General features: G+C 33.9%; 1 long non-coding RNA gene across 1 annotated transcript; it reads right to left on the minus strand.

Moving 5' to 3' along the window:
- Positions 1-26591: 26591 nt before the first annotated feature.
- LOC149795924 (uncharacterized) lies at positions 26592-54178 on the minus strand. The gene is made up of 7 exons (XR_016422450.1): positions 54054-54178; positions 53390-53501; positions 48841-49576; positions 42662-42769; positions 42269-42326; positions 32265-32599; positions 26592-28864 (listed from the first exon to the last, which is right to left on the minus strand). It is a non-coding gene; the product is annotated as an uncharacterized LOC149795924 (long non-coding RNA).
- Positions 54179-72089: the final 17911 nt, after the last annotated feature.

Raw genomic sequence — 72089 nt, forward strand, 5'->3', positions numbered from 1 at the left:
GGAAGGTTTATTTTGGCTGGAACGTCTGGTCTGTAGAACTTCCCTGCTGCTGTGTTTTTCAAGTAAGCAACACTGATATAAAAACTATTACATAATAATAGAATCAGGATGTAGGTCTATCTCCTCTATAACATATAATAATATATGTGCAGTAAATATCTCACAATGTCATTAATATGCTCAATAAACATCCCACTATGTCATTAATAAACTCAGTATACATCTCAATATGGCAATAATATACTCAGTAAACATCCCACCATTTCATTAATATACTCAGCAAAAATCCCACTATTTCATGGATGTACTCAGAAAATATACCACTGTCATTAATATACTCAGCAAACATCCCACAAAGTCATGAATATACTTGGTAAACATCTCACTATGTCATTATTATACTCAGCAAACATTTCACTATGTCATGAATATACTTAGCAAACATCCATTTTATCATGCAATGAATATACTCAGCAAACATCACACTATTTTATGAACATACTCAGCAATCGTCCCACCATGTCATTAATATACTCAGCAAATATCCCACTATGTTTCAAATATACCCAGTATACATCCATTTTATCATTTTTGTACTCAGTAATCATCCCACTATGTCACTAATATACTTAGCATACATCCCACTATGTATTTAATATACTCAGGAAACATCCCACTATGTCATTAATATACTCAGTAAACATCCCGCTATGTCTTTCATATACTTAGGAAACATCTCGCTATGTCATTGTTAATCTCAATGAACATCTCACTATGTCATTAATATACTCAGGAAACATACCACTTTGTCATTAATATACCCAATAAACATCCCACTGTGTATTTAATATACTCAGCAAACTTTCCACTATGCCAATGATATACTCAGGAAGCACCCCACTATGTCATTAATATACCAAGGAAACATCCCACTATGTATTAATAAACTCAATAAACAATAGACTATGTATATAATATACTTAGGAAACATCCTACTGTGTCATTAACATACTCAACAGATATCCCACAATGTCTTTAATATACTCCGGAAACATCCTATTATATCATCAATATACTCACTAAACATACCGCTATGTCATTCATATACGCAGCAAATATCCAACTATGTATTTAATATATTCCGAAAACATCCCATTATGTATATGCTATACTCAGTAAACATCCCACTGTGTCAATAATATACTCAGCAAACATTCCACTATGTATTTAATAAATAATAATAATAATAATGAGGACTTTGTATAGCTCCTTATCTTTAGAAGCTCTAAGCGCTTTACAACATTAGACAACATCTATACGATAAGAAACATAATAATATTATTACAAAAACAAACAACATGAAATTAGAAAGACATTAAAAAATAAAAAAACATGCTGAGAATATTTCAGGTAGGAAACATTATTAGGTCTTTAAGTTTGTTCTTGCAGTCGAAATAAGTGAGTTTTCAGAACCTTCTTGAATGTGATCACTGTGTCTTTGTGTCTAAGTTCAGTGGGCAATTCATTCCACATTGCTGGGCCCTGGTATGCAAAAGAACGCTGTCCGTATGACTTTGTTTTCATAGTGGGAATACTGAGTATACGATTGTCAGAAGAGGAGCGTAAGTATCTTGCTGGTGTGTACACATGGGTGAGGTCAGATAGGTAAGTTGGACTAGAGTCCGACTGTGAAATGTAGCACAGAGAACAAATTTTGTGTTTGATTCTGGATCAAATGGATAGCCAGTGTAGGGTACAGAGCTGCGGGGAGGTGTGCTCTGATCGTGGTACTCTAAGTACGATCCGAGCAGCTGTGTTTTGAACTTTTTGAAGTTTCTGGAGTAGACATTGAGATGAACCAGACAGAACTGAGTTACAATAGTCCAGTCTTGAAAGTACTAATGAACACACAAGTGTTTTACTTTCATCAACTGAAAGATATTTGCGAAATGAGCTGATGCGTCTCAGTTCAAGATATGCAGCCTTGCATATGTTCATGACATGTTGATGCAATATGAGAGTACTGTCCAGAGTAACACCTAGGTGTCAAGATTATCTCTAATGGTTTGTACTTTGTCACGGAAGAAATTTGCAAACATGTCGAGAAGGTCGACTGGAGAGAAGGTATTTGGAAGTGGTGTTGATTTGTTCCTTGACATTAGTTTGTTAGTAACCTCGAAGAGCTCTTTGCAGCTGGCACTTTCCATGATCTTAGTAGTGTAGTGGGCTGATTTCGCTGCATGAACTATGTTTGTGACATTCTTCTTAGCGACTTCATAGATTTGCTTATGAATTGTGAGTCTGATGGAAAGCTAGAGCCTCTCAGCTTTACGGCGGTCTATTTTAGCAGCGCGAAGCTGGTCCCTAACACTGCTATACCATGGAGAACACTTTTTAATTGATACCCTGCACTTGGTAGCTGGGGCATGTTTGTCAATTAATGAACGCAGACAGTTATTGAGCTGTTCTGCGGTAGGAGGTAAGCAAATTGTTAGGTTAGCTTGGATGTCGTGCGTTAGTTTGATTCTATTTATCATACGGAGGTTTCTCTTAGTTGCACATAAAGGTGGAGGGTTAGGGACTGATACGTCAAGATGGCATATAATGCAGAGGTGATCTGATGCAAGGTCATGGGATACCAGGGAGGACCGTAGAATGTTATCATCAGGTCTATGAAGAATCCAGTCTAAAATGTGGCCATGTGTATGGGTGGGTTGGTTAACTGGCTGTTTGAGATTGAAAACATTAATATAATCTATGAGTTTTGATGTTTTTGAGTTTCTCGGACAGTCAAAGTGAAAGTTGAAATCTCCAAGAATACTCAGGTTGCCACCTATCGAATTTCCATAGTCCAGGAGATTCGAAACTGTTCCAAAATGAGTCAGCCAGCTTGTTTGTTCTACTAAGAGGAGGGCGGTATAGGCAGAAAAAAAAAAATGTCTGACCTTTCCTCCAGTGTGAGTGTGGTTTGGACTCAGTAATATACTCAGCAAACATCCCACTATATCATTAATATAACAAATTTAAATTGTATTTCGGTGATATGATTAATTATAAAATAAGATTTTCGAGCTTGATTCAGGTCTTAGTGATGTATCTATTTCTGAAATAAGATTTTAATTTGTAGAAGTAATATCTTAGTCTCGTATAGTATTTAAAATTTTAGTTTAATATAGTATTTAAAATATTAGTCTAATAGAGTATTTAAAATTTTAGTCCAATGTAGAAGTTATAATTTTAGTCTAATAAATACTTTTTAATTTTACCTTATAGAGAAATTTTATTTTAATCATAAAAATTTTAATTTTGGTTTAATAGAAATTTAAAAATTTTGGTCTATGAAATATATAATTTTTAATTTAGTCTAATGTAGAATTTTTCAAAATTATTACAATATATAATTTTTAATTTAGTCTAATATAGAACTTTAATATTAGCCTAATAGAGAATTTATAATTTAGTCAAATATATAATTTTGAATTTTAGTCTAACAAAGATTTTCATGTTTTAGTTTACGATAGATAGATAAATAGATAAATAGATAGATAGACAGACAGACATACAGGCAGACAGACAGACAGACAGATAGATAGATAGATAGATAGATAGATAGATAGATAGATAGATAATTTATTATTTAGCCTGATATATCATTTTTAATTTAGGCTAATACAGAATTTGTAATTTCAGCCTAATATATGAATTTTATTTTAATCATATATCAAGTTGTAATTGTTGTCTAATACAGATTTTTAAATTTTAGTCTATTTAGTACACCGTATATGATTTTAAATTTAGTCTAATACAGAATTTGTTAAATTAGTCTAAAATGCAAGTTTCAGTTTTAGTCTAACATAAAATTTGTAATATTACTCGAAGATCCAATTTTCAACTTTGGTGTAATAAAGAATTTTTAATTTATTCTAATATGGAAGTTTTAATTTAGTTTACTAAAGCATTTTAGTTTTGGTCTAATATTGATTTTATTTTAGTCTAATAACACAGAATTTTTAATATTAGTTTAATATAGAATTTTTAGTTTAATCTAACAGAGAATGTTATCTTTTTAGTTTAATATAGAAGTTTTAATATTATATGAGTTTAATATTCATTGTAATTCAGACTGAGTCTAATAAAGAATTAAGTTAGTCCAATATTTAATTTTTTTAAATCAAATATAGAAGTTTCAATTTTATTCTAATATAGAATCTTTAATATTAGTCTAACATAATCTCAGTTATTTTATTTCATAATTTTAGCCTAATATAGAAATTTCAATGCGTCTACTAGATAAATATTTTTTGTCAAATATAGTATTTGTAACTTAAGTCTAATATAGATTTGTTTATTTAAGCTTACTATATAGAATTCTGAAAATAGTCTAATTTAGAATGTTTCCTTTATGAGTCTAACCTAGAGGTTCTAATTTTAGTCTTTCATAAAGTTTTCAAATTTATTCAGTTACAGAATTTTAAAATTTTAATCCAATATAGGATTTTTAACTTTAGTCTATTATAACATTTTTAAGTTCAGTCTGATATAACACTTTTAATTCAACCTAATACAGAATTTATATTTTATTCTAATATGGGATTTTTAAATTAGTCTAATATACAGTTTTCGTCTTCAATGATTTAAGATTATTTTATATATCTGAGTAAAATAGTGGATGTTTAAATTTAGAATAATATGGGGTTTTTAATTTTAGTTAAATATATAAATTTTAATTTAGTCTAATACAGCATTTTTAATTTAGCCTAATTCAGAATTTTTATTTTGTATGATTTATAATTCTTAAAATCACTTTTATGTGCATTTGTTTATTCTAATAACATGTATAAATTTAGTCTAATAAAGAATTTTTATTCTTGGTCTAATATAAAAAATTTAATTGTAGTCTAATATAGAATTTCTAGTGTAGTGTAATACAGATATTTTAATTTTAGTCTCATAGAATTTCTAGTGTATTGTAATATAGATATTTTAATTTTAGTCTCATAGAATTTCTAGTGTAGTGTAATATAGATATTTTAATTTTAGTCTCATAGAATTTCTAGTGTATTGTAATATAGATATTTTAATTTTAGTCTTATAGAATTTCTAGTGTAGTGTAACATAGATATTTTAATTTTAGTCTCATAGAATTTCTAGTGTAGTGTAATATAGATATTTTAATTTTAGTCTCATAGAATTTCTAGCGTAGTGTAATATAGATATTTTAATTTTAGTCTTATAGAATTTCTAGTGTAGTGTAACATAGATATTTTAATTTTAGTCTGATAGAATTTATAGTGTAGTGAATATAGATATTTTAATTTTAGTCTCAGAATTTCTAGTGTAGTGTAATATAGATATTTTAATTTTAGACTCATAGAATTTCTAGTGTAGTATAATGTAGATATTTTAATTTTAGACTCATAGAATTTCTAGTGTAGTATAATATAGATATTTTAATTTTAATCTCATAGAATTTCTAGTGTAGTGTAATACAGATATTTTAATTTTAGTCTCATAGAATTTCTAGTGTAGTGTAATATAGATATTTTAATTTCAGTCTCATAGAATTTCTAGTGCAGTGTAATATAGATATTTTAATTTTAGTCTCATACAATTTCTAATTCTATTGTAATATTGAGTTCCTAATATTGGTCTAAGAAAATGTTGAGTTTTAGTCCAATTTAGAGTCTGTAATTTTAGTCTTATATAACATTTTAAATTTTATTCTAACTTAGAATTTATTTTTTTAGTGAAACCTATGTTTTTTTGGTCTAATTTACAATTTCTAATTTAGTCGAACATAGAATTTGTAATTTTAGTTTATTTATATATTATTTAAATTTATGTATTATATAATCTAATATGGGATTTTTAGAATTAGTCTAATATACAGCTTTCGTTTTCAATGATTTAAGATTACTTTTTATGTCTGAGTAAAATATTGGATGTTTAAATTTAGAATAATATGAGGTTTTGAAATTTTAGTCCAATATATAAATTTTAATTTAGTCTAATACAGCATTTTTAATTTAGCCTAATTCAGAATTTTTATTTTGTATGATTTATAATTCTTAAAATTAGTTTAATGTACATTTGTTCATTCTAATAACGTCTATAAATTTAGTCTAATAAAGAATTTGTATTCTTGGTCTAATATAAAAATTTTAATAGTAGTCTAATATAGAATTTCTCGTGTAGTGTAATATAGATATTTTAATTTTAGTCTCATAGAATTTCTAGTGTAGTGTAATATAGATATTTTAATTTCAGCCTCATAGAATTTCTAGTGTAGTGTAACATAGATATTTTAATTTTAGTCTCATAGAATTTCTAGCGTAGTGTAATATAGATATTTTAATTTTAATCTCATAGAATTTCTAGTGTAGTGTAATATAGATATTTTAATTTTAGTCTCATAGAATTTCTAGTGCAGTGTAATATAGATATTTTAATTTTAGTCTCATAGAATTTCTAGCGTAGTGTAATATAGATATTTTAATTTTAGTCTCATAGAATTTCTAGTGTAGTGTAATATAGATATTTTAATTTCAGCCTCATAGAATTTCTAGTGTAGTGTAACATAGATATTTTAATTTTAGTCTCATAGAATTTCTAGTGTAGTGTAACATAGATATTTTAATTTTAGTCTCATAGAATTTCTAGCGTAGTGTAATATAGATATTTTAATTTTAATCTCATAGAATTTCTAGTGTAGTGTAATGTAGATATTTTAATTTTAGTCTCACAGAATTTCTAGTGTAGTGTAATATAGATATTTTAATAGTAGTCTAATATAGAATTTCTAGTGTAGTGTAATATAGATATTTTAATTTTAGTCTCATACAATTTCTAATTCTATTGTAATATTAAGTTCCTAATATTGGTCTAAGAAAATGTTGAGTTTTAGTCCAATTTAGAGTTTGTAATTTTAGTCTTATATAACATTTTAAATTTTATTCTAACTTAGAATTTATTTTTTTAGTGAAACCTATGTTTTTTGGTCTAATTTACAATTTCTAATTTAGTCGAACATAGAATTTGTAATTTTAGTTTATTTATATATTATTTAAATTTATATATTATATAATCTAATATGGGATTTTTAGAATTAGTCTAATATACAGCTTTCGTTTTCAATGATTTAAGATTACTTTTTATGTCTGAGTAAAATATTGGATGTTTAAATTTAGAATAATATGAGGTCTTGAAATTTTAGTCCAATATATAAATTTTAATTTAGTCTAATACAGCATTTTTAATTTAGCCTAATTCAGAATTTTTATTTTGTATGATTTATAATTCTTAAAGTTAGTTTAATGTACATTTGTTTATTCTAATAACGTCTATAAATTTAGTCTAATAAAGAATTTGTATTCTTGGTCTAATATAAAAATTTTAATAGTAGTCTAATATAGAATTTCTCGTGTAGTGTAATATAGATATTTTAATTTTAGTCTCATAGAATTTCTAGTGTAGTGTAACAGATATTTTAATTTCAGCCTCATAGAATTTCTAGTGTAGTCTAACATAGATATTTTAATTTTAGTCTCATAGAATTTCTAGCGTAGTGTAATATAGATATTTTAATTTTAGGGTCATATAATTTCTAGCGTAGTGTAATACGGATATTTTAATTTTAGGCTCATAGAATTTCTAGCGTAGTGTAATACAGATATTTTAATTTTAGTCTCATAGAATTTCTAGTGTAGTGTAATATAGATATTTTAATTTTAGGCTCATAGAATTTCTAGCGTAGTGTAATACAGATATTTTAATTTTAGTCTCATAGAATTTCTAGTGCAGTGTAATATAGATATTTTAATTTTAGTCTCATAGAATTTCTAGTGTAGTGTAATACAGATATTTTAATCTTAGTCTCATAGAATTTCTAGTGCAGTGTAATATAGATATTTTAATTTTAGTCTCATAGAATTTCTAGTGCAGTGTAATACAGATATTTTAATTTTAGTCTCATAGAATTTCTAGTGTAGTGTAATATAGATATTTTAATTTTAGGCTCATAGAATTTCTAGTGCAGTGTAATATAGATATTTTAGTTTTAGTCTAATAGAATTTCTAGTGTAGTGTAATATAGATATTTTAATTTTAGTCTAATAGAATTTCTAGTGTAGTGTAATACAGATATTTTAATTTTAGTCTCATAGAATTTCTAGTGCAGTGTAATATAGATATTTTAATTTTAGTCTCATAGAATTTCTAGTGCAGTGTAATACAGATATTTTAATTTTAGTCTCATAGAATTTCTAGTGTAGTGTAATATAGATATTTTAATTTTAGGCTCATAGAATTTCTAGTGCAGTGTAATATAGATATTTTAGTTTTAGTCTAATAGAATTTCTAGTGTAGTGTAATATAGATATTTTAATTTTAGTCTCATAAAATTTCTAGTGTAGTGTAACATAGATATTTTAATTTTAGTCTCATCGAATTTCTAGTGTAGTGTAATATAGATATTTTAATTTTAGTCTCATCGAATTTCTAGTGTAGTGTAATATAGATATTTTAATTTTAGGCTCATAGAATTTCTAGCGTAGTGTAATACAGATATTTTAATTTTAGGCTCATAGAATTTCTAGTGTAGTCTAACATAGATATTTTAATTTTAGTCTCATAGAATTTCTAGTGTAGTGTAATATAGATATTTTAATTTTAGTCTCATAGAATGTCTAGTGTAGTGTAATATAGATATTTTAATTTTAGTCTCATAGAATTTCTAGCGTAGTGTAATATAGATATTTTAATTTTAGTCTCATAGAATTTCTAGCGTAGTGTAATATAGATATTTTAATTTTAGTCTCATCGAATTTCTAGTGTAGTGTAATATAGATATTTTAATTTTAGGCTCATAGAATTTCTAGCGTAGTGTAATACAGATATTTTAATTTTAGGCTCATAGAATTTCTAGTGTAGTCTAACATAGATATTTTAATTTTAGTCTCATAGAATTTCTAGTGTAGTGTAATATAGATATTTTAATTTTAGTCTCATAGAATTTCTAGTGTAGTGTAATATAGATATTTTAATTTTAGTCTCATAGAATTTCTAGCGTAGTGTAATATAGATATTTTAATTTTAGTCTCATAGAATTTCTAGCGTAGTGTAATATAGATATTTTAATTTTAGTCTCATCGAATTTCTAGTGTAGTGTAATATAGATATTTTAATTTTAGGCTCATAGAATTTCTAGCGTAGTGTAATACAGATATTTTAATTTTAGGCTCATAGAATTTCTAGTGTAGTCTAACATAGATATTTTAATTTTAGTCTCATAGAATTTCTAGTGTAGTGTAATATAGATATTTTAATTTTAGTCTCATAGAATTTCTAGCGTAGTGTAATATAGATATTTTAATTTTAGTCTCATAGAATTTCTAGCGTAGTGTAATATAGATATTTTAATTTTAGTCTCATAGAATTTCTAGTGTAGTGTAATATAGATATTTTAATTTTAGTCTCATAGAATTTCTAGCGTAGTGTAATATAGATATTTTAATTTTAGTCTCATAGAATTTCTAGCGTAGTGTAATATAGATATTTTAATTTTAGTCTTATAGAATTTCTAGTGTAGTGTAACATAGATATTTTAATTTTAGTCTGATAGAATTTATAGTGTAGTGAATATAGATATTTTAATTTTAGTCTCAGAATTTCTAGTGTAGTGTAATATAGATATTTTAATTTTAGACTCATAGAATTTCTAGTGTAGTATAATGTAGATATTTTAATTTTAGACTCATAGAATTTCTAGTGTAGTATAATATAGATATTTTAATTTTAATCTCATAGAATTTCTAGTGTAGTGTAATACAGATATTTTAATTTTAGTCTCATAGAATTTCTAGTGTAGTGTAATATAGATATTTTAATTTCAGTCTCATAGAATTTCTAGTGCAGTGTAATATAGATATTTTAATTTTAGTCTCATACAATTTCTAATTCTATTGTAATATTGAGTTCCTAATATTGGTCTAAGAAAATGTTGAGTTTTAGTCCAATTTAGAGTCTGTAATTTTAGTCTTATATAACATTTTAAATTTTATTCTAACTTAGAATTTATTTTTTTAGTGAAACCTATGTTTTTTTGGTCTAATTTACAATTTCTAATTTAGTCGAACATAGAATTTGTAATTTTAGTTTATTTATATATTATTTAAATTTATGTATTATATAATCTAATATGGGATTTTTAGAATTAGTCTAATATACAGCTTTCGTTTTCAATGATTTAAGATTACTTTTTATGTCTGAGTAAAATATTGGATGTTTAAATTTAGAATAATATGAGGTTTTGAAATTTTAGTCCAATATATAAATTTTAATTTAGTCTAATACAGCATTTTTAATTTAGCCTAATTCAGAATTTTTATTTTGTATGATTTATAATTCTTAAAATTAGTTTAATGTACATTTGTTCATTCTAATAACGTCTATAAATTTAGTCTAATAAAGAATTTGTATTCTTGGTCTAATATAAAAATTTTAATAGTAGTCTAATATAGAATTTCTCGTGTAGTGTAATATAGATATTTTAATTTTAGTCTCATAGAATTTCTAGTGTAGTGTAATATAGATATTTTAATTTCAGCCTCATAGAATTTCTAGTGTAGTGTAACATAGATATTTTAATTTTAGTCTCATAGAATTTCTAGCGTAGTGTAATATAGATATTTTAATTTTAATCTCATAGAATTTCTAGTGTAGTGTAATATAGATATTTTAATTTTAGTCTCATAGAATTTCTAGTGCAGTGTAATATAGATATTTTAATTTTAGTCTCATAGAATTTCTAGCGTAGTGTAATATAGATATTTTAATTTTAGTCTCATAGAATTTCTAGTGTAGTGTAATATAGATATTTTAATTTCAGCCTCATAGAATTTCTAGTGTAGTGTAACATAGATATTTTAATTTTAGTCTCATAGAATTTCTAGTGTAGTGTAACATAGATATTTTAATTTTAGTCTCATAGAATTTCTAGCGTAGTGTAATATAGATATTTTAATTTTAATCTCATAGAATTTCTAGTGTAGTGTAATGTAGATATTTTAATTTTAGTCTCACAGAATTTCTAGTGTAGTGTAATATAGATATTTTAATAGTAGTCTAATATAGAATTTCTAGTGTAGTGTAATATAGATATTTTAATTTTAGTCTCATACAATTTCTAATTCTATTGTAATATTAAGTTCCTAATATTGGTCTAAGAAAATGTTGAGTTTTAGTCCAATTTAGAGTTTGTAATTTTAGTCTTATATAACATTTTAAATTTTATTCTAACTTAGAATTTATTTTTTTAGTGAAACCTATGTTTTTTGGTCTAATTTACAATTTCTAATTTAGTCGAACATAGAATTTGTAATTTTAGTTTATTTATATATTATTTAAATTTATATATTATATAATCTAATATGGGATTTTTAGAATTAGTCTAATATACAGCTTTCGTTTTCAATGATTTAAGATTACTTTTTATGTCTGAGTAAAATATTGGATGTTTAAATTTAGAATAATATGAGGTCTTGAAATTTTAGTCCAATATATAAATTTTAATTTAGTCTAATACAGCATTTTTAATTTAGCCTAATTCAGAATTTTTATTTTGTATGATTTATAATTCTTAAAGTTAGTTTAATGTACATTTGTTTATTCTAATAACGTCTATAAATTTAGTCTAATAAAGAATTTGTATTCTTGGTCTAATATAAAAATTTTAATAGTAGTCTAATATAGAATTTCTCGTGTAGTGTAATATAGATATTTTAATTTTAGTCTCATAGAATTTCTAGTGTAGTGTAACAGATATTTTAATTTCAGCCTCATAGAATTTCTAGTGTAGTCTAACATAGATATTTTAATTTTAGTCTCATAGAATTTCTAGCGTAGTGTAATATAGATATTTTAATTTTAGGGTCATATAATTTCTAGCGTAGTGTAATACGGATATTTTAATTTTAGGCTCATAGAATTTCTAGCGTAGTGTAATACAGATATTTTAATTTTAGTCTCATAGAATTTCTAGTGTAGTGTAATATAGATATTTTAATTTTAGGCTCATAGAATTTCTAGCGTAGTGTAATACAGATATTTTAATTTTAGTCTCATAGAATTTCTAGTGCAGTGTAATATAGATATTTTAATTTTAGTCTCATAGAATTTCTAGTGTAGTGTAATACAGATATTTTAATCTTAGTCTCATAGAATTTCTAGTGCAGTGTAATATAGATATTTTAATTTTAGTCTCATAGAATTTCTAGTGCAGTGTAATACAGATATTTTAATTTTAGTCTCATAGAATTTCTAGTGTAGTGTAATATAGATATTTTAATTTTAGGCTCATAGAATTTCTAGTGCAGTGTAATATAGATATTTTAGTTTTAGTCTAATAGAATTTCTAGTGTAGTGTAATATAGATATTTTAATTTTAGTCTAATAGAATTTCTAGTGTAGTGTAATACAGATATTTTAATTTTAGTCTCATAGAATTTCTAGTGCAGTGTAATATAGATATTTTAATTTTAGTCTCATAGAATTTCTAGTGCAGTGTAATACAGATATTTTAATTTTAGTCTCATAGAATTTCTAGTGTAGTGTAATATAGATATTTTAATTTTAGGCTCATAGAATTTCTAGTGCAGTGTAATATAGATATTTTAGTTTTAGTCTAATAGAATTTCTAGTGTAGTGTAATATAGATATTTTAATTTTAGTCTCATAAAATTTCTAGTGTAGTGTAACATAGATATTTTAATTTTAGTCTCATCGAATTTCTAGTGTAGTGTAATATAGATATTTTAATTTTAGTCTCATCGAATTTCTAGTGTAGTGTAATATAGATATTTTAATTTTAGGCTCATAGAATTTCTAGCGTAGTGTAATACAGATATTTTAATTTTAGGCTCATAGAATTTCTAGTGTAGTCTAACATAGATATTTTAATTTTAGTCTCATAGAATTTCTAGTGTAGTGTAATATAGATATTTTAATTTTAGTCTCATAGAATGTCTAGTGTAGTGTAATATAGATATTTTAATTTTAGTCTCATAGAATTTCTAGCGTAGTGTAATATAGATATTTTAATTTTAGTCTCATAGAATTTCTAGCGTAGTGTAATATAGATATTTTAATTTTAGTCTCATCGAATTTCTAGTGTAGTGTAATATAGATATTTTAATTTTAGGCTCATAGAATTTCTAGCGTAGTGTAATACAGATATTTTAATTTTAGGCTCATAGAATTTCTAGTGTAGTCTAACATAGATATTTTAATTTTAGTCTCATAGAATTTCTAGTGTAGTGTAATATAGATATTTTAATTTTAGTCTCATAGAATTTCTAGTGTAGTGTAATATAGATATTTTAATTTTAGTCTCATAGAATTTCTAGCGTAGTGTAATATAGATATTTTAATTTTAGTCTCATAGAATTTCTAGCGTAGTGTAATATAGATATTTTAATTTTAGTCTCATCGAATTTCTAGTGTAGTGTAATATAGATATTTTAATTTTAGGCTCATAGAATTTCTAGCGTAGTGTAATACAGATATTTTAATTTTAGGCTCATAGAATTTCTAGTGTAGTCTAACATAGATATTTTAATTTTAGTCTCATAGAATTTCTAGTGTAGTGTAATATAGATATTTTAATTTTAGTCTCATAGAATTTCTAGCGTAGTGTAATATAGATATTTTAATTTTAGTCTCATAGAATTTCTAGCGTAGTGTAATATAGATATTTTAATTTTAGTCTCATAGAATTTCTAGTGTAGTGTAATATAGATATTTTAATTTTAGTCTCATAGAATTTCTAGCGTAGTGTAATATAGATATTTTAATTTTAGTCTCATAGAATTTCTAGCGTAGTGTAATATAGATATTTTAATTTTAGTCTCATCGAATTTCTAGTGTAGTGTAATATAGATATTTTAATTTTAGGCTCATAGAATTTCTAGCGTAGTGTAATACAGATATTTTAATTTTAGGCTCATAGAATTTCTAGTGTAGTCTAACATAGATATTTTAATTTTAGTCTCACAGAATTTCTAGCGTAGTGTAATATAGATATTTTAATTTTAGGCTCATAGAATTTCTAGCGTAGTGTAATACAGATATTTTAATTTTAGTCTCATAGAATTTCTAGCGTAGTGTAATACAGATATTTTAATTTTAGTCTCATAGAATTTCTAATGTAGTGTAATACAGATATTTTAATTTCAGTCTCATAGAATTTCTAGTGTAGTGTAATATAGATATTTTAATTTCAGTCTCATAGAATTTCTAGTGTAGTGTAATATAGATATTTTAATTTTAGTCTCATACAATTTCTAATTCTATTGTAATATTAAGTTCCTAATATTGGTCTAAGAAAATGTTGAGTTTTAGTCCAATTTAGAGTCTGCAATTTTAGTCTTATATAACATTTTAAATTTTATTCTAACTTAGAATTTATTTTTTTAGTGAAACCTATGTTTTTTTGGTCTAGTTTACAATTTCTAATTTAGTCGAACGTAGAATTTGTAATTTTAGTTTATTTATATATTATTTAAATTTATGTATTATATAATCTAATATGGGATTTTTAGAATTAGTCTAATATACAGCTTTCGTTTTCAATGATTTAAGATTACTTTTTATGTCTGAGTAAAATATTGGATGTTTAAATTTAGAATAATATGAGGTTTTGAAATTTTAGTCCAATATATAAATTTTAATTTAGTCTAATACAGCATTTTTAATTTAGCCTAATTCAGAATTTTTATTTTGTATGATTTATAATTCTTAAAATTAGTTTAATGTACATTTGTTTATTCTAATAACGTCTATAAATTTAGTCTAATAAAGAATTTGTATTCTTGGTCTAATTATAAAAATTTTAATAGTAGTCTAATATAGAATTTCTCGTGTAGTGTAATATAGATATTTTAATTTTAGTCTCATAGAATTTCTAGTGTAGTGTAACAGATATTTTAATTTCAGCCTCATAGAATTTCTAGTGTAGTCTAACATAGATATTTTAATTTCAGTCTCATAGAATTTCTAGTGTAGTGTAATATAGATATTTTAATTTCAGTCTCATAGAATTTCTAGTGCAGTGTAATATAGATATTTTAATTTTAGTCTCATATAATTTCTAATTCTGTTGTAATATTAAGTTCTTAATATTGGTCTAAGAAAATGTTGAGTTTTAGTCCAATTTAGAGTCTGTAATTTTAGTTTTATATAGCATTTTAAATTTTATTCTAATTTAGAATTTATATTTTTAGTAAAACCTATGTTTTTTTGGTTTAATTTAAAATTTCTAATTTAGTCGAACATGGAATTTGTAATTTTAGTTTATTCATATATTATTTTTGAAATTTTAGTCTAATATAGACTTTTAATTTTAGTCTAATGCAGAGTGTTTAATTAGATAGAATCTTTGGAAGGAGATTTGAATTCAAAAGATTACCTGGGGTGATTTCTAAGATTTGAATTCAAAAGATTACCTGGGGGGATTTCTTAGATTTGAATTCAAAAGATTACCTGGGGTGATTTCTAAGATTTGAATTCAAAAGATTATCTGGGGGGATTTCTAAGATTTGAATTCTAAAGATTACCTGGGGGATTTCTAAGATTTGAATTCAAAAGATTTGAATTCAATAGAATACCTGGGGGATTTCTAAGATTTGAATTCAAAAGATTACCTGGGGATATTTCTAATATTTGAATTCAAAGGATTACCTGGGGGGATTTCTGAATAGTTTCCCCTGATGGACTTGGCTCAGTACCATTAACCTTTAAATAACTGAATTCACAATTGGGAAAAAAAATCATGTATGTAAGATATCTAGAAAACAAAAATTTGTATTTCAATTTTTTGGCATGTCTACGTTTGTTCTTTATCAGCTCTGCTGATCCTAGACTCCATTTAAAACTTTTCCTACATTTAAATCAGTCTTTCTAAGGCTAAATTCCCCCAAATGGCATGTAAGCATCATACAACAATTTGGAATAACCCCCATAACTGTGAAATATAACCATACTGGGTAATATTAACAGTCCCTTGAGATGTTTAATATCTTCCGAATATTCATTTTATGCATAACGTCCCTCCAGGACCTTTCCAACCTTTAAGTCAGTTTTTCTATGGCTAAATTAAGAATATGGCATGCAGCAACTTGGAATAATCTCCACAGAGAAATATTCTCTATAGGGTAAAATCAACAGCAGCTACAGACCTTTAATATCTTAAATATTTTTTTTTATATATGCGACAAGTACCTTGAAGAATTTCCCTAGCTTTAAAATACAATTTTAAATGATTAATTTTTTTTTAAAAGGTATGAATGCATCATACAACATCCACTGAAAAAAAAACATAAGTGTGAAATACAAGTCTATATGGCAATATCAAAATTCACTCTCGACATTTAATATATTTCTATTACTCATGTTATGCAACATCTCCCATCTAGGTCACTCCTACCTTGAAAATAGTCTTTTCAGGACTAAAGTTTTAAAAAGGTATGCAGGCATAATGCACCAACTTGGAATAAACCCCCCATAGGCTGTGAAATATAACCCTACCAGGCAACTGTAATAGTCCTTGGAGATTTTTAACAAGTTCCAAAAATTAATTTTGTGCTACATCTTCCCTCAATACATTTCTTACTTTAAATCAATCTTTCCAGGACTAAATTCCAAAACTCTTGCATGCAAGTATCATGCAACAACTTGGGTGTGTAAATAATGATCTGCAAAAAGAAATATGGAAGGATTTCGATTCTAATAATGAAAATAATTGCCATTAAAAGATGTGTGTAATCAGATCCTAAAATAAATTGCACCGTTTACTGAAATAGTCGACTTCACAACCTATACGAGTTTTTACAAACCGGATCAGGGTTAAAACGGACTGGTACCAAAAAGATCAACGACCAAAACGGACTAGTACTATACAGACCTGGCCAAAAAGGCCCATTTGTGATCTCAATTACCAATTACTAGTAGCATGTATACTAAAAGTACCTAGTACGTACATATCAAATAGTAGTTTTAAATAATGGGCAGTATAGAACCATTGTGCAGTATGTCACAATCGTACGTAATCATGAAATTAATTGCGACACTTAACTGCTTGTTGTTTACGCAAATTACTGAACGTGAGATAGTTAAATAAGGTAAATACTAGTTGTGAAAGAAAACATTCGAAGTAAAGCAAATCAATAATATCTTCTTGACATACTGAATACGAGTTTGTGTAACCCACGTGTGAAATGTGCATGCCAACCTTGTCATGGTATATGTGTGTGTGTGTGTGTGTGTGATTAGGATTTTTAACGTAGCTTGTAACAATTTATCAGTCATATCGTTACGATGTCTGCAGTGTGGCATATTATAGTGATGTCTAGCACTGGGGCATCATGCCGCCGACACGTAGAATAATGTTCCACCCAGTCACATTATCCTGACACCAGGCAAACCAGTCCTAACAATGACCTCTTAATGCTGAGCGCCAAGCGAGACAACTGTTAGTATCATTTTTGTAAGTCTTTTATATGACTCGGCCGGGGTTCGAACCCACGAACTCTCGCTTCCGAGACGGACGCTCTAACCACTAGGCCACCGGAGTGTTTATCATGGTGTTGCTTTAGTTAAGTAACGGCAATTCCATTCATGACAGATAAATATTTTAATTTGCGAAGACTATTAACTCTATCCCTGTTTCACGTAAGTTCAATATTGTTAATACATGTGCATGCGTAGTTTACTTTTATTTATGTAATTTGGGCTTTAAATAGACGTTTGCTATACTGGTGTCTTGTAGGCACCGTTATTGCTTTGTGGTTGCAATAAAGGTTAAGTCAACGTTAGAAAGATTAAGGGTGTTTTTTATTGTTATTGTGGAATAGACAGACAAGAGAAAAAGGTATAAAGTCTAACTAGCATTAGCAATGAAAGACAGAATAACTCTAACGCAATTTCAGATTTTTAAAACATTCTATTATCAAATTCTACACATATACCTTACACTACAACAATGGGCCCCGAGTGGCCGAGTAGTCTAAAGTGCTCACTGTTACGGATCACTGCCATCTCACCTCTCTCTGCGTGGGTTCGAGTCTAGGTCTCGGCCAGTGTGGGTAGGTGAGAAAGCTTGCCAGTTGCTTTTCGTGGGTCGGTAGTTCTTTCCTGGGTTTCCATGGCTCTTCCTCTACCATTTATATTGGCCGCCATGGATAGCCCATCTTGTGCTGAAAAATGGAGTTAAACCTAATAACAAACATAACACTACAACAATATTGCACATCATGGTTGTAAAATAAATGTAACAGTACATTATAGCATGCAATTAAGCACCGATTTATAAAAACATATATATACCTTACAACACGAACAAATTGTACGATAGTGCGATATAGGAGGCATTCCTAGAGTAACAGCATCAGGTAAACACCGAACTATCAACTGTAAGAACAAGCATACATAAATATTCACTTTTGAACAAGAAACATTACACAACAACAAAATTGCACACAATGGCTGTCAATGCACAGTTTAGGGTGCGTTCTTGGAATAAAAGCACACATGTATTCATAATCTCCATGCCTTAGTTTTCGTAGTGTAGATGTTGAATCACAGCGTTTCAACACGTGATTAAATATGTGGCTATCAAAAAGTCTCATAAGAACAGAGGATTTTATTGGACATTCGGGAAAAGAAAACAATCCCATACACAGTCGTAAATGCATACTTAAAGAAAAGTTCAATTATGTAACTGTACGTGTGATGCAAAGTTCAAACATTTTGATTTAATGCTACACATGGGGCCAAATTGAGTGATTTCAATTTACTGTAATATTGAATGCATACAGAAATGTGACACAATTGAAAATTTGTAAGAAAATTACATGAAAGCACTCCAGCCTCTTTCTCGCCCAAATTAAACAGTGATACATTTTTTTCCCTTAATTATATTTGTAAGATAAATAGCGTTTGTGGTCCTTTAAAAAGCCCATATCACTTTACTTCAAAATTTTAGCAATTATTCTTTAACTTTCACACACTAAAAATTGGTTGAGTGTAAAGGGATACAACAATAGCATTCCGATAAGTCGTTTCATTGATTAAAGCAATGGATGTTGAAAACATTTAAATCTGAGAAAATAAATGATTGGCTAATGTGTACGGTAAATAACACCATATAACAAATAAATGCATAAATAAAATGAATCTATAAAAGAGGAAATCATTCTTGGTGACAAATCCATATGTAGATGTAAAAGCTCAGGGCCGTGGACAATATTTGTGGGCTCAAAGAAAAATTATCCAGTTGGTCACAATGAATTACAAATTGTGAGGGCAGGTTGCACCCTGATCGTTGTGGGCCTCCGTAATTTTGTCCAGGTTGTCCTACCCTGTATGAGGCCCTGTAAAAACATTTTTAAAGATTTTAAAAACTATGTTTGCCCTGCCAGAGATCCTGTAAAGAGTGTATATAAGTTAGATAATTCTCTTTGCCCTACCCTATCTGAGGCCCTGTTTTAAGAGCATATATATATATATATATATATATATATATATATATATATATATATCTTACTCTGGTTGTCCTATCCTGCCCGAGGCCATGTAAAACATGACTATAGATTTCTCTGATTGTCCTACCCTGTCCGAGGCCCTGGACAGAGAATATATATATATATATATATATATATATATATAAAGAGAGAGAGATAGAGATTAGATAGATAGATAGATATCTGGTTTGCTTTTGTGGCTACATGCCAAAATAGTTTACGTCCTGGATGTTGACGTACATACAGCCAGTTTAATTAATATTGCTGACATTTTCAATAACACTGTGTTCTGTATTTGTTCACTGAATACTCATTGTCAAAATTGTATTTGTAAGCACCTAATATCAAAGGGTTTACATTCATAATTATATGTGAAGTATATATTTTATCACATAGTTGTTATACTTTACATACAGTGTTCACGGTTTATTATTTTTTATGTCAACATGTTAAATTTTCTTCGTCTGTGAATCTAATTGGTCTAAATAAGCACATCATATCATTTCGCCGAATCCTCCTTATCAATTGACTTATTGCCAGTTGTCAATCATTCTGCTCGATTGACCAATCAGCGAGCGCTATTATACACACCTCCAGGCACTCTTTACGTCCTCCATTTTCCTCCGACAAGCTGCTTCTGTCGATGTAGACTCGGTTATTGTATATATTTACAAATTTCGCAACGGTTCGGAGAAGTCGCCCCACTTCGCCTGGAGAAGTCGCCCCATGGATCCTGTATAGTAATTCTGAAATGTCGCCACATGGTTAAGGCTTTATTTATTGTTGTTTTTCTTCAACTTAATAACTTGATTAATTTATAAAATTTGCAATTTTTCAACTTTTCCATTTGATCAACTCCGCTTCTGTACTTAACGAAAAATGAAAGTTATCTGTCTCTTTTGCTCTGCTTTTCAAATCATTAGATGCATTTTAATAATATTTGTAGAGATAGTTGTATCAATATTTTTTATTACATTTACATCTAAAAATGAAACATGCGTACTAGATGCAGTATAAGTAAATTTAATTGTCGGGTGAAAATTATTTAGGCAATCAATAATTTTTTTCATTTCTGCAGTTGTGGTAATTTTCCATGCCCCGCATTCTGGAACTACTTGTTTTTACTATCAACAAATATGGTCGCTGCCTTTCTGATTGGTAGCTGAATGTACATTGGGAAAGGGTATAAAAATGCACAATAATCATTAAGCATGTCAGAAAATAATTCCATTTTCATTACACTGAATTATCTGAATTCCAAGGTAAACTTAGGTCAGTAAGAAACCCACCAAGCGTTCACCTTTAGTATATGTCAATGTGATCATTCACTCATTAAATATGAATTGTTGTTCTTAAAATTAATACTAAAATAGTTTAAGCAAAGTCGATTAAATTCCGATTGTTGATGCTCTGTACCTCAAATGTCCTCAAGAAGCTTCAGACGAAAATTATTGATTGGTCAATAAATGAGGATGTCGGGCCTGTCTTAACAAACAACAGGGTAGGACAAATTTTGTTGACAACATTTGCTGCTTTTGTGACATCATAGCGTGCATTCAATCCAATTTGTACTAATAAAAACCATTGTTTTGACCTTGCTCAAAAATGTAATGTACATTGATTTTCTGATATGTACTTCTCGGGTGTGTAACTAATGATCTTCAAAAGGAATATGGAAGGATTTCGATTCCGGTAATGTGAATAATTGCCTTTTAAAGATGTGTGAAATCCGATTCCAAAAATTTGCAGCGATTACTGAAATAGTTGACTATCATAGAATACATAACTAATAAAAACAAACACTGGGTGAGAACCTATACAATCCGTCATTCGATACAATATGTACATACAGTCTGTGCGCAGAGAAATGGCCGGCAGGTAGTTCAGTACTACCACGTGGTATAGATCTTGCACTCCATCCATAGAACAATCACTTTTTTATGTCATTCTATTGAAGTAAATAAACTTACACCTACTAAGAAGTGTATGTCGACAAATGTCGATTTCTCAACTGACAAAAGTTATCCAGCCACAGCAGTTACATTTCTGCATCCAATAATCATCTCTTGTTATCCAGCCACATCAGTTACATTTCTGCATCTTATAATCATCTCTAGTTATCCAGCCACAGCAGTTACATTTCTGCATCTAATAAGCATCTCTAATTATCCAGCCACATCAGTTACATTTCTGCATCCAGTAATCACCTCTTGTTGTCCAGTCACAGCAGTTACATTTCTGCATCCAATAATCATCTCTTGTTATCCAGCCGCATCAGTTACATTTCTGCATCCAATAATCATCTCTTGTTATCCAGCCACAGCAGTTACATTTCTGCATCCAATAATCATCTCTTGTTATCCAGCCACAGCAGTTACATTTCTGCATCCAATAATCATCTCTTGAGACAAATATCCAACAACTGGTACACAATGTGATTTCTTCAGCCGTATCTAATATCGCACGATGAATGCCCATAGATTGTAAAATGGACATACGTTCCAGTGAAAAGGCAGCAGACAGTATTTTTTAAATCAATGTATATGGCATCTCGACAACTCTAGTTGACCTGACCGAGTGAATTTCATGACATCACAAAGGAATTTCCACAGGAAATTCATTGCTGAAAAATTACGTCACTGTCAAAGTTGTATTGCATGGAAAGATAGTTGCTTTTATCATTGAAAAAAGTATGTATAAAATATATAGTTATTAATGATACTGAATGTCAAATTGTGCAATATTGCTTGAACTTGCATTAGGGACTACTGTTTCATGAGCAAGAAGGGTACAAACATGTGAATCAGAATGATATAAAATGCCAAATTCATTTGGGCTTTATTTATATACATCTATTTCTACTCAAAATGAAAACTGTGATAAACAGAATCTCAAACAAGCAATACTAAAATTAATGAAACTCGTTTAAAAATGTCCAGCGTATGCTCTCTAAATAGCTTAAGCTTAAAAGTGTTCAACTCATTACATGCATTCAATATTAAATCAGTACTTGCCTGAGTTCAACTCATTTCATGTATTCAATATTCAATCAGTACTTGCCTGAGTTCAACTTATTTCTTGCATTCATTATTAAGTCATTACTCATTTAAAATGTTCAACATGTTTCATGCATTCGATATTAAATCATCACTCATTTGAAGTTTCATAAATTCATTATTAAATCAATATTCATTTGCATTCAGCTCATTTCATGCATTCAGTATTAAGCCATTACTCATTTGAATTATTCACCTTGTTTCATGCTTTCATTGTTAGATCATTACCGTTTTGAGAGCCTCTATTATTCTTTTAATTTCTTTACTATTTCTTTATTAATTGGACCATATTATCTTGAAAGTTCAAGTCATTTAAAGCTATTATATATAAAAAATTATATAAAATATTTTAAGAAATTAATGTACTATATAGATTTGTAAAAACAAAAAACTAACAAACATTGCACCATGTCCTTGTTCTACAGCTCATTTAAATGGTCCAATTAAGAGAGAGAGAGAGAGTTGGAGTGTGCAGTATGGCTGTTAATCTAAATTTAGTGCAAAGTTCAGATTAATTTTTGCTCTCCTGCACGAAACATTATTGAAGCTTTCGTATGGCTTGCTAAACAACATCAAACTCTGAAGTGAACCCTTTTGCATGGCTTGTTAAAGAACACCCAACACTGCACCAAAGCCGATGCATAGTTTGATAGACACCAAACACTGTACTGAGGCCTTTGCATAGCTTGAAGTCTCTGTATACCTTGTTAAACAGCACTAAACATAGTGCTCATGACTTTGTATTGCTTGAGGCCTTTGTATAGATTGTTAAAGAACACTAAACACTACTGGAACCACTATATAGCTTGTTAATGAACAGCGAACTCTGTACTGAAGCCATTATAGAGTTTGTTAAAGAACATAATTCAAATACTCTATCATGATCAAAGCAATTTGCTCACTGGATGATGGAAAAAGTACTTGTGTTATTGGACCAGAAATAGAAGTTATCTTTTGTGTGAGTATGACAATTATAGTAATATGCCTTTATCCATCTGCCCGTGGATTAAAGCTGTCTCTGAAGACAAAGGTTCATCTCTGAGAAGATACAACTTTTTTATTAGGGTACGGTCATTCAGTATTAAACTCTATCAGTATAGATAGGCTAAGTTTCATGGGTCAATATTCATATTTTGCTTCTTTTGATTTCTCATATAAGCTGACTGTCTCTTGATCTTGGCAAGTTGGGCATCTGGCTAAAACCATATATTGTTTCTAGAAAACATGAACAAATTAGCTAATTATTAGAAATCAGTGGTGATTTAAACTTTAAATGATTGGTCACAGCAGTTTCATGTGGAACAAATTTCAAACCATATAAACACAAAACAACCCCTAAGCATAATTGATGATTTTATTGTGTGTGTGTGTGTGATTTGGATTTTTTACATGGCTTTACAAAATTCTCCAGTGATATTGTTAGATGTCTGCAGTGTGGCAGTTTATGGCGATTTCAAGCACTGGGTCATCATGCCGCAGCCAGGTAGCATGGTGGAAGCAGCTGCTAGTGCCATTTTTATGCATTTGGTATGACTCTTTGAACCCAATCTCTCGTACTGATTTTATTGTATACTGCACATAATTAATAATAATAATAATAATAATAGCAGTGATGATCTTTGGTGCATAACATTTATTCAGAACTAATTTATTAGAAACGTGAGCCTGGATACAAACTCTATGGGTGGTTGCTATTGAAAGTTTATGTTTTATTTTAACATAGCTTTAACAAATTTAGTCATATTGTTACAGTGTCTGCACTGTGGTAGTTTACAATGATGTCTAGCATGGGGGCATCATGCAGCTGACATTTAACATCATAATCCACCCAGTCACATTATTTGGACACCAGGCCGACTAGTCTAACACTAACGTCTTAATGCTGAAAGCCAATTAAGGCAGCTCTTAGTACCCTTTCTGTAAGTCTTTGGTGTGACGCGGCGGGGGTTCAAACCTGCTACATCCAGCTTCAGAGGAGGATACTCAATCCATTAGGACACTAGAACCGTCAAAAATTTGACTTTATATATTGGCAAGTTGTTGCAATACAATAGGATTTATTTTAATGATAAATCACAAAGTGTAGCTGCGAAAGGTCATTGAACTTCATCATGGTACTATAAAATATATTGATATTATATGGATGCCACCATCACTATAACGTAAAAAAGGACACAATTATAAGTCAAACAAGAACCATAACTCCCAGAGTCATTGCTGTAAATTAAATTCAACTTGTGTCTTCATAATGTAAAACTTAATACTAAAGTTGGCTTCGTTCCATAAAATCCTTTGAAAGTTAGTAACTGGAAACATTCATGATTAGATCCTACAATGAACAAGGCCCATAACTCCTGTAAATTCTGATGGAAAATATTGAAACTGAACATGTGCAAGGGACACAACTCGATGAGTAGATTTCAGTTGGCTTGTAGTGGCCTTGTCAGACAACATATTTAAGTTGGCCTGTATGGGCCATGTTAGACAACATATTTCAGTTAGCCTGTAAGGCCGTGTCAGAAAACAGATTTCAATTATCCTGTAGGGGTCATGTCAGACAGAAAATCATCATGAGATGCAAGATGCAACTACGTATTACTAAAAGCGTATTCTAGAAACCTCATATCAAGATAAGCATTGGTTAAAAAAAAAAAAGTAATGATATGGTTTTCAAGATGACTACAGTGGTGTTTTAGATGGACTTTAACCAATTTTATATGGAGATGATAACAGATGTACTTTACCTTTTCATACAAGATACATTCCTGGTGGTATGTTCACTACATTGTATTTACCATTTCATGGAAGTGTGCACTGACCTGTGTACTACGTTATTATTTTACGTGTACTCTTTTGTAAAAAAAAAGAGATAAAGGTAGAAGGTAAAATAGTGCTATACCATGCAGTGCCAGCACACGTTAAAAAAGAATGCCAAAATAAAATTTTTGTTTCAAAATTGCGGAAATCAAAATAGGAATCAGTATTGAAGAGTCAGTTGATGATATTCATATGATAGCTGAATCTTTTTAAAAATCTGAACAATTTGTGAAGGCATTATAGACAGTGGAAATCATTATTTTACTTCATAACAATGAACTAGTTGATGCTAAAACGTTACTTGAGAATTTGATCTCAAATGCAAGTTTTAATGTACAGAGATTAACATGATAGCTGAAAATAAGTGGCAAGTGATGGGAGTGACAGTGATAATTTTAATGAAAATATAGACAATTTTGTTGGGAAAATTGCAGTTTAGGCAGTGCAGATCATGACCTTGACTATAAGGAAAGTAACAAAGACGATGATCAGTTTGTTACAATAATATTTGTTTCAAACTGAATTTTAATGTGTGGAGATCAAAATGTTGAACCACTGAAGCAGAATAGTAATACTAATGCCAATATTGATGAAAATAGAAGAAATTGTGGGGAAACTTGATAGTTTAGGCACTGAGAAACATGATCTTAATTACATCAACATGAAATAAGCTGAGGATAACTAGTTAATTGGTATTTTTGGATATTGATGATGATGATGACTTTGACGCATTTCAAGATAACTGGAGATTCAGATAAATTCACAGCTCACAAAGTTTAATCTTGTACCAAGGTTGGATGTGTACATTTTATGAAATTTTCCTACAATTTTGGAAATTGACCAATGTAAACTAAACAGAACTGATATGTTTACATTCAAATTCATTTCTCAATTAAACTACTGAAACAAAATGTACAGCTTTGGCAACATTCAGCAGAATATGTTACGTTTGCTCTCCAATTCTTATGCAAGTAAGGTTAAAACAAATTTAATAACCTTTGACATTCGTAATTGATTTTTATTATTTTTTCACCATCTTGTATGGTGTCAATTTCCCCACATTTCCTACTTACCTAAAGCAGGTAAAATATTGCAGATAAAAAGATTGCATTGAAAGTAAATTATATAAAACATGTAAAGCATATGATTTAGTTCCTTTAACTTTACTTTCAACTTAACTTTATATCTGAAAATTAAAGATGAACAAATATGACTTTACAGAAAATTCTGAATTTTGAAAATGGCATACAACTTTGAAAAACTATTTGAAAATCTTGTACTTGAGTCAGATTGACAAGATTACTGCATTAAATCATACTCATACACCAATGCCTGAACAAATTATCAATTCTACACAACTATTTGTCTGAGTGGGCGTTGTAATAAAACCGAATATTATTGGATACATCATACAAAGGAGATGAGAGCAAAGTGTCTTTCCCAATAACAAATTGAGACATCAGACTTGGGCAATGACCATTGGATTATGAGTAGAACACCTTAGCAACTAAGCTATCATTAATTTTAAACAATGTTTCCACTGATTCCCAAATTCCAGTATGCATATACAGGAACAAAATAATTAAACATATTTTTTTCTAAACGGAATCTGGATTGAGAACATTCATAATAAATAAGAAAAATGTGTGTATAATCATGAACCTCAAGGACCATCCACACAACATGACTAGTCACAATGTCTACTGTACTGGATTATCTGTGAACAGTCTGTGTGTCTTGAAAACCTGAGTTATGTTCACTAACAACTATGCATAAGAATTCAAGTTTCACTTCTGTGGTTTATAAGACACCGTGATCAACATACATGCACATGATTTTCAATAATTATGTTACAGTGACCTGAGAATAAAAATAAACAAATGCAAAAGGAAGCTTCTGTAATATATCTCCACCAAACATCGGTCTGGCTTGCTGTAAATTAACTATATAAATATAATAATGTTCCTTCCACTGTAATATATCTCCACCAAACATCGGTCTGGCTTGCTGTAAATTAACTATATAAATATAATGTTGTTCCTTCCAAACGTTATGTTGTACATATTAGATTTGTATGAAGACTCCAAGGTTTTGAGTTCTTTGGTTAGGTAAAATACTTTTACTTTCCAAGACTGCTGCAGTGACATCTATTAATAGTGGAAAAATGATGTGATTACTTAAGTTATTAATAGATCACATTTTGAAAGGATTGTCAACACAAGCAAGTCATATCACATACGGTTAGAATTCATGCCATATTTCAAAATGTTTCCTGATGATTTAGATTAATAATACCTAAGAGTCAGAAGGCAGAGACAATGATAAAATTGCATTACTTGTTTACATATCTACTGATATTAAAACATGTTACTCACAGGATGATTCCACAGTATTCATGCATTCAGAGTTCAGTGAAAATTTGCCTAAGATACAAACATAACAAGAGAGCATAAAGGGTCCAAAAACACAACAAAATATAGACATGCATAAAGAAATGTTTAATACAGGTCTTGGAAGAAAAAAATATAATAATAATGAGGGCTTAGTACTGCACCTAATGTTTAGAAGTTCTAGGCAATTTACACTATTGGATAACACATAAAATCATATACAATCACAAGATTACAACAAAGAATCATGAAATTACAAAAGAAATACATGCTGACAATAATTGAGGAAGTAAATTTTAGTAAGTTTTTAAGTCTGGTCTTGTAGTTGAAATAGGGGAGTTTTAAAAGAACTCTTAAATGGTATCACCTTGTCCTTATGTCTAAGATATATTGGCAATTATTTCCTTGAGGTAAAGGATGTGAATTAGAAAGTCTTTGCATTGTGACCAGGTGTATAATAAAGGCTCAATATCTGTATTGGATTCTCTCTTCTTACTAGCATATTTTAGGCTGATCCCAGCTTAAGTAGAATATGTGCCAGGCTGATCCCAGCTTAAGTAGAATATGTGCCAGGCTGATCCAAGCATGAAGAATGTCTTCTGATTTAAATTACAAGCAATGTACCCTAACAAAAATCGTATCACTTAGGTTGTTCCCACTCTGCAAGACTTGAATAATCTGCCCTGGTCCCAGCTTAAGTAGAATTCAATTCCACTACTAAATGCACATACAGTTTGTTTGTGATTGTTTGTGTATATATGTGTGCTATCAGCAACCCGTTACTGCCAGATGGAGCACCTACAGTGAGGTGAACTTATAAACACCACCTCAGTGCAAAAGGTCATGCTAAAATCAGGTACTCAGGTTCTTAAATGTTAAACCATCATTTTGGCAAGATGCATCTCAACCGTTTTCCTTGTGCTTGATTCTTTCAGTAAAACTGCTTATTCCTATTATCTTGATCTGACTGTTTCTCCCATCAATGTCCACTAGCAACTGTTGCCAAGGAAAGTCATTGCCATATTTTCACCTGAAATTAAAAAGCAAAACATCCTTATTTCTAAGGTAGGGATCTTCCCTGTGATACAGTGAATGTTTGTTAAGAACATTGACAATAAAATTCGTAAGAATAGATATTTTCTAAAAAAGCAAAATAAAGTAGCACTCTGAACAGTGTAAAACCTATCTATCTCCATTCAAAGTAACTTAAATCTCATGCAAGGCACATATTTTTTGTACCCATGATGCATCTGCATTTCTGAATATCTACTTGGAAAAGAAATTCTTCATAACCATGATTAAAGCTCATGTGTACAATGAATATGGTTGCTTGCACTGAATATGGATGTTTCCACTGACAATGGATGCATGCGCTGAATATGAATGCTTGCACTGAGCATGGATGCTTGATTTGCAAATTGTACATGGTTGCTTGCACTGAATATGGATGTTTCCACTGACAATGGATGCATGTGCTGAATATGGATGCTTGCACTGACAATGGATGCTTGCACTGAACATGGATGCTTGATGATGTGTACATTGAACATGGATGCTTGATTTGTAAATTGTACATGGTTGCTTGCACTGAATATGGATGTTTCCACTGACAATGGATGCATGTGCTGAATATGGATGCTTGCACTGACAATGGATGCTTGCACTGAGCATGGATGGTTGATGATGTGTACACTGAACATGGATGCTTGATGATGTGTACACTGAACATGGATGCTTGATCATGCGCACACTGAACATAGATGCTTGATCATGTTTACACTGAACATGGATGCTTGATGTGTAGATTGTACATGGTTGCTTGCACTGAACATGGATGCTTGATTATGTGTACACTGAAAATGGAGGTGGCACTCTACAGTTTCGCATTTTGCATAGGGTTAGAAATTTAAAGAAAAACAATTTCCCCAGGTTTCCTCACTGGTTATACTGGTTATTTAAAAAAAAACTCTGTCTCTCTTTGGTATTGTTCAAAGAACCTTTAATTCACTTTATTTTGGTATATGATTGATGGGTGTAATATGGGTTACAGAGTATACAGTTTCGCCTTACTCCAGATATGCACCATTCAAAAAACTGCTATCTCCACTTGGCCATTTTCACTTTTTGGACATCAGAGGTAAACTGTTAAAAAAAGAGCCAATAACTTTTTTTACATTTTATATTGGTAAGTCAAACATTGCACTTTCAGAAGCTGGTGTTGTCTAGTCAGGCAAAATTCATTCTCCTTTTTTATTAGGTGCTAAAGATCATGTTCTTTAGACAATTCAGGCTGATTATGTTAGCACAAGGGAGCAATCATTTTAGTTAGCAGTCTGATTAGATCCTGTAAAATTTCATAAGTTGTTGTTGTTGTTCTAGGGTTTAACGCCCTTTTTCAGCACAAGATATACATGGCAGCCAGTATAAATGGTGGAGGAAGAACCCTGGAAAACCCAGGGAAGAACCACTGACCCACGAGAAGCTACTGGCAGGCTTTCCCACGTACCCTTGCTAGCTGAGCCTTGGAATCGAACCCATGCAGACAGAGGTTATATGGCAGTGATCCGGAATGGTGAGTGCTTTAGATCACTCGGCCAATCGGGGCCCCATTTCCATAAGTACATTATCCAAAGAAATGTAAACCACATTACATCATCATAGCATAGAGGTATGCCAACATCCTCTCCACTGTACATATTGCAAATGCAAACAACTTCACCTTACATGTCACTCTCTCAAAAGTATATAATAACTCATGCGCATATGTAGTATTATTGTATCGATTAATTTTGATTGCATGGCTGAAAAATTTAAGTCACAAGAATCAAAACTGTCTTTTGAGTAATTCTCCTGTATTCCCCCGCCCCAACAGAACAATATTTATTAGCATCTGAGTCTTACATGATCAAGCATCCATGTTCAGTCGACACATGATCAAGTATCTATGTTCTGCGCAAGCATCCACTGTCAGTGTAAGTCCTCAAAATGTAGTCAAGTCCTTAAGATGCTGGTGTGCAACCAAAGTCAGGTCCTCACAAGTATACCAAAACACACACATACATGCACACACAATCACACGTGCAAGCAGGAACATCTTGGAAATCTCAAAGGCATCTAAACACACTTTCAATCTGGTAGTGTATGACAGTGGAAACATGATCCAGCATCTATGTTCAGTGGAAACATGATCAAGCATCCATGTTCAGTGGACACATGATCAAGCATCCATGTTTAGTGGACACATAATCAAGCATCCATGTTCAGTGTACACATGATCAAACATCCATGTTCAGTGTACATATGATCAAGCATCTATGTTCAGTGGACACATGATCAAGCATCTATGTTCAGTGGACACATGATCAAGCATCCATGTTCAGTGGACACATGATCAAGCATCCATGTTCAGTGTACACATGATCAAACATCCATGTTTAGTGGACACATGATCAAACATCCATGTTTAGTGGACACATGATCAAGCATCTATGTTCAGTGGACACATGATTAAGCATCCATGTTCAGTGTACACATGATCAAACATCCATGTTCAGTGTATACATGATGAAGCATCTATGTTCAGTGTACACATGATCAAGCATCTATGTTCAGTGTACACATGATCAAACATCCATGTTCAGTGTACACATGATCAAACATCCATGTTCAGTGTACACATGATGAAGCATCTATGTTCAGTGGACACATGATCAAGCATCTATGTTTAGTGGACACATGATCAAGCATCCATCTTCAGTGGACACATGATCAAGTATCTGTTCAGTGGACACATTATCAAGTATCTATGTTCAGTGGTCACATGATTAAGCATGTTCAGTCGACACATGATCAAGTATCTATGCTCAGTGCAAGTATCCATTGTCAGTGCAAGTCCTGAAAATATAGTCAGGTCCTCGAGAAGCTGGTGTGCAACCAAAGTCAGGTCCTTGCAAGTATACCAAAACAAACACACATACATGTACACACAATCAAACACGCAAGCAGGAACATCTTGGAAATTTCCAAGGCATCTAAACCCACTTTCAATCTGGTAGTCTATGAGTACCATATTTACAGATTATTATGCGTTCTATTTTTCACTAAAAGAACAATAATGCGCTGTGATCTTGAAAATAAGGTCCCAGTCACTAAAGCCTACTCGGACCATGTAGCCTTGAAATTAAAGTCATCAGACTCTACTCAAGTTCTGAAGCCCTCTCAAGGCATCAAAATATCTAATTTGGTCTGTTTTGCTTCAATAGTTCTTTAAGATATCTTGCTTACATGGTCACATTGAGAGAAACTGCCATATGCACCCTTCTGTACAAAAGTAACAGTGACAAGTCAATGTCACCAATATACAATCAGCGTTTGGAAACCTCATAATGGACCTATACACCAAATTTCATAAAGTTTCATCACACTATTACCTTGACAATCAGGTCTGGGTGTCACGGCCACCATGCCTTATTTAGATCTTGGAATCCTCTCAAGGTATCTAAATATTTAATTTGGGTTAACCTGCAATGAACTGTTCCCTAATCAAGGTGGGATCTTGAAGTCTTGTAACATTGCTTCACCTGATGGAAGTAAAAATAAGTGTTGGCCTCATGGATGGATTCATGTCATGGACAGGTTCATATCATGGATGGATGGATGGATGAATACAGAGTGCCTCGGTTTAGTGACTGTTATTTCCCCTCTGTCATCACTGCTGGAGGTATTGGAAGATGGCTTTGATCAGCATTTCCATTATTTGAGCAAGCTGAATTAGAACATAATTTTGTAATGGAGATTTTGCTGTAGGATGTTTCTATAATTTACTTGATTGTACAGTTATAGGAATAAATTACATATTTACAGGGACTAACAATCATCCAACCAAACAGAATTACCAACACAGATGACAGGTAACAAAAATTTATATTTGATATTGTTTTGCAAGAAATTCCCTACTCACCATGTCATCAGTAACTGTTTCCCCATTTAAGCATTACAAATAGTCAGACTGAAGAACCCTTACTTGGAAAAGGAACACAGTTACATACAACTAATGTCTGACATGAACATACAATTAACTGCCTTCTTGTTTTAATGCAGGAATATGATGTAAAGTTGTCAAAAATTATATAGAATTTGAACAAATGGAAGAAATAAATTAAAACCATGCTAAACTCTTAAGGAAGATAACCCTTTTATGGATCTGATTACAATGGCTTAAAAAGAAAAGATAATTTTATAGCATGTTAAAGGAAATTAAAATAATGTAATGTCATCTCATTTGTGTAGTTGGTGTACTGGTACCTCAGCTAGTTTAGTAATACCTCAGTTAGTGTAGTAGTACCTCAATTAGTATAGCTGTGTCTCAAGAATTGTAGTAATACATCAATTAGTATAGTAATACATCAGTTAGTGAAGTAATATATCTTAAGTAGTGTAGTAATTCTTCAAGTAGAGTAGCAATACCTAAAATAGTGAAGTAATAGCACAGTTAGTGAAGCAATACCTCACTTAGTGAAGTAGTACCTCAGGTAGTTTAAGTAATACCTCAAAGAGTGTATTAATATATCAGTTAGTGTTGCAATACCTTGATTAGTGTAGCAGTAGCTCAAGTAGTACAGAATTACCTAAATTGTGTAGTAATGCATACATTATTGTAATAATAACTCAATTAGTATAGTAATACCTTTAACCAATATGAACTGCTTATATTTATTAACATAACTTCATTTACATATTACTGAAGGTGTCTATGGTGAAAAAAAATTATACTATGTCAGCAAACCTGCACCATTTAGTAAAAGTGCAGAGTTGCCTCCCTTACACTTTGCAATGAGACATGCCTGGGTTAATCACAAAGAATCAACTGTAGACAAGAATCCCTTGATAGGACTGATGGTCTACTGGGCGAAAAAAAAAAATTCACCAACTGAAGACCATTTCTTCCTTTTAACTCCTGAGTGTTGAAACTATCTTGGGTATTTTCCAGCAATAACAAAATTTTCAAATTAGATGAAGTTATGAACATATTGGATGTCAGACTGGCACTGTTTTCTTTTAGGACAAAGTAAAAATCACTATAGGTATTTTAGTCTATCGCAATGATCATTCATTCAAGGGGAGTAGTGACCAGAAGGTTGTCTTGACAGCCATTATATTGGAAATGAGGTCAGTACCATTTACATTTAGGATGAACTAGACATCATTAGAAGTACTGTAGTGAAAATCTCATGCTATGACCTTCCATGTAGGAGGAGTTGCAATACAAGATTTTTCAAGATGGACACAAAGGAGGACATATTGGACATTATATCAGCAATATTTTCTTTTAAGTCTAATGATATTATAAAAAAGTCAAAATGAGAAAACCATGCTGATATGACCAGTCATTTAGTGAGAAAACCATGTTTATATGACCAGCCTTTTAGTGAGAACCCCATTTTTAGATGACCAGTCTTTTAGTGAGAACCCCATGTTGATATGACCAGTATTTTAGTGAGAAAACCATGTTTATATGACCAGTCTTTTAATGAGAATTCCATGTTGATATAACCAGTCCTTTAGCGAGAACCCCATGCTGATATGATAAGTCTTTTAGTGAGATCCTCAAGTTGATATGACCAGTCTTTTAGTGAGAAGCCCATTTTAATCTATGACATGGTATAGCCTTCATGTATAACCATAGTAAGGCTTTCTGGTATAGCCTTCATGTATAACTGTAGTAAGGCTTTCTGGTATAGCTGTCATGCACAACCGTAGTAAAGCTTTCTGGTAAAGCTTTCATGTATAACCGTAGCAAGGCTTTCTGGTATAGCTTTCATGTATAACCATAGTAAGGCATTCTGGTATAGCTTTCATGTATAACCGTAGTAAGGCTTTCTGGTATAGCTTTCATGTATAACCGTAGTAAGGCTTTCTGGTATAACTGTCATGCACAACCGTAGTAAGGCTTTCTGGCATAGCTGTCATGTATAACCGTAGTAAGGCTTTCTGGTATAGCTTTCATGTATAACCGTAGTAAGGCTTTCTGGTATAGCTTTCATGTATAACCGTAGTAAGGCTTTCTGGTATAGCTTTCATGTATAGCCGTAGTAAGGCATTCTGGTATAGCTTTCATGTATAACTGTAGTAAGGCTTTCTGGTATAGCTTTCATGTATAGCCGTAGTTAGGCTTTCTGGTATAGCTTTCATGTATAACCGTAGTAAGGCTTTCTGGTATAGCTTTCATGTATAATCGTAGTAAGGCAAACTGGTATAGCGTTCATGTACAACCGTAGTAAGTCTTTCTGGTATAGCTTTCATGTATAGCCATAGTAAGGCTTTCTGGTATAGCTGTCATGTATAACCGTAGTAAGGCTTTCTGGTATAGTTGTCACGTATAACCATAGTAAGGCTTTCTGCTATAGCGTTCATGTACAACCGTAGTAAGGCTTTCTGGTATAGCTTTCATGTATAGCCGTAGTAAGGCTTTCTGGCATAGCTTTCATATATAACCATAGTAAGGCTTTCTGGTGTAGCTTTCATGCATAACCGTAGCAAGGCTCTCTGGTAAAGCCTTCACGTATAACCGTAGTAAGGCTTTCTGGGTTGCTCCACAATTTTTGTCTGCCACGATTAATTAATAAATCCTGGTGTTTTTTCACATGTTTCCCTGAGGTATATAATATGCAAAAGGAAAAGTCATTTACAGTAAACATAAGGCCTACAAATGTGATCTACTCCAATGAAGGGGGATGTGTGTGTGTGTGTGTGATTTGGATTTTTAACATAGCTTAAATGCTTTTCACTCGTATCGCTAATATGTCTGCAGTGTGGCAGTTAAGATTGATGTCTAGCACTAGGGTGTCATGCACCAGACATGTAGCATGATGTCCCACCCAGTCCCATATAACTGTAGTAAGGCTTTCTGGTATATCTTTCATTTATAACCGTATCAAGGCTTTCTGGTATAGCTTTCATGTATAACTGTAGAAAGGCTTTCTGGCTTGCTCCCCAATCTTTCTTTGCTACGATTAATTAATTAACATGTAGCATGATGTCCCACCCAGTCACATTATCTTGACAACAGGCTGACAGGTCTTAACGCTAAAACCCTTAATGCTGAGTGCCAGGTGAGGCAGCTGTTAGTACCATTTTTGAAAGTCTTTTGGTATGACTCGGATGGGGATCGAACCCACGACCTCCTGCATCCAAAGCAGACGCTCTAGCCACTAGTCCACCGGAGCAGTATGACATGGGATAACATAACATTTAAGAGCGACTTCTGGATCCTAAGGAATTTCAATTAATCAATAAAATTGAATGCATAGAGTTTTAGATTTAAAAACTGTGAACTCACTTTCTTATGAGCATTTCTGAACTCCTTTGAGGCAAATTTATTTTATTTTTTTGAACAGTATGCACAAACTACCAGTAGCTTAAGGTATAAAAATCCAATCATACATGTTTTGTATTATCACCTTACAAGACATTACAGAAAAAAGCCTAAGTCAGGTCTATTGACCTTAAAATAAATGTCCGATGGCCAAATTAAATTTCCATATCAACATGACAATCCCTTTAAAAGAACTAGTCTTAAAAAGATTTTCAAAATGGCCATCATGTTGGCAGTTTGATCATCACCATTTTTATTTATGACCTACTCAGTATAATTAGAAGGCTTTAAGTGAGACCATCATGTCACTCTGACTATCAATTCAAGTGAAGGACGAAACAAAATTATCAAGTTAGCCACCACACTGAATGTCAGATCATAACAGACACAAAGAAAGATAACCTTTGCATTAAAAGATAGCAATAAAAACCAGCACCACTAATATGATGATGATAGGGAGAAGAAATAATAAAAGTGCTCTCTCAGAATATATTAATGTTAACAACAGAACAGAAACGATTCAGTACATGACAATATCTACCTTAACTTAAATCAGTTATGGATATTTCATATCTCCCTTTGTATGTCATTTTCCAGTCCATGCATTTGTTGGTAGTTTAGATGTCTGTTGCTTTTTCCACAGCTATATTTTGCATTAATTTTCAAGTGTGTACAAAGAGTTTTCACTTCACATTTTCCTTTCATTTTCCATTGTGTTCCTTTTCCAATGGAGAATATGTGTTTTATTTTCAGTAAGTGTATTTTCCAGTCCTGATCTAGAGAGAGGTGTCTGCATTTTCCAGTGTTGCATTTGTCTTTTAATTTCCAGTGTATGCATTTGTCAAACAGAGTCTTTAAATTCTATCTTATTTTATTGTGTTTACAATTTCCATGTGTGCAATCTGTGTCTTTCATTTCACACATCAATAATTGTCTATAGTCATGGATGGATGGATGCCATGGTGGCTATACTGTGTCAATCATTTCACACATTAATAATTGTTCAGAGTGATGGATGGATGAATGCTACGGTGGCTATACTATGTCATTCATTTCACACACCAATAATTGTTCATAGTGAAGGATGGATGAATGCCACGGTGGCTATACTGTGTCATTCATTTCACACACCAATAATTGTTCATAGTGAAGGATGGATGAATGCCACGGTGGCTATACTATGTCATTCATTTCACACACCAATAATTGTTCATAGTGAAGGATGGATGAATTCCATGGTGGCTATACTGTGTCATTCATTTCACACATCAATAATTTTTATAGTCATGGATGGATGGATGCCATGGTGGCTATACTGTGTCATTCATTTCACACATCAATAATTATTCATAGCCATGGATGGACAGATGCCATGGTAGCTATAATGTGTCATTCATTTTACACATCAATAATTGTTCATAGTCATGGATGGATGGATGCCATGGTGACTATGCTGTGTCATTCATTTTACACATCAATAATTGTTTATAGTCATGGATGGATGGATGCTATGATAGCTATACTGTGTCATTCATTTTACACATCAATAATTGTTCATAGTGATGGATGGATGGATGCCATGGTGACTATACTGTGTCATTCACTTCACACATCAATAATTGTTCATAGTGATGGATGGGTGGATGCCATGGTGACTATGCTGTGTCATTCATTTTACACATCAATAATTGTTTATAGTCATGGATGGATGGAAGCCATGGTGACAATACTGTGTCATTCATTTTACACATTAGTAATTATTCATAGCCATGGATGGACAGATGCCATGGTAGCTATAATGTGTCATTCATTTTACACATCAATAATTGTTTATAGTTATGGATGGACAGATGCCATGGTATCTATAATGTGTCATTCATTTTACACATCAATAATAGTTTATAGTCATGGATGGATGGAGGCCATGATAGCTATAATGTGTCATTCATTTCACACATCAATAATTGTTTATAGTCATGGATGGATAGATGTCATGGTATCTATAATGTGTCATTCATTTTACACATCAATAATTGTCTATAGTCATGGATGGATGGATGCCATGGTGGCTATACTGTGTCATTCATTTTACACATCATTAATAGTTTATAGTCATTGATGGATGGATGCCATGGTGACTATGCTGTGTCATTCATTTCACACATCAATAATTGTTTATAGTCATGGATGGATGGATGCCATGATAGCTATAATGTGTCATTCATTTTACACATCAATAATTGTTTATAGTCATGGATGGATAGATGCCATGGTATCTATAATGTGTCATTCATTTTACACATCAATAATTTTTTATAGTCATGGATGGATAGATGCCATGGTGGATCTAATGTGTCATTCATTTGACACATCAATAATTGTTTATAGTCATGGATGGATAGATGCCATGGTGGCTCTAATGTGTCATTCATTTTACACATCAATAATTGTTTATAGTCATGGATGGATAGATGCCATGGTATCTATAATGTGTCATTCATTTTACACATCAATAATTGTTTATAGTCATGGATGGATGGATGCCATGATAGCTATATCATGTCATTCATTTCACACATCAATAATTGTTTATAGTCATGGATGGATAGATGCCATGGTGGCTCTAATGTGTCATTCATTTCACACATCAATAATTGTTTATAGTCATGGATGGATAGATGCCATGGTGGCTATAATGTGTCATTCATTTCACACATCAATAATTGTTTATAGTCATGGATGGACGGATGCCATGGTGACTATACTGTGTCATTCATTTTACACATCAATAATTGTTTATAGTCATGGATGGACGGATGCCATGGTGACTATGCTGTGTCATTCATTTTACACATCAATAATTGCTTATAGTCATGGATGGATAGATGCCATGGTAGCTATACCTTGTGATTCATTTTGCACATCAATAATTGTTTATAGTCATGGATGGACAGATGCCATGGTGGCTATAATGTGTCATTCATTTCACACATCAATAATTGTTTATAGTCATGGATGGATGGATGCCATGGTAGCTATACCTTGTCATTCATTTTACACATCAATAATTGTTTATAGTCATGGATGGACAGATGCCATGGTGGCTATAATGTGTCATTCATTTCACACATCAATAATTGTTTATAGTCATGGATGGAGAGATGCCATGGTGGCTCTAATGTGTCATTCATTTTACACATCAATAATTGTTTATAGCCATGGATGGACAGATGCCATGGTAGCTATAATGTGTCATTCATTTTACACATCAATAATTGTTCAAAGCCATGGATGGATGGATGCCATGGTAGCTATACCCTGTCATTCATTTTACACATCAATAATTGTTTATAGTCATGGATGGACAGATGCCATGGTGGCTATAATGTGTCATTCATTTCACACACCAATAATTGTTTATAGTCATGGATGGATGGATGCCATAGTGACTATGCTGTGTCATTCATTTTACACATCAATAATTGTTTATACTCATGGATGGATGGATGCCATGATAGCTATACTGTGTCATTCATTTCACACATCAATAATTGTTCATAGTGATGGATGGATGGATGCCATGGTGACTATACTGTGTCATTCATGTCACACATCAATAATTGTTTATAGTCATGGATGGATGGATGCCATAGTGACTATGCTGTGTCATTCATTTTACACATCAATAATTGTTTATAGTCATGGATGGATGGATGCCATGGTGACTATAATGTGTCATTCATTTCACACATCAACAATTGGTTATAGTCATGGATGGATGGATGCCATGGTGACTATACTGTGTCTTTCATTTCACACATCAATAATTGTTCATAGTCATGGATGGATGCCATGGTGAATATACTGTGTCAATCCTTTTACACATCAGTAATTATTCATAGTCATGGATGGATGGATGCCATGGTGACTATGTTGTGTCATTCATTTTACACATCAATAATTGTTTATAGTCATGGATGGATGGATGCCGTGGTGACTATACTGTGTCATTCATTTTACACATCAATAATAGTTTATAGTCATGGATGGTTGGATGCCATGGTGACTATGCTGTGTCATTCATTTTACACATCAATAATTGTTCAAAGCCATGGATGGATGGATGCCATGGTAGCTATACCTTGTCATTCATTTTACACATCAATAATTGTTTATAGTCATGGATGGACAGATGCCATGGTGACTATACTGTGACATTCATTTTACACATCAATAATTGTTTATAGTCATGGATGGATGGATGCCATGGTGACTATACTGTGACATTCATTTTACACATCAATAATTGTTTATAGTCATGGATGGATGGATGCCATGGTGACTATGCTGTGTCATTCATTTTACACAGCAATAATTGTTTATAGTCATGGATGGATGGATGCCATGGTGACTATACTGTCATTCATTTGACACATCAATAATTGTTCATAGTGATGGATGGATGGATGCCATGGTGACTATGCTGTGTCATTCATTTCACACATCAATAATTGTTTATAGTCATGGATGGATGGATGCCATAGTAACTATGCTGTGTCATTCATTTTACACATCAATAATTGTTCATAGTCATGGATGGATGCCATGGTGAATATACTGTGTCATTCATTTTACACATCAGTAATTATTCATAGTCATGGATGGATGGATGCCATGGTGACTATGTTGTGTCATTCATTTTACACATCAATAATTGTTTATAGTCATGGATGGATGGATGCCATGGTGACTATGCTGTGTCATTCATTTTACACATCAATAATTGTTTATAGTCATGGATGGATGGATGCCATGGTGACTATGCTGTGTCATTCATTTCAGACATCAATAATTGTTCATCGTCATGGATGGATGGATGCCATGGTGACTATACTGTGTCATTCATTTTACACATCAGTAATTATTCATATTCATGGATGGATGGATGCCTTGGTGGCTATACTGAATATAACACTGCCATTATTTCTTCATTTCAGACCAACATCACAAGAAGTCATTTAGTGAAAACACTATGCAGATAATAACATCTATGAAGTAGGAGTAATAATGACAAGATTTTCAAGATGGCTACCATGGTGGGCAATCTGGGTGGCCGATGGCAATATGCTCATCGGGGTCAAACAACTTCACACAGTGTATTCCAGCAAAAAAACCTCTTTCAATCCAACCAGCTATTCAAAAGGAGAAACAATGAGATTTTCAAGATGGATGTATGCCATCTTGGATGTTAAATCTGTACCCTTTACATTGAAGATCAGCTTGACAGCACAGGAAGTTATTTAGTGAAATGCATATTGATGTGAAAATCCAGAAATAAGATTTTCAATAAGGCCACCATTGTACCTATAATGGATGTTAAAGTACCATTTTCATTTTAAGATCAACTTGGCACAAGTCATTTAGCGAAAACTCCATGTTTATGTGACAATCCGTGCAGCAAGAGTAGAAATAAAAAGATTTGTAAGAGGTTTAATTTTTTGGCAACATATTCTTTATGTATCTTTCCAACATGTGTAGTAAACATTCTATGAAAATATAAATATCCACTCAGTAGGATAAATGCCAAGATATTCCAAATAGCAATCATAGAGGCAATACTGAATATCAGATCAGCCCTATTTTCATTCAGGACTAAATAGACATCATATGAAGCCATTCAGTGAAAACAACCATATTTTCAAGAAGATATTAACAACAAACTTTTCAAGTGTGCACTGGATTATCAGATCAGCAACATTTTTGTTTAGGACCAAGTTTACATCAAAAGAGGTCATTTGGTGAAAACCCTATGTTAATATGACCATCAACTGAAGGGAAGTGACATTTAGGAAAAGTTGTGATAACATGATTTTTAAAATGGCTGACACTGTGGACATACTGGATGTCCAAAATCTTTTTTTTTCATTTAGGATCAACTAAAACTTCAGATGAATGTGTATAGAAAGAATGGTGTCAACCTTCCCAGTAGCTCAGTGTAAACAAGCATGTGCAAAGGATGATGGATGAAAGTCCACAACATAAGCTCTTTATAATAATTACCTATTCAGTGCTGGAGAAATTATATTCCAAGGTGGGACCCAAGCTGCTTTCATCATATCTGAAAATATAACAAACAATTGAAAAGAATGAAATGATGTCAATTATATCAATCATCCTTAAAATGATATATGTAATGTGTGTGTAATTTAGATTTTTAATTTAGCTTGAACAATTTTTGTCATATCGATACAATGTCTGCAGCACAGCTGTTTATAGTGATATCAGCACTAGGGCTTCAGGCTGCAGACTTATAGTCTGAACCAGTAAAGTTCAGCATCTGAGGCAGATGTTCTAACTCTTAGGACAGCAGAGAGGTATAATCTGTAATGTGTTTAAATTAAAATTAAAACTAAAGGAGTCTGTAAAAGCAAAAGAAACATCTAGGCAACTTACCTGACATTTTTACAAAGATGATATATGTACAGTTAATACACATCTAACCAAGCAGTCTGATATGTTTATCATAATTCGTAAAGACGTCATGGATGGTTTTGGTACGCTCTGAAAATGAAAGTAAACTGGAAGAATTGTTGAGAAAGAAACAGTGAGATTGATAGCCTGATGGCTACCATGCTTTATACAGACATTTAGAATGCTTTGGAGTCATGCTCAAAATAAAAAGTGTGATGTGAAAGGAATGTTGGAATGAAGGAAGGAAGTATTGATGAACACATTTCTATACATTAAAGCCAACAAATTTTTAATAATGAAAAGCATATCTGGGCTACTGGTGTAATATGTTTATCAAGTTTAAAAAAATACCTTGAATGGCTTTTGAGTTACAGTGAACCTGCCTTAACTGTTTCTTGTATTATGCAATCACCTTCTTCAAAATTCACTTTACTTAGATAAACGATTGCTGAAATAAACCTCCATTAAGCAACTGCCTGTTTTAGAAGTTCACTTGTCACTTTCTGCTAGTGGCTGCTGTCACAAAATTAAACTCTTTTATTTATTGAATACATGTACTCAGGTTTCGTTTTTTGTGTACAACGATACCCGAGGGTGATTTATGTATATTGTGTCGTATTTCAAAATAGTGAGCTTGGTTCATCCCATGCCACATGTGCGATTCGTGCTCTTGATGGGATGAAATGGATGTCTACATTGCACAGACTGTATGTGTATAAATACCTCACCATATGTACATTTCGTTACAATACGAAATAGTCTTGTCAGCGGGCAGTCTGCTTCAAGGACTTGCACATCTTCAACTTTAGGGCTGTCTAGCATATGTGACCGGAATGTCTAGTGTCGATGTCCGGAGGCTCTACTGTCTGGAATGTCTACTGTCTGTGACTGGAGTGTCTGATGTCTGGGGTGCCTGGAATGTCTACTGTCCAGAATGTCTATTGTCTGTGACTGGAGTGTCTCTGTCTGTGACCAGAGTGTCTGTGTCTGAAGTGACCAGAGTGTCTAATGTCCAGGGTGTCCGGAAGGTCTAATGTTCGGAGTTATCCTAGTGTCCAGAGTCTATAGCAGCTGTGAAGCTGGACTGTAGCAGCCGTGGAGCTGAAACAGTGTACTGATGGTGGAGTGTATCTCCGTACATGTAATTTCTTAGCCATGGGCTAATTTTGGGGTTCGTAAAACCCAGTGTTTCTTTCGGGACTGTAAAGAGAAGTTGTCTATCTGTCCCTCTTTTTTATCACCATAATTTCGCTACCTGAGTGAATGCATTTTACTACATGAGTAAAATTTTACATCGTTTACTACCTGAGTAAACAATATCCATCGTTTCATTATCAAATTGTTATGAACCATTCATCCCTTGTCTTTATATTTGCTATATTAATTTATTTGTATTTTTCATCATTAATTTGGTGCATTCTTATGTTTATCAAATCCAATATTTCGATTATATATATTAGCACATTTTCATAATTAGTTGCTCATTTAAGTCTACCATTATTAAACATTGTATTTATATCATCGTCAAAAGTGTTCTGCTGCAAATCCGAAAATTCCACCGGTTATATCATTACAGCTGCTTGGAATGGATTTGACTACATTACTTAGAATGGATCTGACTGTACATTACAAAGAATGGATTAGACTGTACATTACTTGGAATGGATTTGACCGTACATTACTTGGAATGGATTTGACTGTACATTACTTGGATAATACATTTGTTATAACGACCGATGGATGTATGGAAAAATAAATGAGAATACAATAAGACTAGTGAAGCTGAAGAACTCTTGATAGCAAAGGTACATGTGAAAAACAAGACTAAACTGTTCATTGAGATTTAAAGTTATCACGGTCTGAATTATGGTCTGTAAGCAAAATCTCATGGAAATTAATTGAATGATGGATAGTTAGATAAATAAACTAACAACAGGAACAGGTACATCTAGAGCACAAATCTTTTCATAGAGATATCATGAATGTTTCTGAAGTTGTGCTCTTGAAAAAAAGAGCATGAGAAACATATGTACAGAGGATATTTTAGTATAATATGTACAGAGGATATTTGATTCCAACTTGTTTAGCCTGAGGTAGAGGGTAAAACCTTGCATGAGGTTGGTGAAGGCTGCAAGGTTATGTGTACATTAAAACAAGAGTCCCTCTAAGGGTCTGTAGCTCTAATGGCTAAAAAGAATTTCCAGGAATTATAGATAACACCACATTCATTCTTTTTAACTGCTTAACCATTTCTGATATTCTTTACTAATACAATTTTCAAATAAGCCATTGCTGCAGCCATATTGGATGAAAAAACTGGCACCCTGTTTCACTTAGAATAAAGTCCACATTTATAAGACATTTGGTGATATCAGGAGAGCACCATTTTCATTTAGAACCAACTTGACATCATAAGACATCTTATAGTCACAAACCAGTGTTGAGATCTAAACTGAAGATATGGATAAGTTAAAATTGTCCCTGAATAAGGAATTAGGTAAGTGACACATGCATATAAGAATATGCATGCTTTCTTTTAAGTCTGCTGAAAGAACAAGATAGGGATATATTAAGGCCATCAGGACAATGCATATTCAACAAGATAGGGATATATTAAGGACATCAGGACAATGCATATTTAAATGCCGTATCAAATGAGTTCATTCCATGATTCAATGCAAAACAAGAATGCAGTTTGTATTTATTATATATCCTCTCAATTTACACTTTGTAAATAGTGCTAGCATTACAGTGTTAATGAAATTCAAACATAACTGAGATCATACAAGTCCGAGTAGATGCATCTAAAAATATTTACATGCAGACATCAAAGAGAGCACCTACATGTAACCAGTTTCAATTTGTGATACAGATATATGGATCAAACAAATATAATCAATGTCAGATCAACCACACAATACTAAATGAACATACATGCCACCTCCCAGATGTATAGGTGTAATTATTGCTATTATAAAGGGCCAAAAAGCACAACCTGGTTCTGCAGCTCGTAAAAATTATTGTCATAAACTGCAAAATCTATATGGATTAGATCTAGAATACAAACACAAAAAATATATTCAGCAGTCACTTCAACTAGCCTACATGCGTAATGTACACAAAAAGATCATGATAGGAATCCTACAATGATCATAGTGAAATGCTCAGGTGTATTACATTACTCACATATTCTTCTTTTAAAGTTTGTAAAGCGGTGTTGATTTGTCCCTTTTTCTGATATGATGTTTTGAAGTTTGAAAAGATCAATCTGCTCTAATATTTTCTATCATATACCCTCCACAACTCACTTTGTAAAGTGTTCCACTTAACATATGGTGAAATTTTCTTTAAAAACTTCACTAACTAACTAGCATATCAATCAAATGAATCTGTTAAACAAAGTTCACTTTTGAAGTAACATGTCTGTTCTCTTGGAAATGGATCATATACAGTTGCTTTAAATAGCAAATAAGGAAAGTGAATGTATGCTATTCTTACACATCAGTCACCTTTTAAAATAATATTCTCAAATTTATATGAGTGAAATTAAAGAGAAAATTGACAAAACAACTTGTATTGCTTTATTTTAATTTTAATGTTATTTTTTAATGGAGCAGAAAAGCACAATTCATATATAGTTTAGCATAAAATGTAATCTGTTAGAAAAAGTGTAATGATTATGCCAAAAGTATAATGCTTGGCATGTACGAATGAGTATATCATAAAAAGGAAAATCAATATTCTTGATTTTTAAATACAAAAATGAAAATTTTAAATTTGTTACATATTTAATAGAAAACCTGGAAATATCATTTTATTTGTCTCATATAAATATATGTTTACCTCTGAGGAATTAGTGTCTTTCTATTCTAATTCCGATCTTTGTCATCTTGATGATTTAAGTATAATCTGAAAATTTGGATTCATGCTGCCGAACTGGTGACATGTCAGTCACAGTGTACTCCATGAACCATTGATTGCTGTAACAGAAATTATTGCTCCTGTCTCACATCTCACTTTGATTTGCATTTCATCATCACACTCTTTTTACAATAATTTCCCTATTTTATTCTACTACCAGCACTTTTTAGCTGTATGTTACTGTGTTAATCAAAAGAACATAAGCTCCACACCACTCATTAACTGTCTGGTCCATGTTCAAGATTAGTGAATAAAAATTTAAAAATTTCTGAAACAAATGTAATAAATTTTTGTCGAGTGATTGCGAAAATTACCACCACTGTTTAATCTTTCTACATTGATATTAAATTCTTACTAAATTTGCCTAAAATAAGAACATGCTGGCTCGCACAGGTGACATTTGTACCTTTAATTAAAAATCAATATTATATGGGTTGAATGCATGCATATACTACCCAACCTCCAATCATGGACAAGTGCTTATGAAATATAGTGATAAAAGTGCAAGTGCTCTCTATCTCAAACATTCATACACAAACACATGGAATAAGTAAACAAAACATTACGCTATCACACCTTAACATTACAGTGGTTCAAGGTATCACACCTTGCCATTCCAGTGGTTCAAGGTATCACACCTTGCCATTACAGTGGTTTGAGGTATCAAAAATTGCCATTACAGTGGTTCAAGGTGTCACTGTACAATTTAGTTTTCCTAAATATCATCTATATTTCAAATTCTAACACAATAATAAAAAACAAAGGGGAATACTATGTTTCTCCTCTTAATTATCCGTTGTAACAAATATAAACAAATCAGCATGCCTAATGTAGCATTTTCTTATACTGAACACCTGTCTTGCTAGTAATTACAACTAGTATGGCATGTAAAAACAACTGACTGGTTCAATAAGGGTAGTAACACCTTGAACCAATATGGTTCCAGCCTGGAAGGTTCTGTGTCAGCACACATAACAATATTTAGCAATTTTTGGAGTTGTCTACCTTACATCATCCACTGTGACTTTGCAGAGTTGCAGACAGAACTACAACTGGAATACTTTTACTTCAACTTTTGAAGAAAATAGGCTTTAAAAAGTAGAAATTGTTAAACAATATTCTGAAGAAAGTTTTAAAATTTAAATCTTTTGTTCCTTTCTTGATCACAAATAAGAAAGACTCCAAAACTGTTTTTGTCTTAATATCTAGATAAGACAATGGATTATTATTTACTTAATACCCTGACCAAATGAAACTAGCCCCTCTATCAAGCAGGAGATATTTACTTAATACCCTGACCAAATCAAACTAGCACCTCTATCAAGCAGGAGATAATTACTTAATACCCTGACCAAATCAAACTAGCCCCTCTATCAAGCAGGAGATATTTACTTAATACCCTGACCAAATCAAACTAGCACCTCTATCAAGCAGGAGATATTTATTGAATACCCTGACCAAATCAAACTAGCCCCTCTATCAAGCAGGAGATATTTACTTAATACCCTGACCAAATCAAACTAGCCCCTCTATCAAGCAGGAGATATTTATTGAATACCCTGACCAAATCAAACTAGCACCTCCTCTATCAAGCAGGAGATAATTACTTAATACCCTGACTAAATCAAAATAGCACCTCTATCAAGCAGGAGATATTTACTTAATACCCTGACCAAATGAAACTAGCCCCTCTATCAAGCAGGAGATATTTACTTAATACCCTGACCAAATGAAACTAGCACCTCTATCAAGCAGGAGATATTTACTTAATACCATGACCAAATCAAAATAGCCCCTCTATCAAGCAGGAGATATTTACTTAATACCCTGACCAAATTAAACTAGCCCCTCTATCAAGCAGGAGATAATTACTTAATCACCTATTGATGAGCATCCAGGGCAGGCCACCTAAATATAGCATCACTCAAGCTTTTTGATTAGGTAATCCCTGGTAGTGGTTTTGGCATTTGTGTATAAGTTGCCTGAGTTAACTTTTAAATTATGTACAACAAAGTTGTTTGATATCTGTAATAATGGGAAAATCAGAACTGGAACAGCATCTCCATGCATCAAGATGCCAGTCAAGAAATGTATCTTACTATAATGTTAAAGTCACAGGTGCTGGTCAAAGTGATGACATTGGTGACTTGGTAAGAAATCCCAGCATAAAGCAATCATGAAAGAGACAATATTGGAGCAATAGCATCAAACTGTAGCTTTACTGTAATTTTAAACTTCACTTTTAATAAGGCTTGGAACTCTACCGCTGAAGTGCTTCATCCCCCATCCATCGTCTTCTGACTTTGTAGACCAGTTCATGCTAATGAAGAAGATGAACATCTATCACAGTCATCAGAGCTAAACCCATACAAGCTTTTTCATCCCAGGATAGCTGAGAATTCCACAATGCTGCAACAAAAGAATATAAGACAAAGGATCAAGTCTGCAGTGAAAAATGATTTTCTTTCACCCAGTTCAGAGTAATAATGTGGCCTGGTTTAGAAAGGTCAAAAATGTGATTCATGTAACTATTTAAATGAACCAAGAAAAAATGTGAAGTTAACAATTCTAAAATATAAAGTAAATGAAATAACAAATACACATGCATGTACATGTAATCCATTTGAAGTCCACTGAGGTCTGAAAAAAGCACATTTGTTCATAAAATTTATTAATCCAAGTGGAGTAAGCACTGTCCTCTCACAAATGTGTATTCCCTACTTGAAGAATGTCATGAATTTATGTTGACTGAGACATCATCATTTGTTTTCTTGGAATGTATACAATGTTTTTCATTTGCATAATCTTTACTTGCCCAATGTCCTGATTTTCTAGCCCCATCCAACCTACATCAGTCTTATATTCAATAGTGAAGAAGTCCTCATCAATGTTGATCCAGTGCTAAATGCAGATTTATTTTAAGACATCCAACTTATCTTTCACAACACTAAGCTTTTTCTTTTCTGGACATCTCCACTGAAAAATGAAATGTCTCAATTCATTATTTATCTAAACAATTTAAGTGAACAAAGTTCTGATTTGTAAATACTCATAATCTTGAACTCTTAAACATTTTTTGGTATTGTGATCTCATGCAGGTAGCATATGAGAGCAATCAAAAGCCTTGCTTAAATCAATAAAGGAGATACATATTTGTTTCTTTTGTCTTCAAACATTTCTGATAACACATGTAAAGAAAGTAGTTGATCTACTGTTGAGTACCCAGCATGTAATCCAGCTTGGTTTCTTGCTATTATGCTGTGATGGCTGAGAAAACTTTTCATCACTGAGTTCAGTATGGGGATAATCAACTAAATAGCTAAGGATTGTAATTGGTCAGTATTTTTTGGCATTAGTGTGGTCTCTGCTGTGTTTATAAACCGGTCTCATGATTCCAGGTTAAAACCTGTCTCAAGTATAAAATTAAAAATAAGATATTGGGAAAGGCATTAGTAAACTGGATGTGGTTTTAAAAATATTCATTAAATATACTGTAATTCAAAATGAGTTTTGTTGTCATTTAACACTTTAAAACATAAATTGATTTCTTTCTGAGCCATCAGTGCATTCAATATGTTATCATCACTGTCCAGCTAACTGATTTCATAACAAATTGACACATAATTGTTTTATTGTACCATATCTGTAGCTACAAATGAACATACATCAGTGACTGTCACTTTCTCCCTTGCAATTGGATAATATACTTCAGGCTGTAATGAGTCGGTTATGTTGCTAGTTTTGCAGGACGGGTACAATGTTACTGTATGCCATTGTTTGTTGACACAGAAAGTCTACTTATGACATGCTGCTGCTTATCCTTTCTGTGATCAGTTGCTGTCCAAGTATCAATAAGCAAATACCTCAACTGGTAATCTGTATTAAGGGCAAGCTGTGATTCTAGGTCTTAACTAAATGAATGTGAAACCAACAATTTAATTAAATTCAATACACAATTTATTTCCCTTAAAATACAAACTGAAAATTCAAAAGACACAGTATTGTTAATTAAATGTCCAAAAATAACAAATTTTCTGAATGAATGTCATATACCAGTAATCTTAAATGTCCTATAATACAAATGATAAAATCCAGAATATTTTTGAAGGAATTCAGGAAAATCAAAGTAATGCATTAATCCATAGTCAATGAGCACTTTACAAGCTCAAATGTACAATTTAAATAATTCTTCTTGAATTATTTCTGAATTCAGTAATGCAACAGTAAACTTAATCGAATCCTAGAGACTGATCTAAAACAGGAATGAATTTACTTCTTAATAGTGTGATTCCATATATATATATATATATATATATATATATATATATATATATATATATATTACAGTAAGTACATGATGCAGTCTGTGGTCACTGACCCTGACAATCTCATTATGATGAGCCACCAGACTTAGTCATTAGCATTAAAGACCAACTAAACACCATAAGAACTATTATTCTGATGAAAACCCAATGTCAAAATGACTTTCCATTAGACTGGAGTACAGAAAAGAAAGTTTTCAAGATGGCCATGTACTGGATATCAGATGATCACCATTTTAATTTCAGACAAATACAACATTACATTGTAATCCAGGAGAAATAGTGATACCAAGGTTTTTCAGGTGGCCACTGTGGCATCCATAATAGATTGGCACCATTTTCATTTAGAAACTAACTAAACATCATAAGAAGTCCTCTGGTGGAAACCCCATATAATTATGACTTCAAAGTCATGAATGAATAGTGATAATGAAATTTTCAAGATGGCCACTGTGACACCCATATTGAACCTCACACTGGCATCATCTGATTTAGAGCCAGTTTGATATAATTGGCAGTCTTTTGGTGAAAATCCATGTCCATGCGAAGAAGTAGTGATAACAAGAATTACATGATAGCTATTGTGATGGACATTTCCAACATAAGAACGGCACCGTTTTCATTCAGGACCAACTTGACATCATAAGAAGTCTTTGAGTGTAAACACCATGTTCATGATACCACCCAATCATGAGGATTAGTGATAAGACTGTCAACAAGGCTGCTGTGTGATGGTTATGTTGAATGTCACATCAGTACTATTTTCATTTAAGATAACTGGACATCATAAGACGTGTTTTGGTGAAAACCCCACATCAATATGTCTTTCAGTTCAGGTGGTAAAATTTTCAAGATGACTGCTATGGAAGCCATACTAGAATTCAAACTGGCACCATTCTTTTTAAGGACAAGCAAGACATCGTAGAACTCACATTTTCATATTATCATCCATGAGGAGTTACAATAAAAAGATTTTCAAGATGGCGTTTGTATTGGCTATAGTGGAGTCAGAGTGGCACAATATTTATTTAGGACCAACTACACATCAGCTTGACCTATGAACTTTTAGTTCATATGGCCATCCATTCAGGATTAGTTTCAATAACAAGATTTTCAAGATGGCTGCAGTGGTGGCCATTTTGGACATGGATGGGCACTGTTTGCTGGGTTCAAGAACTTCAATATTGTCATAATGTATCAAATTTGAATAACTCACATGTAAGCATAATGTTGGGAAGTTCACATAGTCATGATTGAAAATGTGAAGAACAACTGTATTCATGGTATAAAAAATATCTTATTTCATGTCATTATCCTGACATATTTAAGTAAGTCATCAAATCCCATTCATACCATATCCAGTTCCAATAATTTTCTTATAACTTTTCATTCACAAAATCATGCCAAGCAGAATGTCAACATGCCATTTGCTTCATAATTTAAACAAGCTAAATTGGTCACATGAATAAAGATATTAAGGAAATGTGTTATCCAATGGATGTTCCATTATGGGTGTATTGTCAAAGTCGCGATTTTTTTCAATGTGGGTTCTTAGATCTGGAGTGTAAAGTTATAAAAGAATTCAGTCATCCATTCAAGTTTACAAAATGTGCCTTCTACTCATGGGGCATATAATTTAAGTTTACAGAGATTATAGTCAGTTACAAAATCATAAGAAAATAAATCATAATTATTTAATGAATCTACTACAAATCGGGCATGCAAAAATCTTAATTAAATTTATGAATTTATGAATTTAATTTTGAAACCTTTTATTAAATGTGTTGCCTTTTCATAATATTTCCCAAATTTCTTTCTTTTTATACACTTTGATACCATACTACTGACAGTCGCAGTATTTCTCAAATGCCACAGTAACAAGACATACTTCTGGGTGCCTCATGTCAGAGGTCACCTCAAAACACCAATCACTTTGGCACACTGGAGCTCATTACAAAGAAAATTAGGAGTATCGTATATGAATAGATTGCTGGGGTTCCACCTATAACAGTATACATTCCTGATATAACGTGGCTACTGGACCTCTGATGTTACTGACATGTAGATTGTGAGATTTAAATAGCCTTGTGACTAGGAATGCAAATGGTGAGTTCCACATTAAATTTCATCAATGCTATAGTTTGTCTTGTCTGTCTAAAGATATAACCACATGGTGTCAGCGAATTTCAACTTGTTGATAGTCATATGATGTTGATCCTACACCCAACAGAACTGTCCAAATATCAAACATGGGGTGGAATGGGTCAGAGGATGCTCAGATTTGGGGACTACATGACCACATTCCACAGGTACTTGATTCAGGAGGAAAATAATGATAATACCCTACCCCAACTAATGTTTAGAAAAAAACGCACTTTAACAAAGATTAAAATCAAGGTCTTGCCTTAGTTTGTTAAGGCTATTTCAAAGACTAAAGTCTATTTGCCTTGAACTTACTTATACTTACTGTAATGCCATTATTTTTACTGGAGTACAGCACAGGATTTTGATGGCAGTTGCTAAATGAAATTCCTGAGACTTGTCTTTGACATCCCATCCACATGGACCGCATCTGAGGACTAGAAGTTAAATAGAGAAAGTTCCACATACTGTTCAATGTTGTTATAGATAGAATTTATGTCATTTGCAACTATACGATGAATATCATTCTGGCGTTTTCATCTGGCCAATAAATAATTATTTCACAACCTGATTTAAAAAGACAGAAATGTTCTGGTCGGTGTGACATATTGTTGTTGCTATTGTTGATTTTAGATTCCACTGGTACTTTATCATAGTGGTGGAGAGTCTCCCTAAAAACAGTAATGGTCATTAATGGAGACGAATGGAGCAACAACAAATAAAATCATTTTGTACATAGGCAAGTGTATTAATTGAACACCACTTGAATATGCATTGGGGAGACATACCATAATGGTGTGTGTGTGTGTATCTATGCATGTATCCAGTTAGGAGTCTGTTTTTGTTTCCTAAGTATGATTTAAAATCGTTAGTCCATAAAATGGCTCGCTGCATATCACTGCAGAAAACGTTTTGAATAAAATATTACCAAAAAAACACAACAATTTATAAAGGCAGAGTATAAAATAATTATGTAATTCAACACAAACCTCATTTAAAGCTAACTGACCATTCTTAATGAGATATATTTATTCAAAAACAAATAGCCTCTCACGAATCTCAGTTTATTGACGGAAATTGCATTTCATTCGGAAATCTCCTTTTCCGCCAAAACAGAAAAATGATAGACTGTTGCCCCGATGCACCTGTGGAAAATGAGCGGGGAGATTTGGTCACATTCGGAATAAGGTCTCACTGGATAGTTTCGTATTTTGACACCCTTTAATTTATGGAGGCAGGGTCCAGTTTTTATGTACAAATATAATGGCTCAATCAGCGACCTAGTATAAAAAAAATCACAAAAAATCAAATACACAAGTGACGTCAAAAAAGTCCATATTTGTAAATGCCTATATTAAAACAAAGCATAATAATAGTATTCACTTGACCAGAGAAGTCAATGGCAGTTCACAGCAGAAGAGGTTTATGCACCCCAACCCCTATTTTATACATGAATTTTTCACATCCAAATGCCATTTTGGCAGCATGTGGTGTTCACAGTGCAAACGCAAGTCCTTTCCCTGGATGAAAATTTTGAAAAACATTGTCCACTAAATAGTTTGAGCAATTCAGAATAGTTGTCACCCAAGCCGTTTTTGAGATACTCTAGTTGCCTTGAACCCAGGTGTCTACTGCTATGGGAGGCTAGCTCTTCATCCTTGCCGGCCGACTATTGGTATTTCACTATATACATACTGCAGAGCAACTATGGAAGGTGTATATGCCTGACATCAATTTCAAGAACAACACAAGCCCAAAACACCTAGTTCACAAATATATCCATATCTGTAAATAGTAAACAATAATAGCTGAAAAAGTCACACCATAGCCTTAAGTTAAGAAATTTGTCAGGGGCCAATGTACGAAACTGGACCCTGCCACCTAATGCTCTTACATCCATATCTACTCATGATGAAATGTTTCAATACATATATTTCATCTTATTTACCGAAATTTAAGTTATAATGACCTATATATAAGAAGTTCAGGGTTTTATTTTCTTGTAGGCCCCAAGGTGTATGGGAGCACACCTGCCAAAGTGATATTGCTAACAGCAGGACAACATCAACAATTTATTGGGAGTCAGACATGCCAATTGTTGTGGAGCCTTCACAGGAACAAATATATCTGCACCAGTTTCATTGAAGTTTTTGGTGAGTTATGTTAAATGGATGTCCCTTTTTCCATTGTGTTTTGTCTCCTCCCCTTTTTAACTTTGCATGATTTTCTATTTGCTTTAGACAATCACTAGCAAAACAAACTTCTAAATAAAGCAACTTCAACAACATTATGTGCCGGCCAGTATGAAAATGATTTAAATGTGACCTTCTTAGTGTTCTTAAAATACAGTATCCATGCATATTGTTTTATCAACAGATGGGATAAATCTGGGTATAGAATTTCATTGTTTAAGTTTCCCAACTGATGTGGTTCAGTTTACAAAGATTGGTCCATACATTTGATGTTACCTGATGAGTTGCCTCCCTTAAGTCTACCTTGGATTTCTCTATTCTAGAATAGATTTGACCATCTTTATGAAATCAGTGAGAGAGTTCTGGTCAGTTTATATATGCAGTGCATCGTTATTATTCTTTCAAGTACTTAGCATGTACATTCTGCAGCTATTGTACAAGAAATTCAGCTTGGCTTCTTTTACATCTTTTATTCACTACTATTTCAGATTGCATGAAAATTTGTATTATTTGTGCTCTCAGATATCTCTGATATCACCAGGCACTAACAAGACAGGGTGTATTAGCTGTGAAAAATGATGAAACTGACATATTATAAGGAAATTGTATGTTTCAGAAGGGAAAGTAATACATGAAGTATGAAGCTGTCTCATAGCTGTTGCTCCGTTTGATAGCTTTTGGTCATCGATAAATTCAATAAATCATAGGAAACAAACAATTTTGAATTTTAAACTTCTTAAGGATGCGTTTTATTAGAATTGGCCAAAGTTTTGAAAATAAGAAGATTTTCCCTTAATCAGACTGCTATTTGAATTTTTAAGGTCTCACTGGATAGTTTCGTATTTTGACACCCCAATTTTTAATGTAGAATCCATGAACCTAATTTTCACAAACCTAGCATTTATAAATTCACACATAAGCTAAATCTATAATGTGGTTTAGATTTACTTTGAGTTAGGCTTGGAAATAGGTTGGCTTGTTGGTGACTGCCTGTCACAGTTAGATGAGCATTGAAGATCCAATGCGTAACTTGGGCTGCAAATGAGCTGCCGACTTGGCTTACGTATTTATGTGTGTCTGCTACAGAGGTAAATATCTAAGAATCTAGATGGTTGAGGGGGATGAAAAGTATGCTAATTTGTTATAGTACTAGTGAACTTTATTCATGGATAAGGTACATACTGATTCTTTTAGCTGCCTTGTCACAGAAAAATATTCAAAATAGCTATTTCTTGTCAAAAATGAATGTAAAATTTAGGGGTTGGTGGCAGTGTTGGTTCAATACAAAAACCACCAATTGCATCAGGAATTAACCTGATTACTGCAGTCTAAATCTCACATGTATGCTTTCTACAAAAATCATTAGTTTGTTTTTATTTGTATCTTAAGTGTAAAATTATTCTCATTTCTCTTTAACAGGTCATTGTCGGATGAAAATTCACCAGATAAACTGTCCAGTGGGACCTAATATCCTCTCTTTCTGTTGCGGGTACAAAAGAGAGTCGGAGGCTGAGTCAGACCACAATTATTTTTTGCTAATTGTAGCCATTCTTATAGCACGTTACTATACCTGATAGAACTCAGTACTTAGAACGTTTCATCACTGGTTGACCAGCTCGTTTTTGTGTACTAAAATGGTAAACAGATTGACTCCAGGGAAGTAACAAAAAAGTGCTTGACTGAAATGCAATTAGGTGACATTTTACACATCACTGTTTTTATTATATAACTTTTAAACAATCTATATAGCTTTGTTAACCTTTTGAAGTCTACCAATCTAAACAAGTTTATCAACATATCTTTTAACATTTCAAAACAAGTCAAATGTGAAATACGCCATTGAACTTGGTACTATTTCTTTTCGGAATATAGGTCAAATGGGTATTTGTTTATAAGTTTAGTAAACAAAATTATTATTTCCTGTCTTAGTTTAGTATCTGGGAATTTATTAAGCTTACAGTTAGGCTTGAATTAGAAATAATTTGAGAGAAATTATTTATTAAAACTATTAATTGGAATCACTGAAGTGCTCGTGAATTTTAGGATTAACATATTTCTTCGGACTTTAGTGAATTAAATCCTAAAATAATTATAGAATTGCCGACACAAGTCATATTAATTAAAGTTTTGAATAAACCTTAGTCGAAATCTATATTCTTCGCGTAATAAGACATTTAGGATTATTTGGTATTTAATTCACAATACTGTAAGTGTCTGCTGAGTTTTCATTTTGTATTTCAAGGAAATAAATTATTAGTTGAATTTTACCTAAACTGTTGGTTTCTCTTCTATCTGTTATAATATGCCGTCGTGCATATCGATTTCTTTAAAATATTTTAGAGAATTAAAATTGCCTTTGAAACTAAAATAGACTTTTCTTCTTCAATATGTTAATATCCCAAGAACATATTTGTTATTTCTCACATTTGCGAAATCTTTAGAGACATGAGCAAGTATTTACAATATCATCTGAAGTCGAGAGTTTTGTTTCAAATCCTATCCAGGAAGGGTTATAGTCTTTGAAAAAGGACGCATTGTTTTAGCTTGCCAGACATTAACATCTCTCTGTAGCAAAAGCTTCTGTAACAAAGCAAGGGATAAATATTATTTTGATTGATCGAAAAGGATATTTTGGATGAAATTTCTTAGCTCTTGACAAGTCTGTATCATGTTTTAATATGAATTTAAAAGAATTACAGTTAAAACACATGATGGAATTAGATTTAAGAAAGCCTCAGCTATAGTGAAAGCAAAAGGAGAAGGAAATACAATGACAATACAGGGAAAAAAGAGAGAGATCGATCAAAAGAGAAGATTGAAATTCGATGCAGATGCATAACGAGGAGAGAGAGAGAGAGAGAGAGAGAGAGAGAGCAGAAAAGGGAAATGCAATATAGCTTAAAAATTAAAACGTTCAGGCTGAGCACAATGCATACAAATTCACTTTTAAAGTTGCCAGACATATAAGAGTAGTAAGAAGTTGATCAATACTTTCATCACATTAAGAAAATTGCTGAACACTTGAAATGGCCAGGGGAACATTGGATGTTATTATTCCAAAGATTACTTATTGGCAATGTTCATAAAGTTTACACTTCGCTGTTGGTATAGCAAAATGCTGAATATGATGCGGTGTTAAGGAATGTATATGTCAGTTACCTGAGGCATATTGACAACGGTTTAGCAATTGTTGATATGAAATTTGATAAAACACATTTCGAGTTAGCAAGGGAAAATCCAATTGTTTGATAGCTGGAGTTCAGTCAAAATGGTTAATAAAATATTACAATAACCTCATACAGCTCGTATTAATTGAAGAGTTCAAAATAGGCATCTATCTTGTTGAGCAAGAAGTGGAGACATTGGAAGATGCTGCTCCTACAGCTGATGGGAGCGTATTGTTTCGACCAGTTATGGTCGCCATTCAGGATGAACACCGCGGCCAGCAGCAGTCAAACCCGCCATCATTATGCACCGCCTTCACGATATCAGAAAATAACAGCCCATGTGCAGCCTGATGCCCAAACAGTCTGTTGGCCTGGATAGGGTTAAAACGCCTCACTATATATATAAGACCCGATGTCTGCTGATCTGGCCAATCCTTCCGCGGACATTGTGCCTGGCCAGTATATTCATCTCCCAAACATCTCGTATCGCAGAAACAAGACATTGACGTTTTGTGCCAGAAGAACCTTCTTTGGGAACACGGTACATGACACCGTCGTGTTGATCTGTCACACGGCCTGTTTTTATTATTACTCTCGGGCTGAGTCTGTTTGCGCCATAGCATCCGAGGCTGTAGCAATCTGATGCAAGCTAGGCTTCCATGACTTTAATCTTAAGGTCCCTCTTCAGAAGCGCACACGGCAACCTAATGCGAGCTGGCCTTTTTCCAGCACGAAAAGAGGCGACGACCAGGTCGCTCACCGGTTTCTGGCCTTTGGAGAGCGTCCAGGTATTGTATAACTTCCACGTCGGAGTTTTGGCGGTTGTATAATTCCTTGCTGCGCGAGTACACCAGGGCGTGCCAATGGTGTATGTGTCAACGCCTGCCAGTGGTCACAGTGGATTGCCAATATCAAATATCCAGCCGGCTCTTCTGTATTCAGCAATTTAATAAGCAAGTACTTTAACCCGAGATGCAAAGCTAGCAGCGACTCGCGCATTACAGCTTCATGTAGGAGCACCGATCGAACCTGATATTCTCTCCACAACACACACACACACGGCCCCATTAGAGGTCGCGATAAATTGGCAATGACCACACAATGATGCTTCCGAAAAGTTTCTGTAGTGCAAACGTTGACGTCTTTTTTATATAACCACGTTAGGGGGTAAATCTCCTTTAGTCCGTGCCGCCGGCTGAGTCAGTTTTCCTGTTTCACAGAAACAAGGATATTACTTCACCATTCTTAATATTTTTCTTTTATGCTTGATGCTTGTGTGTATTTTGTCTTTATGGGGCCATATTTTCAGACTATATTACTATTACACTGTGAAGCACTATAAACATTTCGGTTTGTAGATATTATATTATAAGTAATACGACTACATTAGAAAAAGAAACATATGAGCCATTGTACCACGGTACATATATTGTGATTAAGTCCTAACATTGCACCAGTACAACAATGGGTGGGTGAGCTTAATGAAGGGAACTTGATACCTCTCATTTTTTCCATGACAACTTGGGAGGTTTATTATAATGATACATTATCATGTAACATGTTTTAATGGAACATGTCAAATTGAACTACTTTAAGTAAAATGTGTCCTTTGAAGCAGTTATAAAGCATTATCAGCAACAGTTATACAAACCAAGTAACAAAAATAGAAACCAAATAAGCTATATGCAGTGCGCATGGCTACGTAAGAAGTGCATGCTTTTAGCCCTATTGCACGTAAATTCCAATAGCTAGACAAAAACAAACATTGGATTTCATAGCTCTGCTTTGATGCAGGTAATCCCGCATAGCAATACAAACAGGTCCACATGTGTGTGTGTGTGTGTGTGTGTGTGGTGGGGTTGATTATCAAACCTTAGTCTTTATTATGTACCGTGACTAATCGGGAAGCCGAAGTATGTCACACTAAACTGAATCAGCATATGAGTTATTATACATCTGAATCTAAGTTACTACGCATGCTGTCCCACTTTGAAATTCACTGATTGAACTCATCAGAGGAAATTTAAAGCAGATAGTGACAGCACTACAGGAAACAAGTATATTGTCTTTACTTAGATACAATGTAAATAAGTACGTGAAAACAAAACTTAATTCATTAGACAATGCACAGGATTATGCGAAGCACTAATTGTTTTCAGAACAACATACGTATTGTTGTTAGAATAATTAGTGTGCATGACTTGAAACTTCCTTTCAAAATGAAACTGGGACGAGTGAATCGGTTTCACACATTGCTTAGGTCATTTGCTGCAGGCAGATGAGTCGTAATCATAACAATAATGGTCTTTTGTAATATATATATATATATATATATATATATATATATATATATATATATATATATATATATATATATATATGTGTGTGTGTGTGATGGAAGGGTATTAAAATCATAAAAGAATATATATATATATATATATATATATATATATATATATATATATATATATATATATATATATATATATATATTTATATATCATGGTCATATATGGGGCCCCGAGTGGCCGAGTGGTTGAAAGTGCTCATTGTTACGGATCACTGCCATCTTACTTCTGTCTGCGTGGGTTCGAGTGTCAATCCGGCCAATTTTGGGTATGTGAGAAAGCTTGCCAGTAACTTCTCGTGGGTAGGTGTTTCTTTCCGGGCTTTTCCGTGTTCTTCCTCCACCATTAATACTGGCTGCCATGTATAGTCTATATTGTGCTGAAAGTGGCGTTAAACCCATCAACAACAACAACAACAATGGTCATAGAATAATATACAATGCACGTAATGTTTTATAGCAAAATAGATTAAATATATATTCTGCTATATATTATGCAAGGGTATTCAAATTATAAAAGAATCTAACAGTAGATATTTACAAAGATTGCCTGTATCACAAAGCCATACATTACCAAGACAACAATTTAATTAGATCCCACCGTCACGATATGTGCAATATTACACTAATAATGTTGATCTTTCACATTGTAACAATTAAAGATATTAAGTGGATAAGTTCATATTTTGCCATATGGCTATTGTCCATACTCCGACTTTATCATTTTAACTTCTAATTAAAAACTGTTTTCCAGATGATGTAATAATTTTACATGTTCACTCTGTTTTGATTTAGCGAAATGTATCCTTTTCTTTAATCTTGTAAAATGCAATTGTGTTAAAAAGTACACGCTGAAGTTTTACTGTTTCGGTTGTAAAACATAATTATAAGCTATTGTTCACTATCAATTTAATTATATTTTTATTTTATCACCCACACATCTATTTATGAATGCCTGCTACTAAAGACTAACATTGTTAAATGTGTTGCTTTCACCTTTGCATCGCCAATGTAACTGTAACCATCCATCAGAAACAAAACGTATTCGTTTCCTGGTATGTACTAATGTGTAAGTCTTGCTGAACATAAATGTGGGACAATTTTGACAATAGAATCAAACATTTGTATATCCTGTTCAATCAAATCAAGCGTAAATTATGTCTTCAACGATTTTTAATCAATTTTTAAGTGTTTCTCTTAACTGTATTCAAATATAAGTTAAAAGTTATATGTAGGGGTGAATGGTAAGGTGGGCCACCGTAACGACAATGGAAAACCCAGTCTAAAAACTCGTGGGCCACTCTGGCCACAAGAGGAATTTAACATGGGGAATTTTATCAGCCACTATAGCGACAATAGAAATCCCAGTCAAAAAGATCATGGGGCTGTTTAGGGTCTATGGGAAATTTTAACATAGGAAAAACCTTGGGACTGTTTAGGGTCTATGGAAATCCTAGTCAAAAAGGTCGTTTTAGGATCCATGGGACGTTTAACACGGGGAAAAACCTTGGAGCTGTTTAGGGTCTAGGGAAATCGCCCTCAAAAAGGCTGTGGGGCTATTTAGGGTCTATAGAAAATTTAGCATGGGGAAAAACCTTGTGGTTGTATAGGGTCAATGGAAATCACAGTCAAAACGTTCGTGGGCCACTTTAGCGTTAAGGGGAATTTAACATGGGGAAATGTAACTTGGAGTAAATCGGGAATTGAACATAGTGACAAGGGATTGGGTCACTTTAGCGTCAATGGGACAGTAACGTTAAAAATGGGTATATCAAAATTGGCGTCAATGGAATTTTACATAGGAATGTTACCTGGAGGTCAATGGGATTTGAACATTGGTGACATCATAGGGTATATATAGTCAAAACTACTTATTGGGTGAAATGTACTTTTGTAGGGACAAAGGGTTGAGAGCATCAAACACAGACATACAGAAACAAACAAAACGTCAATGGAAAACCCAGTCATAAAGGCTGTGGACCACTATAGCGTCAAGGGTTATTGAAAGGTCGTGAGCCACTATAGGTTCAAGGGGAATTGAACATGGGAAAATTGAATGGGTCACTTTAGCGTCAAGGGGAATCGAACATGGGAATATTGGGGTTGTATTATGTGTTAGCTTAAAATGTAAGTGGAGATCAAACCTCACAAAATAGACCAACTTTTACACTAACGAGAATAATATGTGGAAAAACGCTAGTATTTATTTATGGTCACCACTGGTAGGAAATTGCTTTGGAAAAACCTAGTATTTATTTTTAGCTACAACTTGTGGGAAATTCCTATGGAAAAACCCGCTATCATTTTAAAGCCTCAACTTGTGTGACGTTCCTGTTTAACACTCTAGTATCGATTTATAGCTTCAACTTGTGGAAAAACCCAAGTTAATATTTATAGTCCTAAAATTGCCAGCTTCAATGACGTCACTATACTGGACACTAGCAGAATAATAGCAACAGTGTTGCAAGTGGCTTACCTGAATACGCGCTACTGTAGGTAGTTAGGTAGGTAGGTGAAATGAATTTGATAGGGATAAAGGGAGTTTTATAGGGACAAACAAAGACCAATATATGCACATACAAACAAGCGTACGCGTGCACACATACACACATACAAACACACAAACACACTCACATACACACACGTACGCGCACGCGCACAAAGATAAACAGAGACCAAGAGACACACATTTCAATCGTTATGTGATCGCTTAGAATGGAAGAGAAGGAAATGAAATTTCACAAAATATATATTCCTTACAAAACAAAAATACTATCCATTACACCCACTATACCATCTTTATATCATACAGCAACAACTTCTACAATCATTGTTTAATGAAGGCTTGCACTAAAAACATCTAGTTTTTGAGTAATCTAATTAGTTAAAACCTTCTAGGTGTGTTTTTGTTGTTGTCATCGTTACAAAATTTATGGATGGCGTTTTGAAAGACACACCGTACTTAAACGTTAGTAAGCTGGCATTATATGCTGACATTGAAAATTTAAATCTAAATTTTAAAAGCCCAATGAAGTATTTAGTGCGGTACGTTGATAAGCATTAACCGAAAGCCGGGGGTGCCACCAAAAAAAAAAAAAAAAAAAAAAATAGATGTAGAATCATGCCTTGTAGCATTATATGCATGAACATTTTTAGCAATGTATTAGTTTCAATCTTGTTCTTGCTCTTCCTCCAATGTCCATAGCATTTTAAGGCGTTCCATTCAAGTGTTCCCAGGCTCTATTTCCCTGCGGGTGAAATGGAGAGGAGCGAGACTTCTATATGTTCGCTACTTTGCAAAGCTCCTTTATACCCATGCCCTCGAAATTACGTTCCTGATCACAGTGAAGCCTTTCCGGAAAGCTGTAATATAAAAAATGCTCGTCAAGGGCTTTAGCGATAGTCTGAGCCATTTGGTTGAGGAAAAGAAAGGTCTGAGTGTACCTGGTGAAATGATCAGTTATCACCAAGATACTTTCAAAACCTCTCTTAGACCATTCTCTAATGACACAAAATCTATGCAGAATATCTCCACAGGGCGATTGATGTTAATTGGGGTTAATTCAGTCGTAGCCCTAACAGGAGTCTTTCTGCGTATGTGCAGTTCGCAAGACTCCACCTTGCTATTCACATCCCTCTCCAGACCAGGTCAATACAATATTTGCCTAGCTAACCGGAATGTTTTCTCCTTGTCCTGATGACACATACCGTTATATATACCTTTCAGGGCCAGGCTCCGGTATGACTCTGGAATCACAAGCTGTCAGATTGACCATCGAGAGAAGTGGTTCTGTAGAGAACTCCGTTTTCAACCACAAGGCGGTTCCATTCCCGGAGACATTTCTGCACAGACGAATGTTCTCTCCGGAGATCCTCCTCCCTGGGCCGAAAACCCTTACACTGGAGGTCAATAACATTTGCTATTGTTTTATCGGTCAGCTGTTCCCTATCCCAATTAATATTGTTACAACGTCCAGACGAGAACCCCTCATCGGCCGATTCACGTGCCGAACCATCAATTAAGGGAACAGAGAAGGTGGCTGAAAGACAAATGGATTCCACCACGTCGGTGAACGTTTGTGGTAAACGCGATAGCGTGTCGGCGTCACCGTTATTTTTGCCAGCATTATATCTGATGAAGAAATCGTAGTTTGCTAGAGCTACAACCCATCTATGCCCTGTAGCGTCAAGTGTTGCCGTCGAACGGACGTATGTCAATGGGTTGCTGTCCGTGACCACCTCCAATGAGGTACCTACGAGATAGTCATAAAATTTGTGCGTCACGGCCCATATTAACACCAAAAACTTGAGCTTACGGGCTGGATAACTGGGTTCACTGGGTCTCAATCCACTACTCGCGTAAGCCATGACCTTTTTACACCATGTTGCTCTTCATATAGGACTGCGCCTAAAGCAGAGCTGCTAGCATTCGTATGCACGATAAATGGCTTAGCATAGTCGGCAAATGCTAAGATCGGGGTAGAGGTCAACTTGTCTATAATGGTCACAAATGCGGTTTCTTGGGCAGCACCCAAAGTTCAAGGAGCTACTAGTTTCTTTTTGGAGTTATTCTTTAGAGACGCCTTGGTCGTTCCATGACCCTCTAATAGATCGTTCAACGGTTGTGCTGTCTACCAAAACGTCTCGACAAAGCGGTTATAATAACTCGCAATCTCGCAAACCCCAAAAATTGACGCAGCTTCTTAATGATGTTAGGTTTTCGCCAAGGCTTAATAGCAGATGTTTTCTCTGGGTCAGTCTTGATATCCTCCCCAGATATAACGTGTTCCAGATAAACGAACGAAGACATGAGCAACTCACATTTAGAGGGCTTCAGCTTAAGACCAATTTGGTGTAAGGGTGCGAACGTTGCCTCTAAACGGTCCATGTGCTCATCGAACGTCTTCGAGAAAATGAGGCTATCGTTTATGAAAATGAGGCACTCCTTGAGGTGCATTTAACCTATGCATTTCTCCATAATGTAGCTCCAGCGTTGCACGAACCAAACTCATGCGGTTCGCCTCATAAAAGCCGAGTGGACCTTCAGAGAAGGCTGTGTATTGCTTGTGTTCTTTCTCCATCTCGACTTGCTAATATCATGATCTTAGGTCCAACTTGGAGAAGTACATTGCCCCTCGCAATATATCGACGGTATCATCAAACCGCGAAAGAATGTATGAGTCTTTCCGGGTCTTTGCATTGAGGGTCCTGTAGTTAACGCAGAGACGCAGGCTGTTATTTCGTTTTGAACCAACACAACGTATGAGGAGTAAGGACTATTAGATTCCCTAAATGTACCAGAATCTAACATTTCTTTAATATGCTGACGCACCTCCTCATACATCTCCGGGGTATTATTCTGTATGGTTGTTTGAAAGGTTTATCATAGTTGAGTACTATGAGGTCGGTTTTTCCCAAGTCTGTGGGGAAATATGCAGACCCATTTGGAAATTTTGGAAATATGCAGACCCATTTGCCCTATACTTGTGAGTCAATCCAGTTGCTTTGGGGTCAGATTTTCCATGTCGATTTCAATCTTCGTGACATCTGGAGTAGAATGTAAACTGTTTTCTGACCTCCTGGGGGAAAAATCAGAAGCTAAGTGGTCAGCCACTTTAACTTCACTTATGAGACATAAGACAACGATCTGATGCGTTGATTCCAGTGCAATGGAATTCATGTATAATATGTGTTTTTTCTTCACCTTACATTGGCATATGAGTCCCACAGTGTCGGTTGAATTTATAACGATTCTTTTGTAATGTGTATGTGTCTGAAAGAACTCTAGCTTTCATTGTTGCTCAGCCACATGACTGGGCTTACTTGCCACTGATGGGCGCAATGTATGTGGATATCTAAAGGATTTCCTGGATATGAATAAACTTAAGAGAGAATTTGTTTAGTCTCTCTGTTTCAAAGTTTTCAGACCAGATTTTTTTGGCATTGGATGACAGTGGAAATTCCTTCTTTTCCAATTTTCATCACATGGGTTTTTATTATAATGGCATAGGCTAATTGTAAGCAAGTACTTAGCGATTATAAACCAGATGTGCCTTGATTCATGCTCTAAGACTAATTGCCAGATTGCAATCTCGTATTCCACCTTCTGGCTTGTAAAAATGTCAAATAACGTTTTTAATTTACATCACAATATGTGACGAAATAGTAATAACTACTCTGATGGTTAATTATTTAGACAGATGTTCTGGTGATTAGCAGATAATATTTCGCTTACTTTGTCTGAACCTATGTCCCATTCTTCGATGTGCTGTTTTTGTTGTCATTTCAAAACATTGTTTAACTTTTAGTCTGGCTGATGGTCGATAAGCCTTTGCAGTTGATGTGGTAGATTTGAGGCAGACCTTGTTTGTAGTTCCATCAGATGTGATGCAAGTGATACTATATTGTCCGCCATGCTGGGTACATTTATACAAGTTGTGATTATTTGGGTTCCTGAGTTTGGCTTCTCTTCAGTGTCAATGAGGTCATTACTGAAGCCTCTGGACGACGTGACGCTGGCGAGGGCTTCACTGGTTGTTTGATTCCTTGTAGAGTGGTTATGGAAGCTTATTTCCAGTCCGTATGTTTTTCAGTGTAGATTTTGCCAGAAGAGGCGTACTGGTGAAAGGGACTTAACCTTTAAGGAATACAATTTATAATTGAATATGCTGAATTTGCTACGATTATTACATTCCCATTTTTGAAATAAACATTACAAAACCGACAAATCTGAGTTTTATCTGTAGGCACCTTTGCAAAAGACAATACATATTGTCATAATTTAAACAGTCCTTTAATTTGGAGTTGTTTTATTCGGGTAAGAAATTTAGCGCATTAACATCAACTGAAATAATACATAAATTTAACATAATTTCTTTAAATTTTTTTTGTCCTAATTGACAGGAAATAATTTAATCAATAACAAGGATATTTTGTTCTAAATAAAAGGAAATTAGATTTTATTGGGAATCATTGATCTGTTAGAGTTTATTGTCAGCAGCGTAGTCATACAGGTAAGTCTTGTGTTCACGAATTCCCCACTATACGAAAGCAATGCTGGGCATCGATCTGCTGTCTACAAATGGAAGTTTCAGGTTAGAGAACACTAAAGTATGGGTCCACAGATGTGACTGCTTTTGAATAGCTTCGTGTGAATGAGGTTATGTTGATTCACAATCGAATTGTGATGTAATATCTGTATTTAGATTAGCATTGGTTTCAAGAATTTCATTTAATCACCTCTCTCATCCAATGGCAATTTGTTAGTCAAACCCAATTGTCATTTACGTTTGCAGAATTTCGTCCCTTCTTCTATAACAATTTTAGACGAGTTTATGTGTAAATGGACTAAACCCTTGCTTTGATTCAATCTATTTGATGATTATATATATTCTTTTTGAAGTAATCATCATTGTATAAATGTTGTACGTTTATTGCACCTTTGTTGAAATGTTTCTACACTTTTTGCTTTCCGGTATTTATTTTCATTCTTACAACAGATGGGTTTGGTAACATCGTTTGTTTCTTATTACTAGTAGTATTTGGTGAGTCGGCCAAATACATGTTGTTTAGGTAATCAGTATAGTCCCTCGGACGTTGTTATAAGTGTGCGATTTTCAAACAAATCTATATAAACATCCTTTCAAGCATGATACGATTTTACAATTCTCTGGACCCTTTTAACATCATTTTCAATCTTGTCATTGGATAGATCATATTCAGACTGGATAGATGTCGGAATACATATTTGTTTTTAGGTGCAAAAATTGGCAAACACATTTTGCTTCTTCATTTGTCTGGAATTCCATACCTAACCATAAGTGATTTGTATTTTTTGATCATTTCATCTTGCGCCGTTTGAATTTACAGTATATCTATGTAATATATATATATATATATATATATATATATATATATATATATATATATATATATATATATATATATATATATATATATATATATATATATATGTATGGGGTGCGTGGCCTGGGCCTGACGTCCCGCTTGCCAAAGGAAAGTGAAGCGTCTCTCATAGCCTCTCCTTCCCAGGTGTAGTGATCGCCGCAGGACCACTGTCTCGCTCTGCGGGGCGGGAGGTTACTTGCATATGGCCTCTCCTACACTATTGTGTCCACAGCAGCACCTTCACGCGGTGCCCCCTGTTTTAACAGAGCCTGCTGTGTGGCGCGACCGAGTACCCGGCGGTATAACTGGATGGGCAGACTGGGCTCATTAGCCTTGGCGGGCAACCAGTCTAAGAGAAGGGAAACTCTGACCGCAAACCCGGGCAGATGAAGCTCGTTAGCCTTGTCAGGCAGTTCATCTAGGAGAAGGAAACTCTGATTCAAAACCAACCAAGTCCCATCCATTGGATTATGGCTCCACTGCCTTGTGGATATCTTCGGGAGAAGGAAAGGCTACGGGAGTAAACCCAGACAGAAAATCAGGAGTGGAGCCCCTAAGGCGACTGGGGGTCTACTACGACCTCCTTCCGGCAGCTCCTGCATCCAAACTGGTGCCAAATGTCATGCTCAGCATTCCTTTGGACCCCACCAGCAAGGACGAGAGGGGGATCCTGACGTCTGGGCAGCCCAGGATCTCCATACTCCACGCCCAGGCTTGCGCCCTGGAGAGGGCACTCCAGTCTCGCTACTAAGTGAGGAAACAACACGGAAGCTGACAGTTTACGGGTTATAAGTCCCACCCGATAGGCGTAGGGAAGGAGCGCCACGGGTCAACTTTGACGGTGGGAGGGATCATCGTGTCCCACTGGCCAACTATCGCCCGCCTCAAGCCGGGCAGCCCCCGGTCAATAAGGTGTTGACCCGCCATCGTCTGTCTGCTCCAGTGGGTGTCTGGAGCTTAGTGTGTTGTTCAGCATGACAAGCAGACGGTAATTCCACACCAGACAAAAAAAACAAGAAACCAATAAAGAAGACTTCAGCTCTTCGATTTGCAAGCTCGAATGTGCGCACCATGTGTACAGGCATCTCCGACGACCTAAGAGAAGTGGACGACACCAGAAAGACGGCCATCATCGATAGAGAACTCACCAGACTAAATATCAGCATAGCTGCCCTCCAGGAAACCAGGCTCGCCTCTAGTGGCTCCCTCAGAGAGGAAAACTACACCTTCTTCTGGAAGGGTCGAGAACCTGAGGAGCCCCGTCAGCACGGAGTGGGCTTTGCCATCAAAAACAATCTCCTGGCCTCGGTTGAACCTCCCACAGGGGGCACTGAGCGTCTCTTGTCCATCCGCCTCACCACTACTTCAGGTCCTGTCAACATCATCAGTGTCTACGCCCCAACCCTCACGTCATCAGGAGACGTGAAGGATCAGTTCTATGGGCAGCTGGACGAACAGATCAAAGGATGCCCCAAAAATGAACCACTATTCCTCCTGGAAACACCCCAGATCTCATCACTGGCACCAACTCGACTTGGTCATCACCAGGCGCTCTGCCCTTAACAGTGTCCTCTCCACCAGAACCTACCACAGTGCAGACTGTGACTCTGACCATGCCCTTGTGAGCAGCAGAGTGCGACTACAGCCACACGCGCTACACCGCTCAAAACCAAAAGGACGTCCTCGCATAAACACTGCACAGATGTCAGTCCCTGCCAAGGTGGAGGAGTATGTGTCTGCCCTGAACAAGGCTCTCCAGGACCTGCCTGAGTATGACGCTACAGCCAAGTGGAACGCCATGAAGGGTGCCATTTACAGTACAGCTATGTCAGCGTTTGGCAAGAAGGAACGACCCAGCCAGGACTGGTTCAATGCACACCTATCAAGGATGGAACCACAAATCGAGGAGAAACGAAAAGCCTTCATAGCTTACAAAAAATGCCCTAATGAACGGACGCTTGCTGCTCTCAGAAGTGCCCGAAGTAACACCCAACGCATTGCTAGACAGTGTGCGAACGAGTACTGCAACAACTGTGTGAAGGGATCCAGCGCAGTGCCGAGTCCGGACACATCCAAGGCATGTACAGTGGCATCAAGAAGGCTCTAGGCCCTACAGTGAAAGGGGTCGCTCCCCTGAAATCCCTGACGGGAGAGAAGATCACAGACCGTGGGCAACAGATGGCCAGATGGGTGGAGCACTACTCAGAACTATACTCCCGAGAAACGTCAGTCACTGATGCAGCCCTCAGCAGCATAAAGAATCTGCCCACCATGGAAGAGCTCGACAAAGTGCCAACCTTAGAGGAGCTCAGCAAAGCAATCGACTGCCTTCCAAACGACAAAGCACCAGGTAGTGACAGCATCCCGCCCGAAGCTATCAAACGTGGAAAACCAGCATTGATTAAACCACTGCACGAGCTACTTTGACGCTGCTGGGAGGAATGAGTAGTCCCCCAAGACATGCGTGATGCCACAATTGTGACCCTTTACAACAACAAGTGCGACCGCAGTGACTGTAATAATTACAGAGGCATCTCGCTCTTGAGTAATGTTGGTAAAGTGTACGCCCGCATCATACTCAACAGGCTGCAGTTGCTGGCAGACCGTGTGTACCCGGAATCACAGTGCGGCTTCAGAGCAGGCAGGTCGACGACAGACATGATCTTCTCCCTACGACAACTCCAAGAGAAGAGCAGAGAGCAAGATCAACCACTCTACATGATGTTCATTGACCTCACCAAGGCCTTTGACTTGGTCAGCAGGAAGGGCCTTTTTGAACTTCTGAGTAAGATCGGTTGCCCCCCAAAACTCCTCAGCATGATAATCTCTTTCCATGCAGATATGAAGGGAACAGTCCTGTATGATGGATCATCCTCAACTTCCTTCCCAATTAACAGTGGTGTGAAGCAGGGCTGCGTGCTGGCACCAACACTTTTTGTGATATTCTTCTCCCTGCTCCTGTCCTACGCCTTCGACACGTCCACGGATGGCATACATCTACACACCAGGTCTGATGGGAGGCTGTTCAACCTGGCACGACTGCGTTCAAAGACCAAAGTGAGAGCTGTGCTCATCAGGGAGATGCTTTTTGCAGATGACGCAGCTCTTGTGGCCCACACCGAGGAAGCCCTCCAGAGACTGGGAGACTGTTTTGCTGTTGCCTGCACGCAGTTTGGTCTCACAATCAGCTTGGAAAAAACAAATGTCAGCGTGCAAGATACCACCATTGCCCCTTCAATCAAAATCAACGGTGTCACCATGGAAGCAGTCAACAACTTTACCTACCTAGGGTCAACCATCAGCAACACTCTCTCAATTGATATGGAGCTGGACAGAAGGCTTGGAAAGGCAAACACCATCATGGCTCGATTAACAAAGAGGGTTTGGAAAAACAACGCGCTGACAGAGCAC

Source organism: Sinohyriopsis cumingii, chromosome 7 (assembly GCF_028554795.1).
Source record: "Sinohyriopsis cumingii isolate HCF-2022 chromosome 7, ASM2855479v2, whole genome shotgun sequence".
Classification (NCBI taxonomy): Eukaryota; Metazoa; Mollusca; class Bivalvia; order Unionida; family Unionidae; genus Sinohyriopsis; species Sinohyriopsis cumingii.